The 72,089-nt window shown below is 44.4% G+C and overlaps 1 protein-coding gene across 3 annotated transcripts; it reads left to right on the top strand.

Moving 5' to 3' along the window:
- Positions 1–25,871: 25,871 nt before the first annotated feature.
- On the top strand, positions 25,872–63,787 carry insyn1 (inhibitory synaptic factor 1). 3 transcript variants are annotated; one of them, XM_057023076.1, is made up of 3 exons: positions 25,872–26,460; positions 26,967–28,567; positions 62,846–63,787. In XM_057023076.1, exons 2-3 carry the CDS (start codon positions 28,424–28,426, stop codon positions 63,662–63,664), a joined length of 963 nt encoding a protein of 320 aa, XP_056879056.1. In that variant the 5' UTR covers positions 25,872–26,460; positions 26,967–28,423; the 3' UTR covers positions 63,665–63,787. The 3 variants fall into 3 exon arrangements, with proteins under 3 accessions (XP_056879056.1, XP_056879066.1, XP_056879073.1); XM_057023086.1 differs by lacking the exon at positions 25,872–26,460 and adding an exon at positions 26,490–26,709; XM_057023093.1 differs by lacking the exon at positions 25,872–26,460 and adding an exon at positions 26,767–26,904.
- Positions 63,788–72,089: the final 8,302 nt, after the last annotated feature.

The following is a 72,089-nucleotide window of genomic DNA, read 5'->3' as shown; positions in this document are numbered from 1 at the left end:
TTCGCCCAGGTACATCAGCACTGGAGCCATTTAATTTCCCTCCTTCAGCAGCCGTCTCATGCAGATGACTTTGATGGCGTCCGTCCAGGTATTCAGCTCTGCTGCCAACAGAAATCTAAACATCTGCACCATTTTCTTCATGCTTTTAATACTAAAGCATCGACTTTGTACGCGATGGTTGCAGATATGGTTTTTGTTATTCAGCTTTTGAATGAACTTGGATAATGGCTAAACGTTTGGCGTGGACGGGCAGCCGACCGGGCCACTCGCCTCCCCAGCGGGGAGGTTGGACCCTCTGATGAAATCTAAATGATTGCTGCCTGTTCTCCATCTGAGAACATGCTCTTGTTTCAAGGGCTCCATTTCCATGGACGCCACGGCGGGATTCAGATCCTGGAAAATTGGTGGCTGACAAAGATCTTGAATATCAAGAGCTGAGGATTTACAGCCTCTGACGACATTGGTGGATCACACGCTGCTTGGCGTGGAAGGGGGGGGGGGGGGGGGGTTCTATAGCACACAAAGGCAACGTAATGGATGTAAGAGGGGTGAGTGCACAGATGCGATGGACAGAATGATTTATGGTTCTGTTGGTGCATCAGAAAAGCATTGTTAATACCACCGAACATATGAATCTATTAATTCCTTCAAAACTAAAAACATTGATGGAAGACTTGCCAACACATCTTCAAAATCAAACCCATTCTTGGGTTTGAGGCCACTCTTTTTTTCTAATCCCAAGTCACACAAACATGTCCAGATTGACCCGCCTGTCTCTAATAACACCAAAGCAGGCGTATTTTAATCCTAGTTTAGTTCTCGCCTGTATCCCAGTTAATCTCATCCTCTTTTTTCTCACCTGTCTCTTTAAAACAAAATTCTTTTGCAGCCAGGAAAATTAAAGCCTCTGCTCGCATTGTCTTTATCATCCATACATGGCAGGAAATTGATAAAAGATAATTGGAGTTTTACTTCACAGGTTGAATCCATTTGCAAAGACTTCACCGTCACAGGTTTGATCAATCGCGTGTTTGCGTTGGTGGACGTCAACATTTCAGAGAGCCGGCGAGGCCACTGTCCCAGTTTTCATAATTACTCGGTGAAATATAGCGCACAGCGTGCACAGTGTGCTGGCTCCTGACAGCTGCCGAGGCTTCTCTCCTCTGACCCGTCAGCCAAACAAACGTGGCAGCAGCGCCGACGTCTTTTTGTATTCCAAACGCAACAGAACTTCAGAAGCTTGAGCAAATTAGATGCATCAATCACAAACCAGGATACCCGTGTTTATTATGCATACAAAGAAATGAATAATTAGGCTGTTTTTTTCTCTCTGTGCGTCAACACCACATCCCAGGTAGGATCAGAACTGGGATAAGGCTCCCGACCAGCAAGCCGCAAGTCCACGTAAACACGGTCGGTGCTCGGCTTTGATTTTAGCATTAAACCCACGTGCAAATATTAGACTCCACAGGCTTTCATTTATTTACCATATCAGAGAAGCATGAAAACATTTGTTTTGACACATGTCGCCCGGTCTTTTCTGTGCACGTCTCCCCTCCACCTTAACTTCACCGTGCTTGGTGTTGACGCGCCACGTGCTTCTGTTTCACAGCTGCCAGATAAATGGATGTAGAATCAAACAGATGATTAGGTGTTTTTCTATTAGCTCACCAGCACTGGCCTCGAGTGGGCACGAGTTTGGAGCCTTCTGGTTATAAAGCGGGACAGCCGCTTCATCCTTTGATTCCGGCAGAAGGAATCTGGGATGTCACTGGGATGAACAGAGCTGTGACAAGTAAAAGGAGAGGAGGCAGTGGAGAAGAGCCGTTCTGCCAATCAGAGAGGAAACCACACGCTTTGTGCCTTAATGAATGAAGCCATGTCGTTTTTAAGAGGACAAGCGTGCAAACCACACATGCACCGGCTGCAGTTTGATGAGGATGGACGGTGAAGATCCCATCTGCATTAAACCGTGTGTGTGGGTGTGATCGACCAACATGTCTGAATCGTTTTTTTTAAAAAAGCGACATAATCAGTGGAAATACAGCATCAAATGAATGATTAAAAAACGTCTGCAGTATCCCCTCAAACACTCCTCAAGCATCTTTTTTCTTTCCTAAAAATGTTATGAGTAGTTAATGTAAAGTCAATAATCCTTAAAACTTATTAATCATCATCATTACCGGGAATGGTGAGGTGCAGTGGCTGTTTATGGAGCAGCCAAACTTTACATTGTTATTAACTTTTCCACTCTTTTCTGCCCACAAAAAAAAACAAAATAGCCCCCAGGTAAAAGGGAAGGGAATTAAAATCAGTCAAGTTGAGTTTATTAATGCACAGCTTTAATTGAGTGGTAATCAATATGCAATATGTGGAGCGGTAGTCTTGAAGGTTTCATTAGTTTCTGTCTGCGTTTTAACATTTGTCAGTTAGCATAGCATGAATCAATGCACCAGCAGACACTAAAAGCGCACATTTCATGTACACGTGCATGCTTCTCTTTTCTTTCGTTCACCGAAAAAGCACAATATTCTGCTTGAAAAACACTTTCCAGCATCTGAGGCAATGACAGCATTGCTGCATTGATGCGGTGGAGCACTTAGAAGAGACCCTGCGTGAAGCGTAGCATATCTATGCAACCTTTTTCCTGTTGCAGCAAAATAATTATCCCACTAAAATACACTCAAATGACATCGCCGGCTCTCTGCTCTCTAATCAGCCATCAGGGTTCCAGACCATAGCGTCCCAGCTTTGTCCCTTTTCCAGCCGTCTCATCAGGGCAACTCCCCTTACCTGCGTCCAATCAGACTGGCTGAGTATAAAGACTCCTGCTCTCCACACACTCACTGCCAGGTTGTTCCTCCGGCCTCCTGGTGTCAGCCTGCTTTTTCCTGTGGAGATTTCCTGCTTTGTTCCTCTCATCCCCCCCTTTTTTTTTTTTTGCTTTGCTGCACTGGTTTCACTGCGTCTACTGTGTTGCTCTTCACCTGCTGGACGTTTCCTCTGGATCTCTGCTGCTACATTTAAGTCACTACCAACCGTACTTGTGCGTCTGCCGTGCTGCAATCGGGTCTCAAACACGCCCGTCTCACACAGTCACACTTGAATTGACAAAGGACAACCGCTGATTTTGGGGCGTATCGTGTTGCCTGGTTATTGATCGTGGCTTTAACTTTGCTGCCTTAAGAGCCGAGAGCGACGCGTGTGAGCCTCGGGGATAACGCGGGGGCCCCTATCACAATGGTTCAGCCTGCTCGCGCTCACTCAGCCCTTCCAGCTAAGAGAAAGTTCCTTCTGTTTGGTTTTGATTTCTCTTAGATGAGTGACGCATCCCTTCGAAATGAATACCAAAAACAAATGTAAAAAGCAGGAAAGATTTGGTGCATTCTGCTTTGAAGAGCGAGTCGCTCAGTCAAAGCGCGTCTTATAAAGGCTGATTTGTCACGGGGCCAGAGGAAAATAAAGGTCGCCCAGAAACAAATACTGTATGGCAGTTTGAGCCATAAGCTTGGGACACGTCACATTTTCAATCTCCGCCAGTGGGAGGACAAATCGCCTGAGAGGAGGGATTAAGGTTGTGAATCAGCCATGGAATAAAAGCTGCTTGTTGTTGCTTTGTAATTGTCTCCGCTATATTTACATGTTAAAAAAATGGAAATCTTTTGTTAGGTGTTGGCACGAAAATCACCCTCCTGTGAGTCAGCAGCGATGGTAAATATTCATGACTTGATGTGGAAAAGCGTTTAGGTCCAGGATACGGGTGAGAAGTAGGCAAAGGCGAGGATTAGCAGAGGTGACAGGGTTGATGAATACAAACATTTAGGAGATTATGGTTTTGATTGGAATAATGCGTTGCAGGCAGATTTATTCTGAGCTTTGGAAATGATTAGATTTGCAGCCCCCCGTTCCACCCATATGGAATTTTGACGTGATCCGCGGGCTCCCCGGAGGTGTTGCGGCCTTCAGTTTTCTACTGTGGAGGAGGGAATTGATCCACAAGGTGACACCCAGTATAAGAACTGTCAATAGAAGGTCAGGAGCTTTCCACCGCCACGGCGAGCATACAGAATATGTGCTAAGCCTCCTGTGCAGCCACGCGGTGTAGATCAATGATATATAAGAAGGTTGTAAACATCAGACGGAGTCAAGTCACAGCTTTGAATCAGATTGCAACAGATACAGGAGTTTGGGATGAAAAGGAATCCAAGTTTGTGTTCTTTTTTAAAAAAAAAGAAAAAAAAAACTTCGAGTTTATTAAGGTTTTTTCCTTGACGGGGCTGTGAATGATAAAAGTCAGATTTGTGATTACTTTCATGTGACAGAGCATCATCCAGGAAGGGGATATTCCTCTTTGATGTTTCTGTCTGCAGGCAGACCCAGATGAAAGGGGAGGGGGGCTTCAATAGATTTATTTCTTAATGTTTGCTTTTGATCTGCTTTATGTGAAAGAATTCCGCCGCGCTCGCATACGCGCTGTCCTCTTGTACAAGCTAGCAAAATGAATCAGGAAAAAACACCTTTGCCTTCAGTGTCAATAAAGCTGTTTTATTCTGGATGTCGGAGTTTGAAAGAAAATAAATCGAAATCCAAGAAAAGTTGTTATCGCTGCCTCACGCTGTCCCCGGGAAAGATCGGCGGCGTGTCCGCCATCTTGACCGCAGCTACCGTGGATCTCTGAGCTCCCCGGTTAATATGTGGGGCTCATTAGTGTTGGACGTCTTTCATTTGTTGTAATGCACACATCTCATTACACACACTCCACTCCTCAGCAGAGCAGAGGTTATAATTTGATCCGCGAGTGCCACTGAGGCTCAGATGCTGATGCTTCCTCCTCGGCCGATCCTTCGCGTCAGCACCATAGCGGCAAAACTAATACGGGCTGTACATCAGTGAGATCTGGAGCTGATTACATGTTCAGCATATTTCGAATCACAACTGCCCTCCAAGCATCATTTTCTGGTTGCTTTTTTAAAAATAAAAATAGTAGCGTCAGCCATTTTTAGTTCCTTTGACACCAAGCAAGAAGCAAATTGCTGGGGAGCGTTCAGGAGCGCCACAGTCCCTTCCTGGCGATGGCCTGGCATCGTGGGCGTCGCCCAGTTTTGCGCCTATCAGCCTTTACAGCATCCTTGTCGTCGAATGAGTGGGATTCTTAACAGATTGGCAGCCTTTACTGCCATTGTGTTGTCAAGCCAATGCCGACAAGATTAGTCAAGGTCCTTGCAAGAATGCAGGAAACTAGAAGATGAATTTAAGTAACCATGAATTTATCTCCCTCATCTATAAGAAAAAAAACCCCTTCACTGGAACAGATGGGAAAGACGAAGGCAGAGGACCATCTAGCATCTGTAATCAACCAGGAGCCTCTGTGAGTTAGATCAGAGATGGGTCAGCAGCTCCCACCCGGCGAGAGCCAGAATTCTCCAGACTGCAAGTGGAACGGTATCGATCTGAAGGAAGTTTTTAAGTTTCTTTAAATCAGAAGAACGATGAACGTTATTTGGCATGAATTATTTTGGTAAATGATGCACTATTGCTAATGAGTGAGGGGCAGCTTCTTTACTAATTAACTTGTTTTGGTCATGTTGGGAAATACAATAAATGAAATCAATTAAAATCCTTTTTTTCACCTGACTCTTGCACATTTGTAAGAATCGAATTGCATCCTAAACTGATCTGAGAATTTTACAAGAAATAAAAAGATCCAAAGTTTAGCTGTAAACTAGGGAAAAGAATGACTGGGAAAGAAGAAAAGACCTAATTCCGGCGGATTATTCACAGCCAAATCCACCATCAAAAGTCTTATCGAAACAAGGAGGGGAACAAATAAATTCATGAATAAATGCAAACAGATATAAATATGCACATACATAAGCCGGGTCATTCTGGTGTGATGACAAGAGGCGGTTGGATTCAGAGCTCTGCTCCATTGCTCATGCACGGTAGGGTAGTGCACGCCTGCTGGCCCATTGAAAGATGACTGCAACCCCGATGCCCTGTTTGCAATCAAAATGCACTTAAGGCGCAGTTCAATGTTCTCTCCTCTGTTTGCATTGTGCTGGTAAAGGCGCCTCTGTATTCTGACAGTAGCGGCGTGCTGCGTTCAAGAGCACGCCGCGTCTGTCAGACTGACACCTTTGTTTGTATGCAGAACGCGCACAGCCGTCACCTGGGGAGCCGCCGGGGCCTCAGAGCTGAATATAAAAGTTCAAACCGCACGACTTCACCTAAATGAACAACCGGCTTTGTACAAGCGGGGGGAAAGTCTGTGGAAAAGTATTGGACTTTCCAGCAGCAAACAAGAAAATGGATGTTAATGATCAGTGTCCTGTTGGAAAGCCATTAGAGGAGATCTATATTAAGACAAGGCTGCAGCCTTTTAAAACACCTTGGGGGTAATAGCATTTAAAAGACAAAATTGATGTGTGAGGAAGGACTGACACGCATGAAGGACACAGGACATTGGCCTCATCTATAAAAACAACAAGGACCGGTGTAGCAGTGCGAATGGGCGCTAACAGAATTATTTTAGAAAGTGGCTCCTCGGCTCTTCGCCAACCGCCTCCCCCCCCCCCAGGAAAAGGCTTTTGTCTGCAGCTGCACGCGACTCTGGTGTGGCATAGCCGCCTCGGTGTTTGCTGAAAAGGTTCCGGCGTGTCAGGGGCGGACGTGTTTGGAGAGGACCACGCTTTTAGCGCCTGCAGGAGAGCGAGTCTTTTGTTTCCAAGATATTAGACAGTTTTAAATACCACCTGGTACAAGAAGCGCAGTCATCTTAATGAAGAGCTCTCCTGCCCCCGTACTCATTAGAACACAGCTCATACGAAATGACCCAATTGATGTTTCATCTCATTGGAACTATTAGACAACTTCACACGGGTCATTAACTCTGATGGATGACAGAGTTGCTCTCAACATTTCAGTGTGTGCGTGGTTCTAACATACAAACACACACTTTGGAAGCATTTAAGCTGATCTCATCTACATTTGGATGAGGCAGGAAGATTTCGAAACTTCAGGATGAACACAAACAACCACCGACAAGCTGAACACTGTACATTTAATATCCATTACCCTATAGGTTCGTAAAAGGACCCATTTCCTGTTAACTAGTGTTAGGATAAATAAAATGAACAATTACATTGGGTTTTTAAAAAAAATATTTTGAATATTTAGGCTATTGGATGGCCACAATTAATAAGAGCGAGAGTTTGTGAGATATTCTAGCTAACCAAGACTAGAAAGACTACTATAATATTACCTCAACGATTAAATTAGGCTAAGTCCTTGTAAAATCCTAATTGTGTTTTATTTTATTTATAACTTGCTTGAAATCATCAACTGCAAGGTAGAGCTAGTGTTAGCTTAGCTGGTTTGTTGACACAAAAGGCAGCAGCCTTCGAGGCTGATTCAATAGACTGGTGCCTTGCAGGCTGGTTAACTCGCATTTGAGCCTTGAAGGCAGCTAAAAGAAGGCTAAAAGATTTACACACAATATGTGCCTGCAAGGCACCAGTCTCTATAATCAGCCTGGAAGGCTGGTGCCTTTCTGTATCAGATGTTAGCTAAGCTAACACTAGCGGTATCTTGCAGTTGAACCTTTTCAAGCAGCTAAACTAAGCAGGTTCTTTCTTACTTGTGAATTTAATTTCATCACTCAGCTGCCTTAATGGCTGCCGGCTTGCAGGCTGTTCAGAAGGCAAAGGTGAAATATTTACAATATAGCAATGATGTTTGCTCTGTTGCTAACTTAGCAGGCTCATATTGGTTGTGCTATAGCCTATTGGGTGGTGCTTGGACAGTTTCTCCTGTAGGCTAATGGTAGCCGCAGTGTGTTGCTGGTGTTGTAGCATTAAATAACATATACGTTTACAAGCTGCTTCAGAGGATTACGGTTGAGGACTGTGCACTGTGAATCAGTAAAGGTACATGTTTAAATCTCTACACAGACTCACCTTTAGTTTCTATATTGATAAAGGAGGAGTGAAACCTTACGCCTGGAGCTTCATCACAGTCAACACAACCATCTCAACCAGCCTTCATGAGCTCCTCTTAATGCTGTAACACCCACAAACGCCACATCGAGTGTTCGGTTTTTATAAATTTTATGTCTTGGACAGCAACTATTTTCACATAAATGAAAGTGTGTGGATGCGGTGGAATTACAGTCACGTAGGATTTTAATGTAAACATCCAAACAACTGTGGAATTTGCTCTCCTCTTTGTAATGAACTAATATTAACTCATGCCAGACAATGAGGGGCCCTGATGACTGGAGCTCTTCTCTTGCACTCAGTAAAGAACCACTGCATTCATTATCCTGCCTTTTAAACAATGGTTCCATAAGTGTTCCACCAATATGATCAAATTGGTCCCAGAAGTTCTTCCAACTGCTTTTGCAGTGTTTGTTGTTGCCAAGAAAGATCTAAATGCAAGTATTTCCTCATAATTGCGGATCGGGTGGACTCATGTTTAGAGCAACTGTAGAGAGGCGGAAAAATGGAAGCAATCATGCCAACCGCAGCTGTGTCCCCGGTCGGGTCGGGTCGGGTCGGGTGGGGTCGGGTCGGGGTTTTCAGGTTGCTGTGAGGTCTCTGGCTGTGATCCCAGCAACAACGTCCCAACAATGCAGATCAGACACAGACGTTTGGACCCGACTCACTCTAGCCTGTCCTCCTCCCAGCAGCAGGTGCCAGCGAGGGGGCACCAGGGATGAGCCGGAGAAACGGCTCTTTTGTCCAACAGCCAGTGGTTGAACGTAGCACTTCCTTGTTTCCTTACACTTCCTCCTCTCGACCAATGTCTCAAAAATGCAAATGTAAAATGCAAATATGAGCTTCTCGCTCTGCGCGTTTGGAAGACAGAAGTCGCTTTAACACATTAGATTACAAATAATTCTGCGTACGCTGCATGATCAAAGTCATTACATCCGTTTAGACCGAAACAAGAGACAGAGTTTGCGGGGGTCCCAGGAGGAGAGTGTTTTCCTTTCTGCCATAATATTACCAGAGCCTCACAGGTCATTTGCTCTTTTTTTTCCTTTTGCAGAGCTCACCTTAATCAGATTACTCAGCCAGTGTTTGGCCTGTGAACAGGTTTTTGATACAGTGCAAATGATTTTAATTAGGCCGGCCCATGAGACGGCTCCCCCTGCCTCGCTGATTGGTGAAGTGCTCTTTAATTGGTGTAAACTTTGCTCTCCCTGCTCAGGGATCTGCACGCTTAATTTCAGCGAAAGGTCAATATCAATAAATCCGACGCTCAAGACGAGCTGGAGGTACGGGCGCGGAAATAAAACGCTCCGCACTCCTCTGTCTCCCCCTGACCACCGGGAGGAGGAAACGAGCTGACCCTAGTAACACTGCCAACCGACAGGGTGCTAAGAGAAGATTAGAATTTGAAGCGCCATCAGCCCACCTTCTTGTCAGGTGTTTATTGCCCGTGACCTTGGTTAGATGAGGTCAGATTTTCATATTATAGCAAACCAACACCTATGGTGCAATTGGTTGCAGTATATTCAACCGGGGCATAATGAAATGGGCTGGCAGGAAGACGGGAGGCTGCATCAGCAGGCGCGGAGAGACAGGCAGGGATAGGCTGTGAGCGTCGAGGGGCAAAGTGGAAGAGACTGAGCAAGATTGTTTATGGTGCAGAGCAGATGCAGAAGGAAGGAGAGTGATAAGGAGAAAAATGTACTTTGTAGGGGGTCCTTCCAGTTTCATCACGTCTTCCTTCATGTGAGCATTGCAGAGACAGGTGCATGAAGCTTGCTACCCTCACGGGGGTATTCATACTCCTCACTTGCCCCTGATGATTTCACTCAGAATGCAAGATGAATGGCCTCCCTGATTACATGTCTAATACTTTTTGCAGCTCATCACTCGGCGATACACAAGTGGAGCGCTCAGCCGACACACGTGTGTGGTTGCACTCTTGAAGACGGGAATATTACTCCCCTGTTAGTCCTCACCGCGCACGTATGTGTGTGTGTGTGTGTGTTATGGACTTGGAATAGTGAGTCTGATTCGTTTTGCCTCTTCGGGCACAAATGGATGTTGGACACATGTCCAAATTGGGTCCAAGGCAACGACAGGCAGCAAGATGAGGCCTCGATTGGCCGTGACCACTCTGGGAAATTTAAAGAGGGAAGCTAAAGTTAGCGGCTAACAACCAGAACATCTGAAAAAGCCGAGTCAGTGTTAGTTTATAAAGTAACGCCCACTAGAAAGAGGAATTCTAACACCTCAAGACTCCTGTGTTGCGCTTTGTCACAGACACGTCGCTCCGTGGCGCCACTATGATGCCGTGTTACATTCCAACGATGCAGCAGAAGCGCAGTTCTGGCGAACAGTTCTAGAACTTCCTGTGCTGAGCTGAGCTGAGCTGTGATGCTCTGCTTAGCAAAAAGGTGGAATCATTGTCACTTATTTGCAGAGCGCTGTTCATGGGTCACACGCTGTAGAATGTCACTGCAGACTCTGTTTGTCATCACACCTTTTGTTATTTACGGGTCTCCGGGCCCCCGTCTGTGGAAAGGTGCTATGACACCATGTTGTTCTGTGTCAGTTGAAGAGAAGACGCCGAACTTTGTGGCTGCAGTGTTGAGGAATCTGTCTCTACCTCGTGGCTCAGAATGAATCTACCCACTAACAGATTATGTCACCTATCAATCAGAGTGATGGGTAAATCTTCCAGCTCTCCAGGAGCAGTTTGATCGAATTCACACAGCACCCCTGCGCTTATTAGAGCTGAGGACGGGTCCTGATTGTGGAGGCCCAAAGTGATGAGGTGAAATAGTGCAGCTTGAGAAGGATAAGCCGGAAAGAAGGGAGGGACAGACATACCGAACAGACCCTGGACTGTACTTCGTCCTGCAGGTCTTCTGTTTGGACTGCATTAGCGACTTGCTAGCACAAATATTAACGAGAGGTCTTTAGCAGATGAAATACAATTATTAACCAAAATCAGGTTGTCGGTGGGATTTCGCATCTCCGTGTTTACCTGTTCGTCCTGTCCTGGCAGAAGGATTCCTCCCTTGAAATATAAAACCAGACATGACCTGCAGACACACACAGATCCCCGGTTTATGGGCAACATCTTGGCTGTGAGCAGAAAGAAGCTAAATTAAAGAATATGCCTATTAAAGTGTGAACCTTCAGGTTGAGGCTGCTGTTTCAGGACTTTAAGAGAATCGTGTCTTAAGTGTGGACGTGCCGTTAAAAGGTGAAGGTCGTAAGAATTAATGACCATCTGTAACCGTTTGCTGTGTGGACAGAAACCTTTAGTTCATCGTGAACATTGCAAGTGAGGATTATCTTTTCTATCCTTTTAAGCCAATTTTGTTTCAGTGGTGGAAAAAAAATCATTAAAATAATATAATATAAAAAAATAATATAAAAATAATGAATATTGATGCATCAACACTGGTTCACACTAAGTAAACCTGATCCATTTATGCAAGAACTGGCCAAAGTGGCGCCGGGATCAAAGGTCACCTGTGTGCTCCTTCAGCTTCGCCTCAGTGACTCTGATCACTTAATGGGAGCTGGAGTGATGAGCAGGACGCGTCGCACGTTGTCTACAGCTGACTGGACCGGGCCTTTAACCCATCTGCCAAGCGTGGCTTTTGGAGCCTGGGTGGTGGAAAGGATGAACCGGGGGGGGGTGTAATTTCTGCACATTGAGAGATTTTATTAAAGTGCTGCCCTTCCTCATCTATCATTTACAACAAGAGTTGCACAGATTCCAGCTGTCAGGAAGCAGGATTTAGCATAATCTCAAACCGTGATGATGGTGTTCACCTGCCCCCCAAACAGGAGATGAGAATCTGTAACGACAGGCCCCAATCAACTTGAACCTCGGTAGCTAGGAGGCTAATAGCATTTCATGTCCAATTATGATGGTGCATCTCCCTGACACAGCCTCCTGTCTGGGATGGGCAGACTCTGACAGAGCGGGAGGAGGGATAACTCTCTCTGGGTTGACAGATTGGGTCAGAATCAGCTCTCCAGTGGGTAAGTAATTCTGACAGTGTCTCCCCTCCTCAGTTCCTGAGCGCAGCCACAATATACAGACGACACGGACTCATAAAAAATTGAAAATTATATTTCGCTTTTGAAATGAAATAGCAGAGCCATCACTTTTGCCACTGGAGTCTGCCTTCAAGCTTAAATGGGAAGGTGGGTTTCTTTGGGCCAGGGTGATGCCTCTGAAAACACTTTGATAAAACAGCAGAGTTGACCGCCGAGGCGTGTGATGCAAATTAAATTCCTCTAACGGAGAATCTAAGTGAAGCCAGCGAGGAACTGATCAAGCTGAACACAGACCTCAGAAGCTCATCATGCAGGCTCTGCTTTTCAGGCTCGTGGCGAGAAGCGTGCACAAATGTGTCATTTAAATACCTCTCTCGGGGGACTCGAGTCCCATTATCTCCTGGCAGACGACATCTACAGTTACAGGCTAATTTCTGTTTTTATGAAAGTGCTGAAATTGTAGTTTCCAGTCGCAAATATTGGGGATATGCAAATCAGCTTTTTGGCAACCAAACACCTCACAGGCTTTGTTTGACTCAAAAAAATAAATAAAAAAACAACATCAGTCCTTAACATGCACAACGGATCTCGGTGCGGTTCTGTTTTCTTTAAACAATAAATAGAGAGCAAAGGCAATGGGGAAATAAAACTTGGCGTGATATGCACAGAAAATAAAATAAAAGTCACCAAGCCCTGCAGGGACATCAACACAGTTTATTTAAACCACTGGGGTTAATATCATCCCTTTAAATGCAATAAACTATTCCCATTAGCAGGTCGCTCACTGTCCGTATTCCATTTATTGTGTTCCGACTGCTGTAAAACTCACTCGGTCTTTCAGGAAAAGTTATTAACAACAATGAATTTGGCAGCAGAACGTCCTCTCCTCTCCTCTCCTCTCCTCTCCTCTCCTCTCCTCTCCTCTCCTCTCCTCTCCTCTCCTCTCCTCTCCTAGCCAGCCATCAGCAGGAGGGTCCCCCTACATGAGCCTGGTCCTGCTCAAGGTTTCTTCCTGTTAAAGGGGAGTTTTTCCTTGCCACTGTTGCTTCTCTGGGGTCAGGCCCTGGGATTCTGGAGAGCGCCTTGAAACAATTTTGATTGTAAAAGACGCAATATAAATAAAGATTGATTTGATTTGATTTGAACAACAGGACAGCAGAAGAGTATGTTGTGGACTTGGGAGTGGGTGTCCACAGATATTGGCTCGGTCAAATGAAGCCATTACAACACATCAATGAACAGCTGGCGAATTTATATCAGAACACCCTGCCAATAAATGGTGATCCCGCTGCAAAGAACGGAGAGAAAAAAATTGTTTTCATACATATTGCTTGTGTTTTAGCCAGCTGTAACTCGGGGTTGATTGGTTCATGGCTGGCTGCACAGGTGCGGGGGGCTAAAAACGGGTCGGCGCTGTCGTAACGCAGATCGCTTCTGTTTTTCGGCCGCCCGCTTTCCTGCTCAAAAAATGGACCAACATTCCAGAATCAACAACTTGACCAACTCTTCTGATGTGTTGGGCTAATGGTGGTCAGGCGAGGTTCTGACCCCTCTGGACCCCCCCAGTACACTAACGCCGCACCTTTCAGAGCGGTCCTTTGTTGTGGGCCACGCCTGTGAGGTGGGAGTTTGCCTCAGCAGAGGAGACGAGCTGACCAACACCGATTTAGACGGATCTGCGAGCAATATTTGAGAGAACTAGGCCTCCTTAGCACATAGAAATCAGCTGAGATCTTTGGGTTTTGCTGCCATTTTTCAGGAGCTGAACTCAAAGTGGGTTTAAATTTTCGTTCATCGCAAAAGCATATTTGGTAGCAACAGTGTTGGCATATTTTACCAGGATGGCGGCTTTTTTGGGAGTCAAAGTGATTAAAAGTCTATTAATCGCATTACGTATGCAGAGATTTTGCCATAGAGGCAAATGTGAGACATGCGAGGCCCTTTAGTTTGATGTCTTGTGATCTTCATGTAAAAGTAAACGATGTTTGTGTTTTGACACTTGTGTGTGACCGTAAAGTGAGGAGAAAAAAAGAATTTCAAATAAAGGATTTCCTCTTGTTTCTTTAAGTTCCTTCTATTCTGTCTCATTGCGTCATGCAACATTTATTAAACAAGTTAAAGTCTAAAAACCACTAAAAGCACAATATTCAATTTCTGGAAAATTAGAGATTTGTTGATGTTTGTAAGACTTTTAGTATTTCTTTGTCAAAAGGTCTTATAGACTGTTGAGGAGGACCTTCTGGAAGACCTGTGGAGGGGTTTTATCTGATTTCTAGGGGAGTCTAAATTTGATAGTGACAGGGAAGGAGATGTGAAAAATGAGCCGTTTTCCCCTAAATGAGGCCAGTCTTGCATATGATACATCAGAAAGCTGGTTTTCTGATGTATCATATGCAAGACTGGCGCTCCCAGCATTTTCTGGAGATTGTTTTTTATTTGTCTATATTTTGGCTGATTGATTGACGCAGCGGAGATCCTCTTCCTTGCAAAGTTTACTTTTGTGTGTGAGACGTTCGCGCCACTCCTCAGAGCATCGCCTGCTTGTGTCTGGGGCTTTGGCTGACAAAAAAAGGCTGTGTCCAGACAGACAGGGATGATATAGTCATTTTTCCTGGGCCCCCACTTCTGTAATCGGCTTTGAGAAGAGAGACTGATGGAGGACATCATTGTCTGTTGCTTGGTGTTTTAGCCCTCGAGGCTCCAGCGCCTGTGTACCAAGGCCAAGCATCTCTCTGGCCTCACACGAGCCAGCGTGTGTGAGCTGTGAACCGCTGTGTACCCCCGGGGAGGTGGCTGCGGCTGGAGCTCGCCAAAGTTTCTGAAGTCTTTCCTGACTGACTTCTTTTTTTTCCTTCTTCTTCTTACCTTGTTGTGCTGCTGCTCCAGCCGGAAACCCGTTCAAGGTTGTTGTGTTGGTGCACAAGGTCGGCATTTAATTTGCCGCTTATTTCACTTGAAAAATGGAGCGGCCGTATTAATGCACAATTTCACTACAGTAAAAGGTTTTGCTCTCTTTATTGAATCTTCAGGGCTGTCTACATGGTTCAAATTAGTGTCTCATAAAGCCTCCACTTAAACTGTCCTCTAAAGTGTTTGTGAAGGTAGAGGAGATGTTGCCATTAATCCCTGTATCAACGATTCCCCCGGCTTTTAAAAGTTACACCAGCTTGTATAGTAACACCCAATCCCGCCATAATGAGGACACCAAATAACAAAGTTAAGGCTGCATTTTAACACCAGGAAAAAAAGGTTCTGCTTCTATGAATTTTACAGCATTTTGCTCAACGTATTTGTTGCATCTCCTTATACTTTGATATGCTAACAGTGGATGGATGGATTTTGTGAAGGTCTATTCAATGTCAGTTCACTGTCGTAAATGATTGTAGTTGTTTTGATCCAAAAGTAAGAACCTCGGGGTCCTTTTTTTAAATACAAACTAATGCTTGAACGTGGAAATTTCTGCAACTGAGGTCAAATTCACTGTTCCATATTTAGTAAAATATACTCTTTCCATCAGGAGCAGAATTAACTTTAGGCCTTTTTAGTAAACATGTCCAAGATAAAATGAGGTGTGACTATTTATACTATTACTATTATTATTATCACCAATACTACTACTACTACTACTACTACTACTACTACTACTACTACTACTACTACTACTAGACTACTGATTCCTAATAGCACCGTGGCCTCACCTTTCAGTTCAAGCTCAAACAGCAAGTTCTTGTTAAGCGGCAACCGTCTCATCATCACGGGTTCACTTTATAACCCCGAATCGTCCGTCTCTCTGCCTGCGAGTCACCTAAATCCCGTATCGTGGAAATGCTGAGGCGGTCCGCTGCTGCAGCAGCAACACACACTTCAGAAACATGACATGAAGTCAACACGTGTGCCTGTGCAGGTCTTTGTTGCCTGTGCAGGATCACAGGCTTGTCTGGAGACATTCCTGTGTGTGTGTGTGTGTGTGTGTGTGTGTGCGTGCGTGCGTGCACTAGCTAATTTGCATGGTGACTCAATTCCAAGGCTGAGGCTGAGCGCAGCGACTGTCCTTGGCTGTCGCTTCTCATCATTCGCCGGTTATTGAGACAGCCGAGCGGAGGGCAGCGCTTGAGCGGCGAGGAGATTGAAGGAAGTCCTGCTGCTGAATGACACACGCGTGCACACGGAGGAGTGTGCCCCGGTAAGATCCCCGTTGTCTTCAATTGGGAAGACTGCGCTCCAAAGAAGGACAATACTGCAGCTCAAACACCTCCAGCCTCATCCACTCCACAAAGAGACGGAGCAGGAGATGCAGGACTATTGGAATATATACATATAGATCGGTTTGCATATATGCATTCTTGCACAGCCAGAAATGTGCAGGAAAAGACACAAATGTAGGATTTCATTATGTAACCACCCACCTACACACACACACACACACACACACACAACAGTCCTAGTGTTGTCTCCCTGCTATTGATATTCCTCACAGCTGTGGCCTTCATGCACTTCCAGCAGTGATCATAGGCTGCTCTCAGCATAATGAAACTCGGTAGCCCAGTGTTCCTCTTTGTCTCTTTTCCCTCCTAAGCATGTGCGCACCGACACACGTAAGCACACCAGACGGGTGCAGTATGACCGCAAAGTACAGTGAGTCCATCCAAACATAAAGGCCAGCTGTCAGAACCTAAATAGGCGTCATGCATTTAGCGCCGCTGCGATGCTGAAATGCAACAGTGAAACGTGATCAAATCCATTTTGTTTTTCATTTTTGCATTAAAATCTGATTTACGTGTAAGTGGGAGGTGATGATGCCCCCTCGCTTGTTGAGTTTTCCAATAAATCTCCTTTTAAAATCAATGGATTCAACAAGATTCATTTCAGACCTTTGCTGAAGGTCTCTTGAACGCAGCATGTTGTTCATACGCGCGTAGATTGATTGATTCATTGATCTAAACCTCCCTCGTTTGTCTGCATCTTTTCGTGGGCAGATTTTAGTGAAATTCTGAGTTTGACTCTCGTGAGAACAGTAACAGGTCCGTAAATTCTTTTTTTTTTTCTTTCACATTAATGAAATTCACTTCTGCTTCTCCAGGCCAGCAGCCGCCATCGGCTTTTCTGTCCCGCTCTTCTTTAACCACATTCATGTATTTGTGTAAAGGAAGCGATTTATAACAATACCGTTATTTGTGCTGCCTTTTGTTCCAAGATTCTTTGGAAATTCCATCACTAATTCCTCTTCAGATGCATTATGCAGAACAAAAGAAGCAAACACAGGCTATCAGCGTCAGTGTGAGTATTCTAATTTTACCGTGTCTGAATGTGAAAGGGGGATATTTGCTGCCTAGACACAGCACGCTGATCTTTTGGGAAGGAGTGAGACCAAATCAACGACATTGTTTGTGTTTTAATTCCGTTTTGTGTGCAGATCTTTGATGGTTCTGCCAGTGTACAATTGGCGCTGTTATTGTTTGATCCGTTTCTTTTCTTACGTGTGTCTTTTGCTTTGATTTGACATCACAGCCTGTTTTTAAAGGGGCTGAAGAGGACAGGCTGAGATTTTATAGAGGTATAAACATTTCCCCTGTACCATTTTGCTGTGGTTGTGGTTACCTGTTCCATCCAGTGAAACCATTCATCTTACTGAATATAAGGTAAATCCTATATGTTTTTTTTCAGGTATTCTGTGTCTGGAGGCGTGATGCTGCTGCCACATCTGTTCACGTCTAAATCCAAGTTGATATTTGTGCCAAATTGAAAATAAAATCCTCCCTGAAGGTAGTCCTGATATAGCCCTCTAAAGAAAAACACAAGGCTACAATGACCCCTTGACCTTCGGTCTGTGATATCTAAAGTCCCATCAAGTCTGATCCGTTCTTCCTTGAGTGGTCACGAAACCGGGAAATATTATGTTTGCGGGATCGTGTACACGCCCACGGCTGGACAGAGCTCCACGGGAAAGGCCAGCGTCAATAAAACGAGGCACAAAGGCATGATATTCCAATGGATTGGAAAATTTGAGGCCTTCATTCGGCTGGAACATCCCCATAATAAATACAACAGGGTTGTTTTTACAGCGCTAACTGTGCGCTTTAGTGGACTTTTCACAGCTTGGTCCTTTGCTTCTTATCACTGTCCGCGTTACTCATGCCCCCATTAACACCGTGGCTGAGGGCTCTAACGTCTGCTCCATTCATTTGGATATTTTACATCTTAAATCCTAAAAGACAATACACAGTGGGTATTAATCTCTGCTTCTTTTCATGCCAGTCACCTACTGCGCGAGTGTGCGTGTCTGTTCCTCTGCATCAAACCAAGCGGCTAAAATGTGGGGCGATGACTTAAAAAGTATTAAGAACTCAAAAGTTCACAAAAGTAAGGCATGAAGGTCCTGAACATGCTGACTGCCATCTTGTATGATGCCGTTTGGAACCACAGGCTTTGCAAGACTGTCAGTCCTCGTTCTCCTGTAATATTGCCAATATTATCTAGTACATCTAGCATCAGGTATGGACAGTATATTAGATCCTGAGCTATTCTGACCCCTCCGATGAAGAGCTTTGGTGTCTTCCACGTTGCAAACGTGTCACAAACAAGACGCGTCTCACCATTTTGTTGGAGTGTATTTAGACCTGTACTTCCAGGATGACAAATCTCCTTTTTTATAAACAGCCACTGTGAGGCTTGTTCTATGATTCCCAGCCTCGCTGCGAGCAGACAGGCGCTCTGGCCGCTAAACCATCTCCTCTCCGCAAATGGAGTTCTCATTTTCAAGGGGAATGGCCGCATGGCATAATGCACTTTGTCTTGGGAATTACTTTTTCTCTGCCTGTGTGGCTTTCTCCAGCGGTCACGGCTGGCTGGCTCAAGGGGGAGACAGATGGAGGCCGCCGGTTAGCTTGACACATGTTGAGAGGGTGTGATGATTCTCTGACGAGAGGCAGGCGGGATAGCGGAGCGCAGCACTCTGTCTGTGTGATGTGTTGATGAGATCAGGGGAAATCAGAGGTCGGAGGCCTCACTCGGCTTGAAATCTGATGTATCAAGTCTGTTGGAGCTGCACTCATCTGCAGACTGAGTGTGATTCTGATAGAATTGACAACTGGGACGTCCAGTATTCTTATTTACAACAAACATTAACTTTAATGTTTTTACTCTTCATTTGTGTTTTTACATCCATGTGCTCGCATGGATGTTTTCCAGGCACGCGGGCTTCCTCTAACAGTCTTTTCTCACTCTGAGTTCAGGTGCGAATGGGGTGTGATGCACTGGCAGCCGACTCCAACATGGTTTCCAACACTAACTGTGGCCCCTAATTTGGCACAGGCCATCGTTAACACAAGATAGATTAAAGAACAAATGAATGGATCGAGATGTTTGGCCTTTTGTGGTTGTGAACAAAGCAAAACTGTCGATCTCATGTGAACGTGTGTCCGTGGGTTGATCTGTCCTGATTATGGAGTACAAGCTGCAGGGTCACGTGGCCCCGCAACCTTCCCCAAACATAGGGTGGAGTATCCATGTCAGCCAAACCAATCAACCCAACTCAGGTTATGTAACATTTAAACTATGACACCTAAACGCAACATCCATTACATCCCTGAGAATCATATGAGGCTGATGCAGAGGGCTTTAAATTATATCTATAGTGCGATGGTAAATGTTAAAATCTGGTTGTAATAACAGATTGGAGGCCTCTGTTGCAGATCAGCCATTGAAGTCAGCTTGAAAATAACCCGCATATGTTAACCGTCATGCCAAATCAGTTGTTTCCAGAGTATTTCCTCAGCCACCCTCCTCATCACACCAGACCGCGCCAACCTGCAGGAACACTCTCCTCCTCTGGTGTCTCTCATTTGATTCTAGGCCGAGGTGCTGAGATGGGAGCTCGGACTGCCTCGGGCGATGAAACAAGAGTGGCATTAGGCATCAGGGTCGGGCTGAATTATTCAGCCCCTGGATCACAGAACATCTTCATATTCATAGTTTTGCCGGCACATTTATCGGCGCGCTCCTCCCTTTCTCTGCCTGAACACATCCTCTTCCTCAGACCCCATGAATATCTGAATCAACTAATGACTCCTCTTGAGGAATTAGAAGGCAGCATCAGCCAGCACCTGAAGGTTGGCTCCGGTACCCGATGACGACTTTGTCCGTGCTGATTCGGAAATCAGTCCCCAGGGCTGCGAGACATCACAGCCGACCCCCAGATGATGGGAGGGAAAACCAAAACAACACAATTAGGCAACATATTTTGATCATTTTTTTATTGAGTGACAACTTTTTTACTGTCTACTGTCTGTTCGGGTCTGAGTGCAGGATGTTGTGGGCAGCACGGGCTTCGCTGCTGGAACCCCAGAAGCTCCAAGATGCCTTCGTGTCATCGATCCTTAAGGCTTTCAAGTATTTCCTTCCACTCTTTTCTGTTTGTCATTATTTTTGCACTGCCTACAAAATCATTACAGATGATTTCAGGCCCTTTTGGGGGTGACTACAGCTTGCAGGAGAATACTGTAAGTTGCTGTATTATCAAAGGACTTGGATTTGGCTGAAGAGGCACAATCAGCTTATTCAGGTAAGCCTGCTGCTTTTAAATGTGTTTGTTCTGTAGTACTTTTAAAGAGTTGAAAAATGGTCTTCTGAACACACAGAATTTAAGAAGTTAATACAAAATTATCTTTAAAAGTGGCAAAATAGTGTATTGTATGATCAAATTACACAGCAAGAAAATATTCCCCTTAAATCTTTTTAATACACTGTACTTTTATCGACAGGGTAAAACAGGTTGAAGAGATGACGGGATATTTTACTTACTGTGGATGTTTTTAGAATTTCTCAGTCCAATGGGAATTCTAATAATTATTGTTGGTTTGGATGGTAGCCAGGGCATTAGCAGAAGCCATGAGGATGAATGTTTTTAACATCGTACAATAACATTGCATCAAATGATGAAAGGCTGGGTGGACAAGAAACAGAGGCAAAATAATTCCATTTTAACTAACTGGATTCTTAAAGTCGTTGGCTCCCATCAGGAGCGGTTCGACCAAGACAAGTAGAATAGTCCTTGTGGAAGGTGAAGTGAAATATAGAATATCCCTAAATACGAAATGCTGCAGATCCTGGAGGTAAACAAACAAATCAAACACTTTTTTTTAAAGAAAAACTTATTTTGACTTTAATTGCTTTACACATTCCTTTAAAGGCTGCATTGCCAGCTGGTCCTTAATGACTTTCTGCATTTATTTAAGGCATTTTTAAACTAAATTCAAGTAAACACTGACTGGTCAATACAAAGCTTGAGTGGTGTTATTTTAAAGTTTAATCAAACACTGAACTGACCTGCTCCGCGGTCCTGAGCGATGGCATTAACCTGATGTACATCTGCATTTTACGACGTCCTTCTAACAGCCTGAGACATTTACGCCGATGAATCCTGCAATTTGTTGTAGCCCGTGCAGAAATATAATCAGGGACGTATAATCTGAACATAAAAGGAATACCTGCAAGCAATCAGACCTGATGAGAGCCACCGTTTCAGCCGTATTTAACGACCCACACTTGAGGATATCGGACAGAACGGTCAATCCTTCAGTCTTTAGCGGCTGAGTGCGTTTATTTTAGCACGTGTGAGTAAGAAGCTGCTCTTGACTCGATCCAGATTATTACTTGACCAAGAGAAGCTGATTTACAGATAACAACCACAGAGCATATGTTTAAAGTAACGGCAGTATGGATTTCCCTCACAGCAAGAAGTAATTTAACAAGCGATACATCAGCTGGTGGCAGGTATTGATGGAAGAATGTTGATGCATTTGGGTTTTTTTTGCTGCATCTGGCTGGCATCTGGATTTGCTGCCCTTAGGCTCTGAGAAAGCCTGAGCAGCTGCGACATGTCTTCTGTATAATTCTTTTCTCACTGCAGGAAATAGAGAGAACAATACGTGGTCGCCAGGGCCAAGCCGTGGCGCTGGGCCAGTGCCACTGGCCACCGTCACTACGCTGCCACAGTCCACTGACAGTAAACCAGGTGAAGCGGATTTTAATGGCAGCTGAAAGCAACAGTTGTTGCTTCGCAGTGACAAATCCCTGCTGGCCACAGGTCACCTGAGCTTTTATGGAAGACCGATCACTCCATACTTTAAAAAAATGTAAATCAAGCTTCAGAATGTTTTGCAATTTTTCAAAAGATGAAATGGTTTTAAAGGCATAATAAAGTTTATTTTATTGGCCTCTTATATCTATCTATATTGTCTCAAAAGCAACAACTAATTTCTGTTTGAATGTCAGTACTGACTCCGGCCAGGTTGTGGGTTAATTTTAATGTCAGCTTTATTAGGCAACAGGCCACAAACCAATCCAACATGGGGCTGTTTTATTATCAGTCAGTTTTTTTGTCAGAGAGCTGCAACAGGGTGTCTGTTAGTCAAAATCTTCTCCAGGCTCTATACGGGCACATGGAGTCTGGCAAACCTGGCAAGAAAAAACCTGGAACAGGCTCTTGGGAGGAGTGGGGGCTGTTGAATCCCTGCTGTGACTGATGCAACTATAGAAATGAAGGTATTTGGGCCAACAGTTGTCGTCTTTGCTGTCTTTCTCTATGGTAAAACACACCTGGAGAGCAGCTGGAATGCAAATAGGCCATTCCTGACAAATAACCATAACAGATGCCGCTGCATGTGTTCAGATGTTGAGGAAGATCTTAGGCTTCTGAGACTCCTGGAGGGCAAATTATAATGAGCGCATGCTTGAAGAAAGTATACATATATATGGAGAGAAAAAGAGACAGAAAGGTAAATAAGAGCTCAATTGAACATTTAACTATTATTTCATTACGTGCAAGCAGCGACCCATCACATCATCACAGTGTGTTATGGTCTGTCGGGTCATTCAACAGTGTCGCTGTAAGACAGGCGGCAACTCGAAACCATAAACACGCGGCAGCCTGCCTGTGTTTGGCCATGCATATTGGAGATGCCAGATGTGCCTTTCATGTGCTTTGATCCGTAATCATCATTCAGTCTGAGTCATCGAAAAGCCAAAAAAGAAAGAGAAAGAAAATCTGCCAGGGAATTACGATGGCAGAGATTATATGGAAAAACACATAAGCCTCTTAGTGAGGGAGTGTATTATATGACTGCTGACCATTTGGACTGTGCACACTTTTAAGTAAATGATGTCAGACACTAAACTGACTGCAATTGACCTTTTACAATTATCAACGAAATTGCGTTGAACATGCACGGAAAAGATGCAATTAATCTTCCTCTGATAAGAGATCTCTTCGTGCAACAGATGTGTGACATGAGAACTAATCTTCCAGCGCAGCAGCACCATACTGGCGTGCAACTTTTTTGTATCTGTCCACCATTTTAGTGAGAGAACAGAGAGAAGGTAATGCATCACAACTGCACCACAGCGCCACGCAATGGCCAGGAGAGGAAAGGCACAACGGAGGCAGATGAAGGCATTTTTCTATAATGAAGCTTTCCTTTTTAAAAACTGATTTTTTTCTTCTTCTACCATCTGTCTGTCTGAAGATTGTCTCATGACACATTTATAAGTTTTCAGAATTGTCAGGCAATCAATTTTTATTTTTCATTCCTGCAATAATTAAATCTTGGCACTCAGTTATAACTTGTCTGCAACTGAATCATTAACTCAGACTTAATCATTTGAGAGATAATAAGCAAAATATGCATTTTCTGTTTTATTTTCTGTTTTATATATATATTTAGATGACATCCTTCATCTTTCTATAGAACAGCAAAGGATAAAGCACATGGTACAGGTGTCCAACATACTCAAAGATGGGTGCAGAATACTGACAGTGAGAACACAGAATACTGAGAGGCTTGGTTAGCTGCTGAATGTGGATGTTGGAGGAGCAAAAGCCCTGGAAGAGAGGAGGCCCTGTGTGTCAGACTTTTTGTGCACTGAAGAGAATCAAGAGTATTGAGAACTGAATGAGAGCTAATTATTCAAGGGGAAGGAGTGATGTATTGCTGGGAGATGGCTGGGTTGGAGCTTGAGGCTTCAAATTAATAACACCCCGCACTGATTTGAAATGCAAGCGTACCGACATTATGTACAGTTTTAGATGTATGCACATTTTGCACGTTGCTACATCCTGGAAGTGAAATTACAGCTTACAGTTGTGAGCAAATTTTAACATCTAGACAATGTTGTTTTTTTTTTTAACATAGCTAGATTTTAAGCAAACTGGTTATTTTATTCCTTGACAGGGAAACCATTGTTTGAGAGTATAAATAGACATAGGCAGTTCTGTTAAATGGCTTACTGGATGCTATTGAGATGAAATGGGATTAAATAAGCAATGCAGTCTTTGATATAAAGTATCTTCTGGGCGTTATTCCTATAGTACCAAATTGCCAATATAGTTTCCTCCACTCAGAAATAGCCAGTGGTGTTTATGAGTGTGTATTTGATGTGTGTCTTTATGGCTTTGCGCCCCTACCTGTGCTTGTGCGTGTGCTTGTGTGTGTTTATGCGTCTTTGTGCGTGTTTGTGAGCCTGTGCACAGGGCAGAGAAGAAATAATGTTCTATAAAACAGTCTTCATAAACAGCACGACACAATAAATCCCAGGCAGAAATATTAAGTGAAACCAATATTTTTGCTGGACCTTCTCCAAATTCCTAGTAAAACTCACAATGACCTTAGTATTCACAAAAATATTTTATAGGGTAAATAATCCAATTTCCTCACAATGAAGGCATCACTGACATGGAGCTATCTGAGCTGTACACCTGGGCCTTTCTTTCAGAGGTCATTGAGCATATGAGAGAGAGAGAGAGGGAAAGAATATAACATGGAAATCCAAGCAAGCGAATGCTTTGCAAGGCTTAGGAATAAAAGTAATGTCAGAAATGACAAAAACTTTCCATATAAGCACATAGGCTAAGCAAAGGCACGGAAAGTTGCTCAAGGGCATTTGTTTCGCTGTTTTGACAAGAGAGTATTTTATAAGTTAGCAGGCATGTGCTCAAAAAAAAAAGAATAAAAAAGAATGGAAAAAAGAGGAAATGAGGCCCCATCAAAGTCCTCCACGTAGGGCAAAGGTGCACTTAAGAATAGGGAAATTCAATGTGCTTCTATGATGGCAGAATATGCCTATGCGCTCAGGAAAGGATAACATGAAATATAAAGCATTACTTTATTATATTACTTAAAAAGCCAAACCCTATTACTTATTAATCAGAGAAAATATGCAAATGAGACTTTATTGTACTGCAGAATATTCCCTCAATTAGCCTTACAGCGTGGGTATGAAGGAACAGCAGAAGACCCACACAACCCCCCCCCCCATGACGATCCACCTTTGCATTTCTCTTTACAATTATGCAAAGCTGCTCAGGCCGAACTTCTCTCAATCCTGGCATGCGATACTCAAGAAGTTGTCATTATGAATTTGCTTTGGATTCACATTCCATTAGCTTCAGTAAGAAACCACGTTCATATTAGTGTAATTGCCTCTGGTCGTCTTATGCGGGGCTGTTGTGTTTGGTGTAAAATGCTTACGAAGAAGATGGGGGAGAGCAAAATCAAAGTTGGCCTCCCCTCCTGGTTCCAGTCAGATGAGGTCATCGAGCTGCAACTTTGAATTTGTAAATTAATGATGGGGCAGCACAGTGATTTCTGGACCCCCGGCCCCCGCAGAATGCTGAGCTGGCGGCAGAGGAAGAACTCGTGGTGATTTAAAAGGGAGATAGCATCCTCGATAGAACTGTGACAAAGGCTAGATAGCCGGCGTGAGAACAGATAGTGAAGAAGTGTGCACGCTAGCCGAAGAGTGCACTGTACCTTTAATGCACCAAGCCCCTCCCTCCATAGAGCGGAGCAGGAGAGCAGAGTGGTGCTGGCAGGAGCCTGAGCCCCAAGATAAACTCTGGCATCAGCTTCTCTTCATCCGGCAGTCAGCGAGGACACAGTGAGGGAGCAGGGGCAGGAAGACCGGGATGGAGGAAGGGAGAGAGCGCGAGTGACAGAGAAAGTGGAGGGAGGTAGAGACAAAACCAAGCTGACAGACACACAGAGAGAGGCTGTAATAGGAATCATACAGCTTTTTTTCTTTTTTTAACACTGTAGCTGTTCTACCACTCTGTTTTCCACCTCCTGATGCAAGCGAGTGCTGACGGGGATGATGGGTAATGCGCTTTTGGCAGCGCGATTATCTGAGTGATGGTAGCGGCTGCAGCGGCGTCGCAATCTGAAGCAGGAGTTCTCCACGCCACTCTGGCTGTTAGTCATCTCTAAGCCTCCTCTATCCCTTCTCAGAGTGCTATCAGGGCCGTTCATCGCTCCCATCTCATGCCTCCTGCCTCCTACTCCTCCACAGCTTCATCCTCCACTTCTACTCCTCCTCTGATGAGCCACAGCCTCAGAGTGAAATAACCTTCTGATAGAAGCTTCTCTCTGTCAAGACAGTAAGTGGGGGAGGAAAAAGAGAGCTGTGTGGTGTGTGTGAGAGGGAGGTGTGTGTGTGTGTGTGTGTGTGTGTGTGCGCGGGAGTGAGAGAGAGAGAGAGAGTGTCAAAGCTGCGAAAAGAGAAGATGTCAGTGTGCACGACAGAGGGAACGCTAAAGAACCAGCCGGTTGTGTGTAGCATGAATGACTTTCCTGTGCGTGGACAGCGAGCTCCGGGCATAGCAACAGCAAAGTGATACACGGGGAAGGTGAGTGGGTGTGTGTTCTCGTGTGTGTGCGCATGTGGAGGTAAAGAGAAGAAAATATTGCATTTTTAACACCAGCTACTAAAGAACGCCAGAGCAGTTAGTTCCTGTCCATCTCTGAGGCTCCCTCACTCTATTTTTTATTTTTTTTGGCTCCGTTCTTTTCTGCTCCGGTCTTCGGAAGACAGATGGGGCGAGGTAAGAAGTCGGGAATGGTACATGAGAAAATAAGTGATTGCTTTCCCTCCTCGTCTGTCCAGGTGCCATGTGTGATTGGCCAACGAGTCCTGAAGCGATGACATCGCCCTGGATTTGGCGAGAAGCTCTCCTCCCTGCTTCTTCTCTGGGGTTGTTCTGGGCAGCTTTTCTAGGATTTATCCGGTCCTGCAGCATGGCACACGGCTCTTTGCCACTCTGAACAGAGTCCTCGGAGGGAACACATACACTACATGGATAAGAAGTAAAATAATTATCCAATCACAGCACAAGAAGGCAGATTGGGTTCCCTTAGCAACAACTGAAGAAGAGAAGAGAATCCTTTCTTCTTCTTCTTTTTCCTCCCCGGGTTTCTTTTGAGCACATCACCGTGGACTGCTGCTGGTCAGAATCTCATGACAGCACTTGGATAGCACCATTGCCTGAGACAATTGTCCCCCCTAAAATCCTACCGAAGGCGCTCGCGAACTCCACCCCTTCCACGTCGAACTGTGTCTCATTGACGTTACGCTTTTTATTGGCATCCCTCCGAAAATCCTCATCACAAGTCACGTTCCGCTAGCTTGGAAATCAATCCGTTCTCCTCCCACACCACCTGGAATAAGCTCTTCCTTGAAGGAGGGGAGCAGATTGGACAGTCGCGAACGGACCTACACCTACCTTCATCTTTTCCCCGAGAAACCAAGGACAGCAAGTGAGCCATCGGCAGCACAGCGGCTGGACTTGAAGAAAAGTTTATTCTGGCTCTACTGACAGTCTTTTTTCCTTTATTCTTGTTGGGAGAATAGCCACACTACACTGAGGAATATCTCCCTTTTACCCAAACAGGATCCGTCCTTTATCTCTTCACAGACATTCTCGCTCACTGAGGGACTATATTTAGAAGGCAAATCTTGTCCCCACTGGCCAGTAATGTAGAGCAAGATCATTTTGAAAATTAAGGCACTGCTGAAAGTTCTATTTTTCTATGCTGGGTAGCTTTCTCTACTAAAACAATTTCCCTGCTCTCTCTTTTCTGTTTGAAGGTGACATTATGTCACTGTTTTTCCGAAGTCGACACAGCAGCACAGGGCCGGTGGAAACGGGAGAGAGCCTCCTTTTACCTGTATAGACAGGTGTTTCACACGGCATTCCTTCTGGAAGATTTTCTACCCCACACAAAATGATTATGTAAGAGTTCATATCAGCTTTTGCCTGTTTTTTTTTTCTTTTTTTTCATGGATTTACAGCATTTGACTTTTCCGAAGATCCCCTTTGCTTCATTGTCGGCGGCATCTACAAGAGAGCATGGATGCCAGAGAGTGACCCTGTGCCGAGTGTGCGGGCGAGGCAAGGATTGGCTGCCCAGGTGCTTTTAAGATGTTGAGGTCCTCCTGCGTGGCCGGGGCCCTTGTTTGGATCAGTAGCACTGAGGCTCCTTGTAGCCAAAGACATGGACCCCGACTTGGCTCCCCCACGCCCTCAGCCTATTGGCCACTGGCCCCACGTCGCCCTGTAAAGGATGTCCCTCAGCAGAGCTCCGGCCCGGGACACCTCTGAGACCCCCAGCCCGAGAGAACGAATCCGCAGCCACATGAAGATGGTGATCAGCCAGCTGGAAGGCATCCTCATAGAGCTCAAGGATGTGGCCAAGGAACTCCGGGAGGTGAGGTTTGAAGTCTACATGTTTGGGGGGGAGGCAGGGTGAGGGTGCCAGGTGTGTCTGTTTCTCGACTCGGCTGCATTTAATTAACTTCTTTACCCCTTTACCCCCCCCCCCCCCCCATAAGCACTGAGATTCCAATTAAGATCCCAAAGTGATGGGATCTTACTTTTGCCTCATTTTTATAGCGGGAGGGTGGCGTTGATCACAGTCGCAGTTGAGCTGTTTCGCTTTCCCAATAAAACAATTGCTTATCGCCAGTTACAAATGTCCTTAATGTGTTCAATGGTGACTTGGTGGGAGGTGCAGCAGACGTGGAGAGCCAGGCTGAAAGGCAACAGAGAGGCAGGCTTAGATAAGATACAAGATACAACGGCGTAATAGTTATATAACCATTTTGTTAAGGATCAGCTGGATTCCTACTGTATTTTTGCCATGGTAACAGTGACTGTGTGTGTGTGCTCATGTGTGTTTGTTCACTTGCAGTGCACAATTTAAACAAGGTTCAATAGAGATCCCTGTGTGGCTGCGCCTGTGCACGGTATCTGTGTCCTCAAGTACATCCATAGGAGTAGACTCAAAAGAAAAAAAATAAAATGAAGTGTGCATGATGGTTGAAAATCTAGTTGCAACAGTGCAAAATGGCCCTCATCATCTTTTTGTAATCCTCTCCCTGCAGCATCCTCAAAGCCTTCCCATAAAGCTCCTCCAAAGAACAAGAGATGAAGGGAGATAGCGAGGCAGAGACAGGCGGAGAATGAAAACTGAGCAGCCTGTTTTATCTGAACCGCCCCACGTCCTCCAAACACAGCCACCCCAACACCAACCCTAACCCTAGGCCAACCCCCCTTCAGGTCTGTCCCCTTCACCAAAGCTTTACTTTACATACTTGCACCACCAGGGGTGCAAGGGCACCACTCACGGTGCACCTTCCCTCCGATGAACGACGGGACACGCCAGCCAGTGTGGGAGTGATTGATGATCACGGGACGAATGGTAGCTTATTAACGCTGGCTGGAGCTATTTATAAACAAAAACACAGGCTGCACTTCTGCCAACTCTGATGCATATTAGCGTTCTTATCCCAGACCTTATTAGAGGGCCCTGCACACCGGCTCAAATGTCTTTTCTTATTTGGGAGAGCGCTCTCACATATTGCAATGGTCATGCTCATGTCTGCTGCATTGCTTCCTCATAATGCTGCTTGTCAATATCCTGCGATCATCTGACCCTGGAGATGGCGGCGCTCTGTCAAGGGAGATGAAGAAATAGGATCAATGTAGCGCTGTGGGATGCAAGGAAGCCAAATGTTGCATAAAATTGCTCATTCCTGCCCCCCTACAAAAAGGACAACGTAATAGATAACAACTGTCACGTGAATAAATGATGAATTGCAGTGTGGAAGTGGTGGAATGAATAACACAGTGTAACAGTAATGAGTGATCATCACCCACGAGGTCTGGGGGGAGCTGCGCCAATGCAGTGCGACGAGGTGAAAGGTAACACTTTAGTAGGCAAGCTGTTCAGATATTAGGGAATAAGCCATTTATAAAAATGCAGCATTCAGAAAAAAAGAAAAGGTTTCATGGCAGGAGAGCACAGGTCGCCACCAGGACTTGGCTAAAGCTAACCTCAAAAAGGAAAATGATCTCAGACCTGCTGGTTTGCCAGAGTCTCTGGCTTGCCATAGCGTTCGCCGACAACTCTTAATGCTTTGCTGAGTTTCGGTACAACGAGCGTTTACCGATCACGTTCATTACGAGAGCTTTCTTCTTCCACCAAGTCTGCCCCTTTTCAGACAGGCCAGGTTCAGTCAAACACATCGCTTACAAATCAGCCACTATTTCGGCTCATCAAGCCAAATTTATGTTGCTGTGATTTATGTTGTGAAATGTATGTTTTTGAAATGATTTAACGCCTTTTGAAATTCGCCTTCTCAGTTTAGCTGAGTTTCATTGAGTTGTAATGTACCATTTAGACACAAAGGGGATCTGACATTCACAAACCACATAGAAAACAGTTTAAATCTAATTTGCTGGTGTGTTTGCCAACTAAGATTATGAGAATTTCTTCAGAAAATTGAAAACACTCGGGTTAGCACCTTTTCAGACTGACCTTTAGTAGGTATCCGCCAATCAATACAAGAGCTTTCTTCTTTTCAATCAGTGAATTTAAATATTAAAACCATCAGCTTGATGGAATAAGGCAGGAAAGAGAAAGCATTCTTTAGAACTCATGCTACTATACCAAAAGGGCGTCAACCCTGGGCTTTATTCTTGTCAGAAACCATTATCCATGTCGCTATTTTCCCGCAGAAGTACTACAAACCTCACATATTTTATGCTAGAAGACACAGGTTTTAGCCAAAGCCTGGGATCACTAAGTGCAGTCTAATCGAACTCTGCAGTGTAGCAACCATTAAACATTAATTACAATCATGCAAATGGAACTGGTTTCGTGTGTGACAAGCGTGCGGACATTTTGAATATGAAATGGACAGAGCCGCAGCAGAAATTATGCTTTTTTTGATTTTTAATATTTGCTTTATTCAAATTCACCAGTCTCAGCAATCAGCCATTTTAGGAGGGACTGATGCAGGGATGAGAATATTAAATTACCAAAGAACCTTTTATTCATCCAAATACTGCAGCAATATTTGTTTTACATTTAACAGGAACAAGGCTAACAGCAATGATCTTGCTTCTGAAGAGTCAACATAGGAGCACAAATGTGACATAGTAGCTACTTCTGGCTTCAGAAATGCGCAAGAAAATAACTAATAATCTGCAGAAAATCAACCACACATCATTTAACAGCTTGTATCCCGTAGTTGGATATGCACAAGCAACATTATATATCTGGGCTATTTTAAAAGAAATACTTGATTTTTCGTATTTACTGAGCAAAAAAAAAAAGGGCAACACGGGAAAATAAAGTGGTCTTGTTTCTGCTATGAGGGAGATATAGAATGGTAGAATAATTTCAGATAAATAACAACAGAAGAGACAGTATGGGAAGGAAAAGGCTTTATTGCATAAACAGGACTGATGGGCTGGTTTAATGCAGTTTTAGATATTATGCAGAACTGAACCATAAGCAGACAAAGCTCCACATCCCTGCTGGGCATAAGACAAATGAGCAGTGGAAGGCAATCAAGACCCCATAGAATTAAAGCTTCAAATGAGTGCAGCAAACAGGCAAGACTAAGAGCAAATTGCAGCAAGCAGAGTACAGCATGTCCGGAACACTGCTGCACCCCGATTCTGACACAGACAAAATGGTCGTTTCAAGCTTAAGAGTTTCAAGAATGCCAACAGGACTTGCCATCATGGCGTTTTAGAACCACATAATGGATTGATTTTATTTTTTTCCCCCTCGTTTTTCTTCTTAATGTCACCGATGACACTGACAAACCCTCCTTCACTTGTAAAAGGAGTCGTCTTTGGAAGATGAAAGCTATTTAATGTGGAATATTTGAGGCAGGAACTCATTTGAAGTTGCAGTGGAGGACAGGACAGCATAAAAGAGCTGGTCTATTTGATTTCTCCCGGTAAATCAGCTGTCAAATCAAAGTGTAAATGCTTTGATTGGAGACTCACCATGTGGGAATTTACCGGTCTATATGAGCGTGGATGAAAGTGTTACTGGCTGAATCGTGGCTATCCTCTATCATGTGGTTCAGAGCCACGCTATTGATCTATTCATAACAATAATCTGTTACTGTTAGTGACTTTGATTTCAGCGCCGATGTTTGTGCTCGCTTACAAATATGTGACATGTGCCCAGATTAACCCCTGTTATATTGGTTTCTACAGAATTCACCAATGTGTTCTTCAGACAGGACCGTCGCACAAGTCGAAACTTCTCGTTTATTTCATCAGCATATTATAGCCACAAATAGCAACATTGACCCACCTCAATTATCAGATCTGTATCTATTCTAGGTACCGACATGTTGGTTATCCCAAATCTGAACTATGTCCTCCACTTTTCAGAGAAGTCAGCACATTAAAATCCAGCTTGTTAAGACTCCTCCATTAATTATTTTCTACTAATTAATATTAGACTAATGTGTTATGATGTGTTGTGCAAATGTGGACACTTTGAGCTTCCTGTTTTTCTTACCCATCAGGAATGATCCGTCCATCCTCAGCCCAGGGAGGCGGCTCATCAATTAATTATCAGCTCGGTTCTCCATATTGGCTGATGCAGAAAGCTCATCTATATGCATTGGCGAGAGGACTGAAAACGATACACTCCACGCACTTAAAATGCTCTATTTGTGAAGCTTTATACAGACAACAATAACCAGCAGCTGGCTCCCAGATCAGCCAGACAGCAGGGTTTTCCTTGCTTCAACTCAAAGTAGCTATGACACATCCGCATTGAGGAGAAGGGACCCTCCGTCCCCGCCCATGTCGACTTGGGCAACCACACTGAGCCCTGATACCAATTCCCACACCATATCATACCAAATTTTGGGTTGTGTTGTAAATCTTTATTTTTTTTTTTAATTTGCTCTAAATTTAGTAGCTTTGTAAAAAATATTAAAGGGTTCTGGAAAATATTTCTGCCGCCTGCGAGTAATGGTTTGAAAATGAAGCATAAAAGCCATGACATGGATGGATATCACAACAGTGCGGCCCCAGAGAGGGCGGCTCTATTGTCCGACCGCCTGTTTGTCTAAACGAGTGGCTAAGATCAGAACTCACAAAGCTTTGTCCTACTGGATCGCTTCCCAAAAAAGCAACCGTTCCGACAGGGCCACCGGTGCCGTTGCTTTGGCGCTCATTTGACGCGGTCCAGCAGCCTCTGACGAGGACGCTCCTGCTTGTCCTTCCACCAATTTCCATTTGCGTCAGATTAAAATAGGCTTGATCCAGGTTCTGACCAGCTATCCGTACAGGCCCGCTAACGCACACAGGCAACTTAGCCGTTCACAGAAGAAAGTACCATTCAACCCGAAATATACCCAGGCCAAAAGGTTTGTTCTTATTAAAATCCATTTGGAAGCAATGACAAGTACCCGCCCGCTGTGTCTGTCAATTTGTTCCTCCTTTGCTGACCTCTTTTGTGTGTGGAAATTAAATTCCTAAATTAAACCTCGGTGACGTCCCTCCAGCGAAGGAAAACAAGGAGAGCAAAGTACCAGGAGCCTTATCAATTCTTCACTGAACTGAAGTGAACACGCCGCCGACTACACACCTGAGCTGCTGCCTTGAGCTGAACTCCACATCATCTTTTTTCTCCTCTTCTTGGAATGAATTAAAGGTTCAATTATTCCGAGGACTAATGAAATAGTGCTTTGCGGTTTGAAGTTAAATGTCAGATCGTCCTTTGCCTGAACTCTTTAACAGATCCTGACCCAGAGACTGGCGCGCTCACGTTTTCAATGGCTTCCTTTGAACCAGCATAGCCAGCAAAGGTTATAATTAGAATTCCTGGCTGCTGGATCCTTTAATTCCTGGATCATATACTCTAAAGCGAGCAGTAGTCGGGTCTCGTAAGGAGGCAAGCTGTAGACGTAAACAACGGGTTAAGACTTTAACAGCATCTAACCTTGACAGCAGTGGAGAGAATAAAACTGCACCACGCAAAGTATTCCCCTGAGCCTCTTTTACCTAGCTCGGCTCTGGAGCTCGAGCTTCTTTAGGATGCAGGACCAGCACATTGACTAGCCCATCATGCCTGTAAGACCCACTGGATTAGCTGGCCTTTTGAGCTCTCCCTCCCTCAACGAAGCCTGCACTCAGCATCGACCCTAATGAGGCTTTTGGTTGAACCTGTGCTGAAGTAAACACTTTAAAAATGTTTCTCCCTCTTACTATTGATTTATATCTGCAAATGCGCCAACTGGGGGCTAGTTAGAGAAAAAGAGGATTGAATTATCATGCAAGTTTCTGACTCAGGAACACTTTTGCTCATCCCTGGGAGAGGCTGGGGTTACAAATGATGAAAAACGAAGAGGAAAAACAGACAGATAACGTGTCAATGGGAGCGAGAGGGAGAGACAAGGGGAACGTAGGTAATGGTTTTTCTTTCTGCGCAGGATTGCGGCAGTCTGGGCGGGACAGCTTAGATCAATTGTCGCAATTGTGCTTGTTTGTGGGCGTGTTTAGGATTGTTTTGGCCTGTCTCTGCGCCGCGAGCAAAACCGCTAGTTCATCGTGTGAAAAGTAGCCCCCGTCGAAGTCCACAAGCAGCCTCCAAGAATAGGGACATAATTTCACCGTGTCAAAGCATACTGCACACCAAGGGACGTCTTTCTCTCCAAAAGGCCAACTTGCTCTCTCCAACAAGAGTTACTAAGTTAATAATCTGATCTGATTTCAGGGCTTTTGTAGTTTCCAGCTGTTTGTAAGTGCTGGTGGCGGCGCCGACCACCACCGTCGGAGGATAATCCCGCTCCAGTCGTTGGAACTGTGTTACACCGGGAGATCACCGGGAGGCATTTTTGCCTCTTCCCTTTATTTTTAACCACATTCAGTTGGACATCATAAATCCAAAGCTGTTTCGCATTACCCTTTTTAAAAGATCTAATCAACAGAAAAGTGTAAAGAGCGGGAATTCAGGCGGGCATTTTTTATCCTCCAGTCTTTTAATGTTGACATTTTAATTGGGAAATATTGCGCAGTGCACTATGTGATACATGGCATCGCATTTCATAACGACACGTGACATTTTTGGTCCTTTTTTGTTTCTTTGCTTCATCTAATATACCAAATTAGGTCATTTGGTTCATTTTGCCTAAAAATACAGTCGAACAGGGTTCGAATTTAAACATTAGCAAAGTCAGACCATTCTGTGTGTGTTGATATGTGTGTGTGTGTGTGTGTGTGTGTGTGGTGTGTGTGTGTGTGTGTGTGTGTGTGTGTGTGTGTGTCCTCCAAAACATGCAGGACAAACCTCCAGGAAACCTAATTTTTTAATGTCTATAAATTTTGGCACAGAATCTACTCTTCACTTTGATTTTATTGTTTTGGACTCCAGACAGCTAAACAGAAAAAAACAAATATTTACCAAATTGCAAGTCTTTGACATTGATCTCACATACAGTAAATATTTACGAAAGGTACTCTGAGCCATGGATTTTGAGCGATATAGATATTTGGATATTTAAAATTTTTAATTTATTTTATTGTCTGACCCTTCGAACGCTCTCTTCCACTTACCAAGATTAAACTCTGAATTACTGAGGGGAAGAAAAACACCCCAAAACATTTGCTTCTGTGTGACCAGATGGGCAAAGGCTGCAGAATCCCAGGAGATGAAGAGTTACTGCCATCTAAACTGCAACAACACCCACATCTGGCTAAATTCCATCTAAATATATCTCCTCGTTTATAATTATAATAAAAAACCAGCAGCAACAACTTCACCGCCTGCATGCAGGAAAATATAGATAACAACATAAACATTATTATTTCATACTGCGGCGAAACAGACAGTTGGAACACGGGAAGTTGCTATTTTCTACCAGTTGTTTGCACACACACGCAGGTGCTCCTCACACAGCCATAGAGAAACAATTTGCAACAGGTGTTCGGGGAAGATTTGCTCTGAATAAAACTGATTTAGGGACTGAAGTCGTACCGTACCGAATTTAAATTGAGTCTTGAAAAATGCCGACAGTGGAGCGTGTTTGATTCCTAATGTGTGTGTGTGGGTGTGTGAAATTTCCCTTCCAAGTTAAAACTTATGCTGAAAATTAGCCACACGTTCCAGTGCTGGTGCCATGTGGCTGCATTTAAGGCCGAATCCAAAGATGCAGATGCTGTCGCCGTTTTTGTAGGTCATCAAACACGGCTACTTGACTGGTGGCATAAACATGGGATGAATAATGCAAGACTGGTCAAATTTTCATTAAATTGTCTAATTGCGTGATCACACACCCTTGAAATGAGCAACAAGGCTTCCAAAATGCCAAAACATTTGGTTCTTTTACTGGGATTTGGTACTAATCTGCCTAATTAATGCCAGCAAGACAGAGATCCATTTAACATTTAAATGTCATTAGCTTCTTTACTTTGTGAGGAGCCTGTCTGGCTCTCAGCGTCGGGTCGCTGCCGCGTCCCTCTGCATTGGGGGAACTCGGCATATTAAAATAATCAGCTGCTGTGGACTATGGAGCCATGATTTCACGTTCAGGATGCAGAAGAGTGAAACAATCTATCAGCTGTGGATTTTAGTGGTTTGGAACGGCGATCTTTGGGGCCCGGCTCTTTAACGGACCTTATTTCTAAACATTTGTTTTGGCGAGGTGTCTCTCGCAAGTGTGCCAGTTGGTGTTATATAGAGGGATGACATCGGGGGGGGGGCGTATATCCTGGGTGAGCTATGATGCCACTGAATGTTTGTGGAGCAGGTGTTGAAGCTGCAGGTGGATAAGCTGTGCCGTGATGGTCAGTTGTTCCTCCAGTAGTAATTCTGCAGTAGTCACCTTTACTAACACCCTCCAACCCCCACCCCGCCCCCAGCAGCTCATACGTGACCTTTGGTGTAACGTTTGTGCATGTTTCACCGCAGTAGCTGTGATTCCCGTAAAGGAGCCGCGCATCTGTGAAGGCTGGTGGGTGAAACACAAACTGGGAAGGCCGCTGAGCGCCCGCGTAGCCGAACACGCTCCTTCTCTGGAAGCCCCGTCTCTCCCCCGTCCTCTTCCTCTCATCTCCTCGCTCGGGCGCACCTCACCCTCTGCCAGTGGCACGGCACGGATGGCTGCTGTCATTGTCAGCGGCGCGACGGTGTGCCAGCCAACGCGGCGAGGTGCTAGATGAAAGAGACACAGCAGAGGGGGCAGGCTAATTATTCACACACTCGGCTAAGAGCAGACAGGGACAGGACTCATCAGCAAACTGCTTGGGTGATTAACACTTTTTGTCATCTTCACAGTCACCTGTACAGTCGCCGGTTTACGGCCAAGATAATAAAGCTCGACATTCCTGACTTTTATGCAAAGCAGACGATGCAGGGAGGTCTGCGAGGGTGGAAAAGGGGAGAAAAATAATGAGATTTCTTGGGCTGCGGTTATTATCGGGAACATTAACTGGGGATGGGACACAGGTTGACGCAGGATATCCGCCACAGTTTCTGATTAGACGGGAAAAATTTGTAATTACGATTATGCAAAAAGATGAAGGGGGGGTAAGAGAAACGCTTGTGAAGTTGCAGATGAACATACATTAATACAGGTTCATCACCTTCTGGACAGTTTTCACCCTTCTGGAAGTGTTTCCATGTTAAGAGCAACATAAATTGATTTTTTTTTGTCCGTTTGGTATATTTATATCTGCCAACATAATCATGGGCCAACGTGGCGTTTGTATCTCACATGCTTTCTTGATCATCGTCTAATCAGGGGACTAGAATTTCTGACAGCCAAAATATTACCATTAACCTGCGGAGGAGCTGTGGGTTGTGGCCGCGCAGCTGTCGGAGTACAACAACAACATATGTCAAAGATCACAATGGATAGGATGCACACAAAAGTGAAGATCTGATCCTGTATTTATTTATCAGAGTGGAATTATTAGACAACATATGCTGCAACATTGAATCATTAAAGCATTTGGTAAAATAAAACAAAACAAGGAGCATCCTTTTCTAAACATGATTTTAATGTATGATATAGTCCTCCCTGCAAGGAAGAGCTGCTTCGATTGGTTGACAAATGATTTAGTCGCTCTGAATGACGTTATTAAATGTGTCACTCATACGTGCATTCAGCCCTTCGGTCCACAGCTTTGATGGGACTGCTAAGGGGAGGGTGCACGGCTTCTAAAGAAGGCCTACAGTTGGTCTGCAGATAAGAACGAATAGTACCAACATCTAGTTGACCCTCATTAATATAGATAAAGGCCGACACATAAAGACTTTTTAAATGACACCCGGTCCGTTTCACTGGTGGCCATCTTCAGGGTGCCGCTGAAGCTTTGTCAAGTGAGGTCATGGCGTTCCAGATCAGGGAAAATGAACAAGGTTTGATTAATGAACTACTTTAATCTCCTCCCTTTAGCCGATACGCAGAAATACATCATTAAAAAAATTCAATGCGTCCGGCAGGGTAACGGCGCTGATCGTTAACCTCGGCCGTTTTCTAGAGTGACTCTATTTAACGCCGGACCCTGGCGACAACAGCCACGCGGTGCCTTCACGCCAACGCGGCGAGATCCATATTTGCATGCTGTCTTTGGTGAGGAAAGTGTGAAACCAGCTGAAGAGTCTGACAAGTAAAGCTGCTCCGGCTGTCCTCGATTCAACTATGACTCACTCCATTTCGGTGAATGAGAACAGATTATTCTCTGCAAACCAAAGGAGTGATACCAGAGATTGGATGCCTTCTATTTACTTTATTTATTTGGGCATTTTTAGTTGATTTCTTTGGTTACTTTAACCCAACCGTGGAGCTGCCATGTAAATGGTGACACTTCAGCAGTCCTGGGCTTGTAGCGTTAATGGTCAGTAATGAAAGAGTAATGGCTCGTGGACTGCGCAGTCCCGCGTGATGTGACCCTCACGGTTACATTTTTTGGCACCGTCACATAAATCAAAGGCGTCCGTCTGCAGCTTGAGCTTTATTACCAATTCCACGTGCATCCAGGGCTTGCCAAAAGCAAACTACATGACTAATTGGCCTAATGTTTCAGAGCCTGTTCCTGTTTGGCTTTAGAGATAATGGCATGGATTAGAAAATGGAGGGAAGGGGGAGAAGGAGACGATGACCTCCACAGCAGCGTCCAAGGTCAGAGCTGAAATTCTACCTCCCAGAATCAGCTGTTGGGTGTTGGTGAAGAGGGCAGCCTGATGGAGTGTTTTGCCCGCAGTCAGGACTTTCTGAGGCAGGTGCCGGCGAAGACACTCAGGTCATCCACGACGCATTTGAGCGGGCAAGCGTTTGTCAGCACAACGCAAATAGCACAAGGACAATGCGCAGCAGGGCGTCCAATGTCCACCACAGCTCTGTAATTTGCATGTGGGTGTGTAAAATATTTGGAGAGACAATTTGTGGATATGAGAGGGAGAGAGACAGACGAGGATGAAGGAAGGAAGGAAGTCGAAAGAGAAAAACGAGTAAATAAGACAGACAGGGTTTATCTTTTAGCCTGCAGACAACAGTTCTATTTCACAGATGGAGCTACTGTGCACAGGGCCGGGGGGGTGTTCCCCATCATTGTGAGTGAGCCAAAGGGTCAGCAGTTCATTCCATAGTTCTAAGGCGCTGCCAGTCACAAATGCACAAGAATTAACACCAGAGTCTGAGCCACAAAGAGGAGCAGGGCTGACTCGTCTTTTCTCTCAGTTTGCATTTGTTGTTGTTTTAAGGCAGCAAAACCGATGCTGCAATTTAATGAGTCCTGGGCCTCAACGAATAAGATCTATCTTTCTTGCGTCACTGTTGCTTTGCAGAGTCATTTGTAACAACCAAAAATAGCTTTGGTCTACATTTAGTCAGTGACATCCTCCATGACCCAAATGGAGATGATATTAAATGGGCTGCCAGTAGCTAAATCTGTGGTGGTGCACACTCAAAGGGATCCATTTCCAGACCTTTATCATGTATAACTTATGAAAAAGAAACAAATCCAGGGCACTGCCTACATCGGTCGCCTGATTGATTGACCGTCTACATTTGGAAGAAAATAACAATCATGCATTTGAGGTCACAAAACGACAACTGTTCCATTCAGCCAATGCTGAATGTGGCAGAATTAGTCAACATCATAATTATTCAAGATCATAATCAATTAAGATCATAATCCGATGCATAGTGAATGAACAAATCCAGACTAGAACCTCAGGAATCTTTGCTGGAAGAGCACCATGAGGGCATTTAGTACGACTTAAAGTAGCAAAATGAACCTGCTAAATCATTATAATTGTAATGGATATAAGATATAAGTAACACAACTGTGTCCACCTGCAGGTGGACAAGTGCAATATTAATGAATTTTAACATATTTTGCGTGATCGCAAACACAGAAAGGAAAAAAAAAATGGAAATGTGACATTGCGTGATAGTACCACACTTTTTTAATGCCAACAAAAAAAAAACAACAACAACTTTTGGACTTTGCTCAAATCATTTAATGCTCTCTTTCTCTTTTGGAGCTTTTTTCCCCCACACACATTGCCATTATAACAGCTCGCTTTGATGTTTCCTCCAAAAAATAAATAAATAAAATAAAATGCAATATTTCCAGTGCTTCTATGGGTTTTTTTTAAGCTCCTCCTCAGTTATTGAAGTCCTTTCATTTGAGTCACATGTCTAAAGGAGGACACAACAGAAGATAATCCTGTTTCCAGAATTCCTCTTCATTCTTACTTTGACACAGTGGGAGACAGCGTGACCTTTGTACCCGACGTAGCTGTGAATGTCAGTCTCACGCCAAGCTCTCCAGCCCCAACTAATTGATGCCTGCAGCAAAAAAGTCATAAAAAATGGTTGCTTTGACGCGTGAAGCCTTAGTGGCACTCCTGGACCGGGCGCGCATCTGGGATGTTGTTCCCCCGTTGAACACCCTCCTCCAGCCCATCTAGCACCCCGAGGAGTGTCAGCGCACCATTACCTCTCTCTCCCTCTAATTGCACGGACACAACATTGGCAGCGGGGTAACAGTTCTGAAGCCAGATCCTGGAGGAGAGGAGAGGTAGCAGGTGTTTGATGCCCTGAATTTCATCCTGACAGTCTCCGTCGGATTGACAGGTTAATATCGGTTGACTGTGGCCCCATCTCACTGCAGGTAGTTGGGCCCTTTGCGAACCCCCCCCCCCCCCCCACAGGACTACAGGCAGGTTGACTTTCAGGAAAAAAAAGAAGAGCACAAGACAAGATCTAAGGCTGCGTTTAACTTTGAATCCCAAATGTTGGAAGTTACAGATACAGAGCAAAGTGTAGCGTCATGCTAGTTAGATCACAGATCAGCATCCATGTGAATAAGAATTAGGCAAAAGTGTGCGTATCTGCTTTTATTTAGCAGGAACACAAAGCTAGGTGGCTGATGAATGCCACTGCTATGTTCTTAAAGATCAATAAATGTTACTTTCACTTCAAATATGCTTGTTTTTCCAGTGAGGTCCATGAAGTCAAAACTAGGCTATTGATTTTTGTTGGTACTGCAGGACAACAGTGAATATCCTTGAGCATTAGCAAAGTTTGTTGGACAGACTTTGGTTTACACCCTCTCACAAGCCTTGCAGGCAGAAATCTGGAGGAAGCAGTGCCACAGTTCCGAGTAAATATTAATAAAGTAATAAAACACAACAGTTTTGTGTTGTAATATGTGCTGTTTTGTCTCAGAATGGCCGACTTCTCCCTCTCTGCTTACTAAAACCTCTGATCCATGAAGATCCACAAATTGGATTTTATTTTCTCCTCCAGCAGATCTCTCAATATGCACGCCCATGATCTTGAACTGACAAAAGAAAGCGAGGAGATCATTTCAGACTGATTATATTCTTTTATTTGAAATACGGACGGGGGAGGTAAAGAAAGAGCGAAAACAAACAATTGAAGGTCGCCTCAGGTTTCCCCTTAGAGGGTCTTCAAGTCCTTAAAAATGAAAACAAGCAAGAGAGCAGAAAAAAGAGGTAGTGGTGTTATTATCCACCTAATCAGAGACCACCCGCCCACTTCTAATCCTCATTTCACCGAACATTGTTTCAGGACTGCCAGAGAAGATGGTGAGCTTTGTGGGAGGTGCTGCACGTTCAAAGTGTTGAAGACAGTAACTAAAGAAACAATCCCACACTTGAATCGAGAGATACAATTTATGTGACGAGCGGCGCACAACAACCCTCGGCAACTCTTAAAGAGTGAGAATTCATTTTGAAGCAGAGGAGGTTTTCTTTTTACCCACGACAACTTTCCTGACAGCCAGTGGCTGTATTTTCCATCCACTTTATTGGATTTTCTTACTTTATCTGCTATTTCCGTATTTAGTGTTGATGATTTCCACTGAGGGAAGAGGGAAAAAAATAGGCCATTGGATTCTCTTAATTTACCCCAACACTCTCTGTCCTTGTCATTTAATTGATAGATGCACACTCTCTTCCTTTTTCACTCGCCCCTGCTTCTAACAAAGCCATCCATTTATGGCCACTTTCATTACTCGGAGCAGAACCGGGACTTTTTGAGATCAGTGCCGGGTATTCAGTGCCTAATGAATTGTGTGGTCCGCCGTGATTGCAGCAGCATCTGCCGTCGCTGTCTGGCAGTTAGTGACACGTTCAGAGTGATAACAGACACGGGGAACTAAAGGCTACCGCTGCCTGACTCATTACAAACACAGAGACCGTCCTTTTTGTTCTCCTCTCGCATTCATTCCTTATTTCTGCATCTATTAGTTAATCACGTAGGTACAGTCTTAATTCCATTTTTGCATTTAAGAGCTCTAGAGACACACGTCTGCGTCCATGTTTATTCATACCACTAATTAAAGTGGCCCCCCCACACACACACTGCATCGCGCAAGAGTAAGTAATGTTGACATGCCATGTCTGAGCAGTATCCCAGCAATCCAGAGGCAGTGCGGCACCGAGCCCAAAGCGCCCCGATGGCAGCACTCGGGCATGTCATTAGGAGCACCCAATCAGGCCCACCCACAAGGCCGCTGCTCAAAGAGCAGAAGACTAGCTGGGGGCCTGGAAATAAATAAATGCACGTACATCTCCAGCAGGTCAGACCACGTCCGCACAAGCTTCCAAGAACTCTGCTGAAGTTCCCATCTGCATGCAGTTCTGCAAACACCTGAGGTCGTTTACGGCGCGCTCAAAATCACTTAAAGGGGCACCCGGTTCTTCGGTGCAGGCCCGATCCAAATGTGCTTGACCTGTTCGGTTAATATTTCATGTGTGTTTTGATTTGGTCCATCTGCGTTGCTGGGAGCATTACTCATTATTTATCGGCTGGCTTATACACTTCCTTGATTTTCCTCAATTCTGTGTTAAAGAGTGGCTGCTTTTGTCAGTGGTCATACATTATTGAGCAGGCGCAGTATGATCACATGCATTATTGAGGCTTCGCGTAGTTGAATTTTATTTTTTATTTTTTGCCTTTGTGTGCCTCTCGTTTGATGAAATTTTAGTACATCTGCGGCTTGTTTTGTTATGAGCATTCCCGAAAGGGACCAACGTGAAGGAAATAAAGGTGATTTAATTATGAGTTAATGTGATTCCGATATCAATCGCACCACATGGTCCAGTCTTTTAATGGCGTGCAGTCGCATTCATCATGCACGCCCCTCCGAACGCTCACACGGAATTTCTGGACTTTTACGAAGAGTTTACGGGGAGTTTCCGCTATAAGGATGCACTTCTGTTCTCGGATCGGTAAACTTTAATCAGAGCGGTGTTTCTGTTAGCTGCGTCAGCTATGGGGGGAAGCGTGACGCCAAGCCGTAGCAGGATTGTTATCAGCAAACATCAGCAAAAAAAATGATCTTTGTGTGGGACGTTTAATTCTGGTGACACGTGTGAACGGAGCAGATCACTAGTCAGTCGACAGGGGTTCCCACATGATGAGGGGTCCAAGAAGTACAATTGCATGGATGAGTTCCTGTGGGTTTTTTTTGTCTTATTTAAGAACTTTGAACAGAATTTGAACAATTTTGTAGATTTCAATTTATATTTCATTGGGATACAGATGCAGCAGCAAGATCTCTTTTTTCACCCCAACTGAAAGACAACTGAAGCGGTCCTTGCTGCCATTGATGCGAGTAAATCTGATCACCGCAGTGTTGATTCGGCCCTCATTGGAAATCATTTCAAAACATAAATTTCAGTGTGTTTCCTCATGATATTTTGAGAAACTGGCCACCGTGGTTTGATTCCAGAATTGTTTGAATCCAAGGGTTCAGGTTTTTCAGCTTTCTTCGATCCAGACCGGATGAGGTGTGCGACCACAATTTGAACACAATTTGATCGGAACTGAAACCCTACAGTCTCGCTGAACGTACTGTGCATATTTTATAGTCCAAACCATGCTGAAACCCTGTTTACAAAATGAGCTGTTCAGACAAATGAGATGCGTGTTCTCAAAGGACACGCTCCATGGCTCTCGCCGTCCCTCCCCACCTCGGTCTTTTTTTAATCATTTTCTTAAGCCTTTGTGGTCCCCTGGGTCAACGGGGAGGCTGCACTCTGGGGTCTGAAGCCAAGGGGCCAGGGACACAGTACCCACATGTCAGCGCTGCACTCTTGTGGAGAAGAAAGGTGAGGAAGGTTAGAAAAAGGCTGAGCTGAGCTAAAGATGGAACAGGAGGCAGATTCAGGGCGCTTCATCATTTCCTGTGACACCTGCATACGGAGAGAAGCATAGTACACGCCAGCTTATAATCTGCAGCCCTTATCCGGCGCGCCAGCGGTCACCTCAGCCCGTCTCGTAAACTAGTACAGCTGGCCCCTTTCCAGAGAGAACAACTGCACTCCTAATGGAACCTTTACAGCCTCCAGTCCGATTTACCTATCATTAGTGTGGCCACAGATACTCTGCAGACCTGCCACCATTATTTTGCACTTTTTTTTTCCCAGATGAGAAAATGTATTCCCATTTAGGAGTTCTATGTGATGCACTTAGATAAAAAACACACACGCACAAACCCACCTGAAATCCTGAAATCCTGCAGATGCTGCAAAATTTGCCCGCATCTGCATAATACAACAAAACTAATTTCCCTGCCTCCTGCTGCTCTCCAGTCAGGAAAAGATGAAAATATTCATTGCTGTTGTCCTGAACACAGCATTATCATCCAGGATTTATGCTTCCCGCTTGTATCAAATTAACCGTGCGAGTGAGGAGGGTCCACCGAATATCTCTCAGCAATGGGTTTTGCCGTGTCATCACACATTTGCATGAAGTAAAACCAGATTCCTCACTTCCTTTTCATCTCGGCCTCTGCTGGGATGGACAATGCTGGGAACATGTATGGTGCAGCATTACATATTAGCTCATTTCCCAGCTTGTCACTAGGTGATATGTTTGCATTTACATTAAAGCCAACAAATGATGAGGCTGCTGCTTTGGGATTATCCCATAGCGTTTAATGTTGCGAGCGATTACTTCAGCTTAAAATCATAATTATAATGTCAAACTTCCCTTTTTCAATTCAATTGGAATTTTAATATTGGGTTACGGAGGGGTACTGGAGGCTAGCGCAGTGGTAACAGGGCTACTCTTGCGCGCATGCAACCATACCTGGTGACCATTTGGACTCCACTCAGCCTAATGTGGATGCTCTTGAACATGTGTTGTTGGGAATCAAGCTTTTGGAATTGTGCTAACTACTTGGTCACCATGATGTGCAATTTCATGGTTACAGAGGTTATCACGTGCCTGAAGTTGCAGGTGGGATAAGGTCTCTTCTGTTCTTTCTACATATTTACTCATTGCCTTGTACAAATGCTAATATGGCTTAATTTGTTTTGTGGCATCTTCAGAATGGGTCCACAAGGCCAGTATTTTGCTATCAACCTGACACTAATACTCCCAGCAATCGTGATTAAGAGCTTATTACTACCATCTTTACACATATTAACGCACTTTTCATAATGTCTTTTACTAGCACTTAAGGCATTTATTATCATATATAGGACTCAGAGAGTGCCCTGCCGCTGAGGTGCCAAATCTTAGTTGATGTATTGCTGGAGAACGGTTGCCAAAGATAAAGAACAATGTTTTTTCAACAGCTTCCAACTATTCTATGTGGACAAATAACTATTGCTCAAGTAACAAATCTGCATCCCGTTCCCACTGAAGCTGTTGTTCTCAGCTGTCGCCCAGAGACAGAGCCAACTGTGAAGAACTGCACATCCACCAAGGTAACTGATAAGAAATAGGTAGGTGTACAGTGTTATTGCTACCTCTTCCAGATTGCTGGGAAAGTTTCAACCCACAAGCCTCCAGCGGAAAGGTGGCATAAGCAGGCATTTTCTCTGCAGGTTTAAATGTTTGGAGCAGAAGCTCCGGATTGGTTTTCAGCCACCCAGGTCTTAGCACCCAGAAGGACATGTTGAAATTATTGTGCCGGGTCCTTACGTCTCCTCAAATCCCAAGAAAATAGAGCAACGCCTATTTAAATGGTTTGGTTTTACCCAAGAATTTCAATGATCATTTAATGCAATGATCGCAATGGTTGAAAAGGTCTCTTAATGTCTCCATTCATGAAGTCTGGGTTATATCGCTTGGTTGGGGTGTATGGGTTGTACACTACTTTTCATAATGCATTACGGGATACATCAAGTGTACGATTTTGGCGGTGACCCTGGACAGATCCTGATATATTCTTACAGCACGCTTTCACCTTAACAGGCCTCTAGTCTGTGATGCTAGTGTGTGTTGTTGAAAAGATTATAGTTAGTATATGAAACAGCTTAGATAAAGGTCAGCAGCTTACCGGGAGTAGCAGGATTGCTCTTTTAGGAGAGACACGGCGTAGTCTGACTGAAACCTCGGCTAGTTCAATGAAGTGCAAATCCGAAAAAAATGAAATGTCCCTTTGAGATCACAGGAAGGCCTCTTTGGTAAACAGAGAGAGTTGTTCTACTGAGCTAAAGTCAGTTGTCTATCACGGCTCCCCTGTCCCATCATAGTGGCGTCACAACTGAATCTGCTTCCAGGTAGGCGTTAAAGACTCACTGAGCGAAAACGCCATGAAACAACCACCTAAAAATTCGAGCACATAAAAACAGTCAAGAGATTGCGAGAATACTTGTAAAAGTCACGACAAGATCAACTTAAGTTGGGGACTCGCAGCAGCTTTAGATGAATAATGACCGTGTCATTATAAAGGAGCGGACGGTATAAAAATAAGAGTGGAAGAATTAGACTGAGCCATATTCATGAAGGGAGGGGTCGACAGTAAACCCTGTAAATCCATTTGGTTTTTCAGACATGGACAGAGAACAGAACTGACAATAGCTCGCGGGGCCAGTGCTCCATGGACTGAATACCAGAGCGGAGGAGAGGAAAAATAAATAAAGAATGTGTCACCTAGTGGGAGGAAGCACCGAGGCAAGATCTGTCAGAACTCTGCTGCTGTCTGCAGATTAGATCTTGGGCTATTTAAAGAGGGAGAGCACGCCGAAGCCCGCCATGCCACACTGTCCACAAAGCATCCACTGCCATCATTGGCACATCATGACAACAAACGCAGGACATAAATGATGGCTACAAAAAGGGAAGGAAAGACAGCAGGATGGCCCGTTTGTTTTGCCCTCCCGTTACCGAGCCAATCATGATGCATGTTCTCTCCGTTCCCTGGGGATGCTTTGATACCGACGTTACGAGTAAGGGAACCTGCTGACGACGCCAGAGATGCCGTCAGAGTTGCCGTAAACATTTTGAAAGGTTATTTATTGGCTGTGGATTTATTTTTTATGACCTGAGGTTAAACGTGTGCCACAATAATGATCAGGGCGTGCCATTCGATTCAAAGTAGTGCGAGCCAGACTGGCAGCCAGACTGATCTGCCGCGTGCAGTATACGTATCTGTTTTTATTTGGGGGGAGTGCTTGTGATTGATGCACAGACTGGTACATTTGTGTGGGTGTATGACGATCTGCCAGGAAACACGAGACCGGCCATGTGCGTGTGTGTGTGTGTGTGTGTGTGTTTGTACGGCAGCTTTCTTAGCACACATTGTGGGTGAGCATTCTTGCGTGAACACATGTTGTTTGCAGCCCTTTTTTTTCGTTCTGTCCTCCCACAGTTGATTGATTAGAGTGAATGTCGCTGGCGTGTTTGGTCACGTCACTCCGGCTCTGAGCGTAGTTTCACTTTGCAAATAAACTGCCGCGATGTTTGCCCTACAAACGTGAGGCGGGGATGATGAAGCTACGCGGGCTACTGAACAGCGAGGCCTCATTTACCCCATGATACCTCCTCTCTTCAACACTTCCTCTCCCCCTCCTGCACTCCTGTCTCACTTTCTCCCTTCAGGCTGCAGCAGACAAACTGCTACAGACTGAGTCATTCTAAGCTAGTCAGTTATCTCTCCATCCAGGCCTCAGATATCTCCATTCTCTTTGATGTCATCAATCAAAGCATGGCAACCAGAAATGGGGACGAAATCTATAAGTTTTCAGAACTGGGGAGTGCTGAGGTATGGCTACTGTAGTTTGGTACTTTACACATGGACACGCAATCCAGTGTTTCTTTGAAACACACACTCCAAAGATGTTATCAGAGAGCTGACCATGTACAAGACGAGGAAAGACAGTCAAGGACGGGGGTGGGGGGCTTTTCTGAGGAGATCTTTCAATTGTTCCCCACAGATGGGGAAGGAAGGCATACATACTGTACTTCCACCTGCTAATTACATACAGGCGTTCTCCTTCCCACCAATGTCAACTCAATGGAAAGAATGAATATGTACTTCAAGGAACAATACATCTCCATTCTTCATTCCTTCCAATTTGTGTCAACTGAAAAGTACAGTGTGCCATTGTTTATGGACTTGCAATTAAAGAAAAGAAATGAAAGAGAGGATGAAGTGAGAGGAGAAAAGAACTGAAAATTGCCTCTCCCATCCTTCACCTTCCCTGTATGTCGCTTATTTGTTGCCGGTAATTGGCTCTTTTAATGTTGCCAGAGGACTGAGGTGATGATCTAATGCGTAATGTGTTGTTTGGTTGGGTTCTTTCTTTGGTTCAACAATATCATAAAGCAGAATGGTATCCGACAGATAGCAAAGATAATGATGGTCTACAGTAAAGCCCTTCAGCTACCACGGACAGTCTGTTTTCAGTACATCTGATCAGGCTGTGAACTCAGCTCCACCTTTTCAGGATGGCTCTTACAGCTCAAAACTAGATTTAAATAAATGTAAATAGATGGATATGATGGTGCTAAAAGCTGAAAAACAAAGGTTTCTATACAATGTCAATGAAAATATCAACATCTTGTGCAAATTTGTGCTCAAATAATTGTATTTTTGGTCACCGAGTGTCTCTAAAAACGACGGCTCGTCTGCGGGGAGACCGAGTGGTCACACACCAGCGCAAACACTAACTTACACTCAAGAGGTACCAATCCAGCCACGCGCATATTATGTCAACGAAGAGGAGGAAAATGTGTGATTAAGTTGTTTGGGAACACCCTCTACATACATGTTCTCAGCGTTCATCCAAGCAACCAAAATGTTTTTGTGTTTATGAATAGCAGTTTGAACAAGCTAATTTAGGCCTATTAGAAATTTGCTGTTGCGTAAGAAAGCTAATAAACTCAACCCCCAAACCAGAATGGCTGGCTGCTGTTTGGACGCATTCGATTTTGGGGTATTTATGAACGCGCATCGAATTAGTCAATACATTAACAGGATAAAATTACAGAACATCTGCTGTGCAGATACGTTGGACCTCTCTGTGGCAGCACTGCAATTAAAGTAGTAGCAAAGTACTGCTGTGGGGGTTCTGCCAGCATTCAAAAAACAGTCACTTTGGACCCTATTAAAATGCAGCAAATGCCTGATTAGCTTTCAAGTGCATGTTCTCTGCTAGTGCTCTCAATATCATTGCCTCTGTGGGGAATGCTTGTTCAATAACATAATACCAATGATCACAATTCAACCTTCTCCCCTCAGAGATGAGACACTAATTGCTTTATTGATAACGCTGATAGTCCACCAGAATCGAATGTCTGACATCTCACGTCAGAAGAGATTCTACTTGTACCAACAAGAAATGTGCAAAGATTAGATCATGTCCGAGATGCTCATCATTTACTTCAAACAGCCGCAGCTGAACAATTTGGGTGCTTCGTTGGCTTTCACATCTCCTCCCACGACTTACCCGAAGTGCGGCCAAGCTAAAAATAGGTGAAGAGTTCAGAAAATGACAAAGAAGGTCATTGCCAGCCTCGCTATCTGCACAAGGTCTGGCAGAGAGCCAGCGGTTTGTTCAGTCTATTGTTAAGGACAGCAGACTGTGAGGAAGACGTTGCCCCATGTAACAGGCAAATGTGTTGACATCTGTCACCCCAATGATTGATTGCCTGGAGGAGATTTTCCTCTTACAAGTTGCAGTGGGTGGGTGGGTGGCCAGGATAGAGAGCATAAATAGAGAAACCTGCGACGGCGAGGCGGCGATGAAAGCAGGTACAGTATGTGCGGGAGCCAGATGGTGCCTCGTGGGGGATGTCTCCTGGTGATTTTGTTTGCAGGTCTTTGTAACGGGTCTTTGTAAAGTCGCCGTCTCCTCTCCTCCGGCTCGCTCGCAGGTATGGGCAGAGCTTTAGGAACTGCCGTATCTGATAAAGGTGCTGCAGACGCAAACATGTCCTGCCGTTTGATGGAGAGGGAGACTGTGAGGCGCCATGACAGCTTTTGTCACTCTCTGAGGCATCCGCCCTGCAGATTGTCACAGATAGAAATGGCACAAGCCTGGAAGCTGTGACAAATTGTTTTGCGAGGTGGGGATTGCGCCATCGCTTAAGATCTTTGTTTGCGTGTCTCGTAACTGCACGTGTGGGCGTCTTTAGCCTTTGCAGAGGTGGCTCTGACAGAAGAACAGATGGGAGCTATCTTTGATGTAAGATTGCTGAGCTGTTGATGCTCCACACCAATAAAATTGTCATAATGTAGACTAGACAGCTTTACATGTTGAAGAGTGTGACCACGACCACACGGTGCCATTATCCCAAGTAGTGTTAGAAGTACTTCTTCACACACACGACCTGGTGACCTCAGCACCAAAGCCAATCCAGAAGCAGAGGGAGACAAATGAAACAACGGGAGGGTCGACACCAAAGAGCAAGGCTTGTGTTTGTCTGCCGGTCCAACGCCGGTCCAACGCCGTCTCACTTCCATTGATGGTTGTCAGTGGATTCTCCTGAACTGTTTTAGAGACAGCAGGACAACCTCCTCTAGCGCTGCCCAGGGTGCGTTTGACTGACAGCTCTGTCAGCAGCTCCGCATGAGACGCCCTGTTGTGGATATAGATTTATAAACTGGGCCGTGGCCACAACGGGTGGTTTGTCAGTGTGGAAGTCTGATGTTTTCACATCACATCTCAAGAGTGGCATCAACAAGGTGGCAGAGGAATGGCCGATTGTCTTCATGCCTCCAGAAAGGCGGTTTGACTGTAACGTTGCGCACACCACTACCGGAGCCAAGGTGATTTCATGGAAATGTGGGCACATTTTCTGTTTTGAAACCTTTAGTGAAAAGCTGATTTGCATATTAAAACTTAAACTAACATTTCACTAGTAAATAAATTCAATCCACTAAATGTTTACTATGGCAGGTCAAGCCTTTCTTATACTTTAATGCAAAAGGTCTCCTATAACGGTATATTACTTATGTAGCACAGTAATATAGACTTCTTATTTTGAACAGCTCCATCCTCCAATAAATCATTTTCAGGCCTGAGGGAGAAAATGATTTGCTGATGAGAGGCCAGTGGGATTTTAGTCAAGCTCACAACAAGAATGAAGAGGTGACGAGGTCGTGTTGAGCGCAACCAAGTGTAAAAAAGAAGCATCTGAGAGTATATGTTCACCATCAGACCTTGAAGTTTGGATGACCCGTGAGAGCGGTTCGACATATCAGGTCGTGTTTTTTAAGCTTGTCAAGGCTTGTGGCCATCAAACAATTTATATAGAGGACATTCATATTGTCAGTATGTGACAGCCTGATTCAAACTATTTCTTCTACTAGAATTGAACAATGATAATCTACAAATGTTGTCAGCTAGTCTCAGAAGTATGATTAAGAAGAGTAATAATGACTAAGAAGAGTTGAATGTCACAGTGACTTGCTGACATAATTCTGGCAAATAATGGGTGCCTAACCCATGTTCACATCCATATTCAACAATTTATACATTGAATTACATCATTAGCAAACCTTGAAACCACCACCTTTACAATTGTCCCATTTCCCATTATACAATACACTGAGAGAGAGAGCGTGTGTGTGTGTGTGTGTGTGTGTGTGTGTGTGCGTGTGTGTGTGTGTGCATGTTCACCCAGATTATATGGGTTTGACCCATGAATGGAGGCCTGCTAAAAGACCACAGATTGGGATCTTGAGCTTTCTGATTCAGATAGCAAAGTCCAAAGTGCTCTAAAGACCTAGCACAAAAGCCGCCCCCCCTTCCACTTTTACTGAGAGAGTAAAATAAGTATTGGCTAAAGCAGCCTTAATATAAAGGTTCTGAAAGATGGGGGTCTGGAGATTACAGGTCAGTGTCATCAATAGTGATAGATAGAGGTCATAAGAGGCATCTGATGTATTTCTAATGATACCTTTTTAAAACAGTATATATTCATTTAATCTCTTCTTTGTAGCACAAAGAAAGTTAAACCAAGTTCTGTTTTCAGAACTCTTAGTGTTGCCATTCCAGCATGGCATTGGGCTGCGTTTGGTAGGTAATGATATATGAGTCCACAAAATAAAGGAAAATGGGAACACACTCCATTAAGATAAGCGCTGTAGGCCAAGGAAACCCAGAAATGCCAGTGGCATATTGATTGTGTGCCCTGTATTAACAGTGGGGTTAGCTGCCGCTCTCTCAGCTCAGACATTTCGCCCCTATCGCGGAAAAATGACCCTAACTTTTGAACACAGGCCAGCGACAGGCCTGAAAATGTCCTTTGTTTTGGACTTGAATCTGATTCTACAGTTTCATTTCAATCCACTGAAGAAATAAAACATATACTCTAATCCAACCTGAAGTGTTAAGCACCAGTGTTCAATGAAGTGAAACTAGCATCACAGATGCAGCCAAAACACACATTTCATGTGATGTTTGAACCACAGAGAAGGTGTAAAGTATCTTGTTGTTAATTAGAGGAGTGAATTTGTTGAGTTTATCATCTAAAGGCTTCAGTCTGCTCAAAGGAATTTGTGTCCTGTCAGGATGTGTTTTCCTTAAAGCCACAAATTAGCACTTCAAGACGCTACAAAGACTGTGTTTCATGAGAATAATGAAAAAGCAGGTTTGCTTTGGAGTCCTTCTCCTGACAGGGAAATTGCTGAAGGCGAACAGGTATAGAATGTTAAGCTGATTCTTCGTTGAAGCCGACACTGACATTGACACAAATTATTTCAATAACAGAGACCATCTGTAATATTAGAAGTGCGCCCAACAACAACTCCTTCATCTGCATTTTACCGGTATGTCTCGCTGGTTGCATCAATGGGGATTTGTAGGACTAAGTGACAGCAATGTCAACAGCCAGGAAACATCCAGGCAGCTGTCATGGATGATACCTAAGTGATTAGCGCTAAGCCATATGGCGGAGTTGTCCGGCTATACGCCTCGATGACTCTGATCCTTCAGCCGACTCACGTTTGCTTTGTTTTCATCACAATCGCAATTAAATATCTGATGACACGACAAAGAGGATCTTCCGACGAGGAAGGAACGGTTGTTTCATTGGCGACTGTCAGTCACACCTGTTGTGTTTCAAATCTACAAATAGAGGAGCCGAGCTAACATGTTTGTGTGGTCACTAGTGGCAGGAAAAGACCGGTTCTGTGTTCCCGTGACAGCTTCCGCGTTTTGGCTGTGAATCATCAACTTTCAAAGATGCTTTTTGATCTTTGTAAGAATCCAGCCCTTTTACAACCAGCGCTTTAAAACCATAAAATTGAAACAGAAATTGTGTCAAAAGCCAAAGAAAATAGAGGAATTCAAGTCAGCTTAATCCATTTTTTATTACTTATGACTATAAGATAGTCAGACAGACACAATCCAACGATACTACCAATGCAACCTCCAGTGAAATTACAGTTAAATAAAATACCAGTTGATAGAAGCAGTTTTTATGTTTGATGCTGTTGTAAAGCATTTATGTGAGAAGTTGTTAAAGGAAATCAACTTCAAAAAAACTCCCACACAACAGAGCATAATTAGCACAAAGTGCCAGAAAAGAAGTGTGGGGTTCTGAGAAGTCGTACTGAGCTGGTTCCCGGAATGTTGTTTCTGCCCAGCTGCTCTAGTTTCGACTCGACATCCCACCACACAAATGTGCGTTAGCCTGATTCAGGCACACTGAAATTCTCCGACAGAGACGTTGGTGAAACGTCTGTATGACTGGCCGGTGGTGGTGGGGTGGAGTGGGGGGGGGCGTGACGGCGCTCACATTGGCAGCCTTTTTATTTCCTCACATGTGACCGGCCTGACCCGACATCGCTCAGGTCTAATCCCGGCGCTATCTCGGCCAAACAGACGGACTGAGGGGCTCTGTAGCGTGGCACTTCCATCTTTTCCTGGTCATTACCGGCTCTAGGCCTCTCAACATGGATAGAAGCAATGAAGGGGAACCTCAATAAATGATCACCGTGCTCTGCCAGCGCCAGCATGTGCGGCTAAAAGACAGGTTTCCCATTTTGCTCCCTCATTGATTGTATAACCCCCCCATTCCGCATAATAATATAAATCTTCCGAATTTGCCACACAGCAGGTGAGCAAATCCGCACGATCTAATGAGTTAAACCTGGCTACGGAAGTGGTTGATTTCCGCACCCCGAATGAGTGCAAAAGGCCACCTCATCTAAAGCCCCAAAGGGATAAATGAGGCCTATTATGCGGTGAAGTTTGTAACGATGCTTTTGATTAGTGACTTGTCAGTATGTATTTGCCCGACGCTCATCACAGCGTTGTTTCGCACTTTAAGGCCTCCATAAAGATGACTGGGGCTTTTTTTGCGGAAAGATGAAAAAGCAGGGGGCATGCGCCTAATGAAGTTTCAGGCTTATAGGCCCTCTCATGACAGGATAATTATACCAAATGCTTCCAGCGAGTACTTCAAAGGACACTTCATCCCCGTGCCAACACCACACAACACATCTCAGCAATCAAGATGGCCTGACCTAAATCAGGTCCCCCTGGCTGGTCTGTGGTGTCCCACACCCTCGGATCAGCAGGACATCTGCAGGGAGAACAGCATCCGATTTACACCCTGGATTTAAGCCCTTCTGACGTGCTCGCACACTCGTACGGCGCCGTGTACACGAGGAAGTCGCATATTGATAGTGAAAACAGCAAAGAGCACAGTGGCGGCATGCAGGGTGCGTGCACACTCGGAGCCACGCGAGCAGCTGTCTCCTTGTGTCACCGCAGGGAAGTTTTGAATTTGTCCGCCCAGATGTGGCAGTTGAAGCAGAAAATACAGACGGAAACACATGAAAATATATATGAGGTCATTGAAGTTGCCACCAGTTGCGAAACAAGCTACTGAAGGTACACCTCAGAAATGTCACCGTTGAAATGGCTCCAGGCTCACGACCTCGCAACTCCGTGGGTTCCAACCCTCCCAGTTACAACACAACGTATCTTAGCGCTCCACTTCCGGCTCAGTCTCCATAAACAGGATTTCAAGCAGGCTTGTGAACTAATATGTGTCCTGCTCTCCAAATCTGCCCTAATCTTTCCTGTAATGTGGCCTGAGCTGTTCCGTCCATCCCGCTGTTCCCGATATTGAAAGATTCACATCCTTTGCACATTTTTTTTCTCATTTACTCAAAATCTAAAGTCATCCTGAGCTGATTGAACGCGCTCACTTGTCATTAAACGTTTCGTTTCATATTGAGTGAAATGATGATTGATCACAGTTTTCGGAGCGATGCCACATTAAAACAAATGTGGTGAGCGTTTTATTTAGCCAGGCAGCGTTTTAGGTCTTTGCAGTAATTGCTGAGTCTTTAGAAATGGTAGCGAGCACTTGCAGCATGGGGGGAAAGCGGGAAATCTATTGTGACATGGTGAGAAAGAAATAACACTTAGATGTGTTTGAATGGCTCCACTGAACACGCTTGAGCTTTCCCCATGACCAAAAAAAAAAGAAAAAAGGCAGAGCTATGTTCTGGATTCTGCATAATTAACAAACAAGCACTGCAAACTTCTCTCAGCCTCCTCTGAAAATGACTCCTGGTAGAGCGGATGGCGCAGGAACAGATGGAGAGAGGCCACTTAAACACAGCGTAATGAAGCGATCCACAGAAATTTCACTCATACAGTGTTTCAGATGAATCCAGTGGGGGGGGGGGGTATGTCTCATTCATTTTCCAAGATTACACTCCATGAATTCTTTTACCTATGAGCACCGCAGACGCCGTATTTCTGCACCATTTTGATGTGTTGATAGAACCGAGAACATGGAAGATGGAACAAGCTCGAGGGTAAAAAAAAAAGAACTCCCCCCTCAAAATAGACCAACTGAAAATGGTTGGAGTTGGACATTAGAGAAAAGGACCCTTGCGATAGCGGACAGCGTGGAATCTATTTCCCAAATCCCCACTCGGCTGGTGAAGAGGCTTCGCGGAGGTTCTTTTTTTCTTTAGTTTATTCTATTTTTTTCGCATTATCCTTGCCTGTCTTTTCCATCACTGCACCTTTCTGTCACAGACATGGCTCCAAGTGGCCTCCTTCACTCTGACCCTCAATTACCGGCCACAATCATCTCCGGCAGGTGTTGAGGTACAGTAATAAACACTCGCCACAATGCTGCCTCTCTTCTAAAGTGCCTCTGAGAGCTCCGAAATGACCGAGCTGGGCGATGATCGCCTGCCGTGACCACAGTTGACTCGGTGCCGCTGGCTGATCGTGTTCAGCGGGGGAAAAAAATTAAAATAACCAGGGAACCAGTTGTTGTTCTCTACAGACTGTGCACTGTGAACAAGAACAGATGTGCTTTAGGTTAAAAAAAACCTGCTCCTTCCTAATGATTCATGCAGAGATTCAGGTATATTGTTGTTATCATCAATTATAGTCCCCTTCACCAGACACCATGTAAAGAACATTTAGAGTAAATAAAGTTGTCAGCAGTAAAGCTGAGCAGGAGTGAAAGAGTCCAGATGAGATCCACGCTCACAATATATATTACTGCTAACTGGGTGGCAAATCGAGCCTTTTCAGTTCCTCGGATGTGCCGTCGCCGCTTCATAAAGTTTTCAGAGAGGCAGAACCGCGAGGGATTCATGAGCCGAGCTCAGGATGTTGGTCAGAGTTTTAATCTGCATTTTCCCCATTTTTAAGAAAAGAAAGGTCACAAAACACTTCTATTTATATTCACCCAGCATTTCAGCGACAAAAGAGGAAATGCCAGGCTTTGTTTGGAGCTGCTAGACCAACCACCTGGAGTCGATCTGCGTATTTTTAACCCGCATAATCACTGAGGCCACACTGAATGACAGTAAATATAAACTGGCTAGCCTGTCAGGTATGAGCGCTGGGTAACTTGTACAACGTCTGCCTCATTCTGTGCCACCAAAAGAACGTCACTCACCCTCCTCTGGTGTCTATTTCACTGATGCACCGATACGATTCTGTCCCATTATAAATTCTTTCATTGTAAAGCCACATAATTACTTTTTCTTCTGTAGATATTCTCATGCTTTTCCGCTTATTTTAAACAGATTGTGTGCGTTGTTAATGACTGTCTCCTAATGTGCTCATTCACCCTTTGAGCAAAAGCAATCTGCTCCTCAAATTCACATTCCGGCTCTTTCATCACACATTCTCTGACTGCCAGGAACGGCAGAGACCACTGTTCATTTCTTGCTGCAGAGACCATGCTGCATTGTGACCTAGAAAGATTCAGTGGAACCCTTCGAGCTCAGAGACACTTATCAAGTTAAATTAGTCAACATACCGCAGGCTGGGGTCAGACCAACCAGCAGAGGAAGCTGACAACACTCAAAATCCATTTTAAAGACATGGAAAATAAGCCAAGTCCTGAGAGTAACAACCACATTTGGGTGATGCTTTTCAGCTGGAATTTTTCTTTCTTCAAGCCTCCATTGACGCTGCACAGCGTGTCTCCTTTTGTGAATGCTAATTTACGCTTAAAATATCTCCCCCGGTAATTCACAAGCTAATGGCAAGCTTGTCAAATGTGTTTAATCGAGAATCTCTCAAATCATTTATCTAATAAACGTCCTTTAAGTTGGTTAATGGAGTAAATAAAGCCATCAGATTTGGTCAGGGCCAGAGAAATGTCTTACATTAGCAACAGCATGAGTAAAACGTCAGCAAATCACCCCGCAAACACATTGAGTAATTCAAGGATTAGAGGATTCATGCAGCCCAATTCCCTCCGGGCAGACTGCCAGTGGAGAATCGTGGTCCAGGTGCTTACGAGGTGTTTGCTGCCACCACCAGCAGATCTGCGGACGAGCTGGCTTGACAGATGACAGCGAGCGGCCTTACGCAACGCAGGTGGTGTGAATTAAAATGTAAAAATAAAAATGATGCAGGCCGGGGATGGGAAACTATCTTGCTACAAATGTGTGGCCGGTCCTCTCAAAGGCAATATTTCACATTAGAGCACTTTTCTGTTAAACCCCAAGAGTCATAATGGATAAGTGAAGAACTAATACCACCAATAACAATAATAATAATCATCATCACATTCATAACAGTATAATATCCTTCTATATTTCTTTTGTTGTGACATCAAAGTGTGCCAGCAGAAAAAGGATCATCTTTATTAACAGCAGCGCTGAGGGTCAACACTGAACTAACCCTGAGTGTAATTTGCAGCAGTGCAGCGGCAATTTAGAGTCCCATTCTTTAGTTTATTGCGTTTACATTTTTTTTTTCAATCGTAATGAATTCCACTCCAGCTTTGTTGTCGTAACTGCAAAGGTCATTTAAAGCAGTGGTCCCCAACCATCGGGCCACGGACCGGTACCTGTCCGTGGATCAATTTGTACCGGGCCGCAAAAGAAATAATTAAATATTTGCGTTTTATTCATTAGCTGGGTCTGAATGATCTTTTATTTTGAAAAACATTTTGGGAAATGACCGGATTCTCTTGGTTACATCTTAAGCGCCACAATTGAACCCACAAGCGAGCAAAATGAGTAAGAAACAGACGTCTTTTAAAAAAAAAATTGCGAAATAGAACAGCCCCAATCGAGAGATGGGAGAAGAGCACTCTTCCAAGAAAAAGAAAGCTTTTAACAGACAATATTATGAGTTCTACTGAAAATATGGATTTAACCCGGTAGGTGATTCCCACATACGAATCCCACTCTGCGTAATTTGCGGCGACCGGCTTGCTAATGAGGCAATGAAGCTTTCAAAACTACTTCGCCACTTGGAGACCCAGCACCCTAGTTTAAAAGACAAGCCTGGAGTATTTTGAAAGGGAAAAGAAACAGGAACACGATGGGCAGAAGAAGGGCCACCACATCAGTAAATGTGAACGCACTGAGAGCATCGTAACTTGTGGTCCAGTATTCTGGATTAAAGTAATGGCAGAATACCCTGAAATCGCCACCACAGCACTAAAAACCCGGTTGCCATTTCCGACATCCTATCTCTGTTAAGCAGGATTTTCTGTGGTGACAGCAACTAAAAAAAAAAATGGAGTGGACTGGGCATAAGCAACACACTTCGGGTGTCATTGTCCCCCATCACTCCCAGATAGGATTGTCTCGTTGCAGAGTGTCGTTATGGTGAGTTAAAATTTTCATGAAAATAAAATGTTCTTTCTTGCGACAGCTGGGGTTTAAGAGACCCCGGCCGCAGTAAAATTGTCAAGCGCTGACCGGTCCGCGGTGATAAAAAGGTTGGGGACCACTGATTTAAAGGACGCGGGAGATTTGTCCGCCTAAGCGTTCAACGCAGGCTTGAGGAGACGCTGACTTCATTCCAGAGTGGAAGATGATAGTCACCGTGATTCGGTAAAAATCCTGAGCTGTTTGGGAGCAAGGTGCCATGACGTCAGTCCGTCAGACTGATGATGATGTGTGCACGCAAGCGCGCGTGCCTGTCTGCCTACAAATGCTTCCGATTAAATGGCCCAATTTGGAAAATGTCTTTTAGAGTCACATCACTACCATATTACAGCTTCTCCTGTCTTAACCTGAATGTGACAGAATAGAATCCCACACGTATGTGCGCAGTTCGTCCAAAAAGTGAGCCAAGTTGGCCAGAAAATGAAGCATTCCAGGAGCAGAGATAAGCCTTTGTGCTGTAAAACCATCCTCATTTGCAGCCATTACAGCCAGAAAGAAGCAAAACACTGCAAATAATTATAGAGACAGAAAATCATTCCCCCCCCCCCCCCCCCCCCCACTCTCAGGATAAAACTACGCTGTTTGTGCGTTTCAGCAGCAATTACGTCGTACACAAGTTCTAAAAGACTTTTTAAAGTTCAAATCACTATGCTTAATTACTGAACTGTTTGGGGAAATATATCATTTACAAGCTGCGGGGACGCAGAGCATTTTTGCAGCACAATGGGCTGATGCCAAGAGCAGAACGTGCAGATTGAAGGAGCTAAACTGTCAAGTATAGAGGGCTCGGATTGTAGGTCCTGTCAGCAACCAGCCAAAATTCCACCTCTTCATCAAGGTCGCAACCCTGAGACTGTTGAGGTTATTCGTGAGGGAACGGCAAATTCAAATAATTCAACGTGAAACGAAGGTGGCTTTTTTTGGTTCGTTTTGTCTTTTGGCACGGATAATCCAGATGGGATTGCAATGCACCTGATCAAACAAGGTCAGAAAGCACCGGCTCCGGCGTCCTGTCTGAACATATAAGCCTGTTTAGGTTCAATTGGTTCAGCCTGGAAACAACAAAACAAGGCCCCAACAGGAGAAGGCTCCTCCAGCTCTCCTCTTCCCTTCTGTCCCTCAGAGATGAACAACATTCTTTGATGAATCTCTCTTAACTTCAATGACAATATACATTTCCAGCGGATATTTAATTTTGACTCCGGCTGCACGAAGCTAATTTACAGCACCCATCCGCAGGAGGCCAGAGGAAGAGGAAATAAAATAACAGCTTTATTAACCATCAGCAAACAATAAAGGCTTTATGGGGGAGAAGAAGCGTAATGAAAGTCGGTAAAGGCGAACTAGGATCTATTAGCAGCTGTGAATAAATAGGGATTGTTAACATTTCCTGTTGGTGGTAAATACATCAGCTCCAGAGCATCCAAAAAGTCCATTTACTGCTGTTTCAGAAAAGCTGTTGGGTGGATTTTGTGTCACAGAGCGTTTTATAATTGTATTTTGTAAACTTTTGCTGTCTTGGAGTGTTTGAAACTGCAGTTTAGTGCTTTCAGATGTGTGGATAAAGATTTGAATGCATTTGCAGTGATATATCTAAAAATTGTGGTGCAGTAATGAAAGTCCTGCGAACGGGAAAGCTCCTGTGGAGATGCGCTGCAAGCACATGTTTTGTTTTTTGTTTTCACTGCTCTATCAAATAGGACGAGCACGTCCTTATTGCCATGTTTTAAGTTGTTTACAACCAAAGCTTCTCCTCCGTTCTGCAGTTGGCTCTTTCACCACTGGCAGGAATGACCCCCAGTTTTTAGCTTTATCCTCTCGTCACTTTGGAGGACGTTAATACTCGTAAACTGTTGGAGTGTCTTTGCAAGGATGGTGCCAATGAAGGAGTCAATGACAGCTCCCGATGTGAAGATCAGCACTGCAATTCCCGACCCTAAAATTAGCATGTCAATCCGTCTTGAAGGAAATACCCAACCAGACCCCTTGGAGCGTTTGATGGACAAGTGACACTTCAGTTGTTACTCTGTGCCACTAATGAATGTGGGCAGGTTGTAAAGAGCTTTTAGGAGCCAGCGTGGTTGTGAGAAGTTGTCTCATAATTGGCGTGCTTCAATTGGAGGTTCGCAGGTAACAAAGCTGGAGACACGCAAAAGTGCTATCAGCCCAAAATAAAGTCTCTGTTGAGCACAGCGTAGTACAGAATCACCTTAATTATCATTCCAAGAAAAAATATAGTACATCCGAATATGCTCGTGTTACCCAGCCAAGAGCAATGCTAGATCCAGCTCCGCAGCACACTGTCCAGTGATTATTTTTAACTTCTGAGCAGCAGCACAAAATAAGCTGAATCTTTTCTTTGCGCTGTGTGTGCTCCACTTTTATAAATCTGATTTGGCGCTCCAGCTTGGAGGCTCCACTTATCACACAAGCTGATGATACATAGAACTCTGCCAATTAACACGGATCTTGAGAGAACCACTATAACAACAAAAATAAGAACAACAACAATAAGAACAATAACAATAAGAACAATAACAATAAGAACAATAACCATTATTATTATCATTATTATAATTATTATTGTTGTTGTTGTTGTTGTTATCAACTTCATACATGGAGAAGTGACCTCATGTCCTTTCTGGAGGAATCCAGGGGATTATTGAGTCAAGTCATGTTGGTAATCCCTTTGAACCAAATCTCATGGCAATCTTTTTATTAATCCATCGCTAAAATATGCAGGACTAAAGCTCGTGGAGCACGCACAGACTGACAACTTTTCATTTAAATCTCTTGCCCTCTCTCTCTTCTGCCACAGGTGGTGGGTCAGATCGATAAACTAACGTCCGACTTTGACTTCGACCTGGACCAAGATGACTGGACGGTGGCCACAGCCAGCAGCACATCCAGCAGTGAGCGTGGGTTGGGAGAAGCTTTCCGACTGGACTTCCTCAATGCTGATGTGCTCTCTGACAGCTGGGAGTTCTGCAGCTACCTGGAAGCAGCCGGCGCCGCCTCACGCAGGCCTGGCGAGCATTCGGGAGACCTGCGGCCAGATCTGGGCCATGGGACCATCCCCACCCAGACACAGACTCCCACTCCGCCACCCACCACTGCCTCGGTTTACTCCCAGATGAACGGCGGGCTGCCGATTCCCAACGGGCCGCGCATTATTACTCCTGACTCATCCAGTGAAGAGGCCAGTAGCTCCACGCACAGCCACAAGACGTCCCGTACTTCTGGCACAAGAGAAAGAGTTCGCTTCAGCGACAAAATCCTGTACCACGCCCTGTGCTGTGACGACGACGAGGAGGAGGAGCAAGAAGAGTTTCAAGAGGACAAAAGTGGCTGTGCTACCCCCGATAGCGATAGCGAACCGGCTCTCCTGACAAGCTCGCTTGCTCCCAAACGTTCTTCCTCTGAGCACTCACTCCTCCATAACTGTCTGGACCCTTTGTACGTCCCCTCGCCAGTGAAGGGGACGATGGGTGCTCACACACTACCCAGGAAGGGTCTCTTAAACCCCAGCTGTCGCAAGAAACTCTTACGAAACAGCAGCACACAAACTGTCTCCGACAAGAGCACCCAGACTGTACTGCCCTATATTCCAACCAAACAGAAAACAAAGGACCACTGAGAGTTTATCAAAAAAAGGTCTCATGAGGAGGACTGTGCATTATTTAATATTAAATAAATAGCTCATAGATTAATACACAAATAAATTAATTACTAAATAAATAAATGATATATGGGAAAAAATTACTTGACTACCTACAGTTATTTATGTAGCTCAGGGAAAACAGAGAAACAACTTAAGATGATGACATTTCCTGGTGAAGGGTCTTCTCATTTCAAACCCACACTGAATGCACCCATCCCCACAATAAAAGAGCAGATTTGGTGTTAGAAATTGGAGGAGGGGCTTGAAGGTCTCCACCTTTTTGTACTAGAAGCCACAGAAACAGGAAACCAATATCCTTGTTCCCGTTATGTGGATACCAAAACACTGCACACTGTATACTTGAATTTGTATAAACATTGTTTTTCATGTTCCCATTATTTTAAATGTCAGAGGGATTCTTGCTTCCAGAGGGTTAATGTGCCACGATGCTCACGTCAAGACTCCTCACATCTAAAACAAACATTATTTACCTGGATTTGGTTTGATGAATAATGTAATATAGCACAAACACAGGCACCCAAGCAAACAAATATGAAACAGCTCCGAAAAGAGTTCCAAAAGGGCAATTCCAATTTCGCTCTAGTGCGACGTCATCCCAAATAGCATCGACTTACAGGAAGTAAGAGTCCACAGAAAGTGCTACGGTTTCGACTCTCTATTCAGCCGCCCAGTGGGGAATTGAACTCACCAGAGTGACATTTTATTCACAGAGCTGAAGCCAATAGCATTCCTGATCAATATGTTAGAGGGAGGTTGCAGCCAGAGGTCTCTCTGCTGAAACCCTCTCCTGGGACCCTCAAACAAAAACACAGTCAGACCCATCTGCTTACACAAATTATAATGGTGGCCCCAAAGTAGTGACATTTCAACACAAAAAGAAAAAAAGAAAGAATGTGCTGGCTGGGTAAGTGGTCTTTTATGATTTTATTTTTTTTTTGTGGCAGAGCAAAACTCTACCCAGCAGAAGGTCTTTGAGGGACAGCCCCCCTCTGTCACTTCAGCCATAATTTCCCGATGTTTTACAGTGGGGGAAGAAAAACAGGTAAAATGTCAGAGACGAAGGAAGAGGGAAATCATGGTCGACTTTTATGATGGTGACCTTTGAGTCTCCAGCCTAATGTGAAGTTTGTGCATTTGTCATATAGCTTGTAATCCACATTGTGCTGAAGGAGGCTGGGATATTACATGTAATAGCTCATTAATTGCTTTTTTTAAGACGACAAAAACAAAGCATCTGCACAGTAGTTTTTTTTCAGTTTTTTCTCAATACGTGCTGCAAGCGGTCCAATTAGAAATGGTCCTCTACACACTAAAGGGGTCTGTCTTTGGGTTAAGAGAAAGTTGTTGAAAGCTCATCGAGAGGCCAAACTCAATGGCATAATCATCACTCTCTTCCATCCATCCGTTTTCTGTTAACCACTGCTTATTTCTCATCAGTGTCCCGGGGCGTGCTGGAGCCAATCCCAGCAGTCACCTGGTGAGAGGCAGGAATCTGGCACACGACCTCGTCTCACACGCTCACACCTCGGGGCAAATTAGACTTTCCAATCAACCAAATGCTCAGATTTTTTGGGATTGTGGGAGGAAACCAGATCAACTGGAGAAGGCCCGCAGTGGTGTTAGCGGAACATTGTTTCTCAGCATTACCACATCCACCAGCTCCACAACAAGATGATCAAGTGGGTAGTCTGTGGAGAGAAGACCGCCAGTAGAGCTCAGAATATAAAAATAAATTGGAACTTTCAAAGGCCAAAATAAAATTTCATACAGTTCATTACACACAGATGGGGAAATCTAAAACAGAAAAGAAAACTCAGCAAGTGAAAGGTGGCCTCTTTCGACTGGATCACTGAGGAATCACGCTAGGACGAGATGAAAATGGCTCCTTTTGTCTGGAAAATCAAACGGATTGCACTAATTGCGGAGCGTTTAGTTTGCAGTGATGACAGTTTGGAGAGTCTTCTGCAGCAGATGTTCTGGGAAAAGTGCATACATTATCGTTCCTCCTCTTTGTTTTTTGTTTGTGTGCTCATGTATAACAGTCAGCGCGTGGAGTACTGCTTTAAGGGATTTACAGCTGTGCTGTTTAGGCAGCACAGAGCCCCAGGAGTCTGGTATAATAGAGGCAGAGTGAACATATGAACACCAGGCAGCTTGGTAGAAGCTGCACAAACATCATTTAGCTTGGAGCTGATATGCCATACATGAACAAGTGATTTTTTTTTTTAACTGGTGTTTTTGTTTCTGAATTTCTAACATTTTCCTTTTGTATGGCCCTGCTTCGGTTAGTCTCCAGTAACTGAATCCAAAAGTGCAGGGAAGGAATCAATGGCTCATCCCCCCCAAAGCACTGGCTGCCATTTTCTTGCAAGATTGGGGACCAACAGGTCATCACATCCATTAGCATAAACAAACAATGCTAGGCTGCCAAGCAGGCAAAGCTTCAATTACATTAAAACAACAACAACAAAAAAAGAGCCTTTATTGTGATGCTTACACACTCCCGAGACGGTACGCAGAGGATTATTTTGTTGTTTCGCTCATTTTCCGGGCTACAAATTTCAGACCTTGCAGTAACGTTACCTCGCCAGATGAAGAGTCTTTGGCTCTGAGTCAGGAGACATTAACATTGGGGACAGATTTGAGATATTTTGACGAAACATTAGCGACATCTCTTTTGCCAGCAGGTCCATTATTCATCTCTAACAGGACAGTGCTTTGTCCTCTGTTCCCCGTAGGCTAAGGATGGGAGGCGTCCAGAGGTTATGTAGACCCAGATACACTGATGCCAGATCATCTGCCAACCAGGAGGACATTGTTCTGTCACCAGAGTGACTGCATGTTCACTACCTTTGTGCTTGTACAATGCACGGAAAGATGACAGAGCGTTTTTGGATTCAGTATCGCTTCATGCTTAATATCATATCTCACTGTCACAGCAATTAACGAAGATCAATACAGCCTGACTCTTCACATCCCACTGGAAGTCATTTGGCGAAACTCTCCAATAATACAAGATTAGAAGATATTTTTCTATTAGACAGCTGATAAAACAATAGCATCTATTAGCATTTGATGGGTATTAGCTCGTATCCGTGATCGCTTTTGTAATTACAACTAGCAGAATGTTCTCTAATACAGAAAACACTTCATAAGGTGATTATGTCGCTTTAAAAAGCACACCCCTCCAATCCCGCCCGTACTCATCCTTTATATATAATTACCATTTTTCACTGGTGGCGGCCTTGCCCCCATCCGCGAGCAGAGGAAAACAGATGGCAGATCACTGTTTCCTTTGCTGATTGGTAAGGCTCCATGAAGCACAAAGCTCAATGCAGCATCACTGATTACTATGGATTAGCTAAAAGCTCAGGCTACCTCAGGTTGATTTGTTCCATCATCGTGCCATTAATAACCTGCCGTTACAAAACAAACTCGCTCCATGCAAATGCCTCCTCCTCTTCCAGCAGAAGACAGGATGACATTTTTAATGTCTCAATCTGGGTCAAACAAGTAGAACGTTCGGTGTCGGCGACGATGAGGGTGCGCGGATCACAGCTTGGACTCCTGATGAGACAAGGTCAGGAGCGGCAGAACAACGTGCGGACCTTCAGGTGCAATGCACATTTGGCACACGTGGCCGGAAAGCATGATGTGCACCCTCTGTGAAGAACGCAGCTGGGTTGAGATGTGCTCAGACACCTGTCATGAATCGACACGGCGCTGCGCCCTGGTCTGACCCGGGAACAACTCCCAACACCTGAGAAATAGCCGGACAAGGCCGTGTCAACCATCCGTCACAGTTTGATTGAGCCCTGGGAGTGATTAATGAAGAGCAATGCAACAGCCGCAGATAAGATTAGACCTTCGCAGGTGATGAAGGACAGGGCCCGTGGTTGTGGGTGGAGTGGGGGGTTCTTTGGACAAAATGCTGCCTTCAGATATAATTAAAGTTAATGGGAACTCTCTCACACACACACACATACACACACCACAGGGTAATGTTGAAAAAGCATGTCCAAAAAACAGGTTAAAATATTAGATGAAGATGTGATTTTATGCCTGTGAAGTTTTAAGAGTCTAAACCTGTTAGATTGTGAAAAACAGCACATTTGTTATTTAAAAACCAGTGTGGAGGGGGAAAAAATTAAATTCAGTGAAATGGGCAAAGAAGGAGAGAAAAAAAAATGTTATGAAGCAGACAACTTGAGGGAAATAACGCAATCAGTCTGCCCGAGCTAAAGAGAGATGATTTCCCTCACATTACCTGGCTGATAATTGGAATATCTCCCAATGTGAACCTAAATATGACGTGGCAGACGAGTGAGCAATCATGGCCGGACCAATTTATGAGGCAGAGAGACACAGAAAGAAATGATTGCAACCAAAATGCTATCAATCCTCACATTGAACCGCGGCAGAAATGTAACCCTGTTGCATATAACATTGGATGGCGTGCGTAATGACATGCTCGGCTAGATGAGGGACACGCCAGCAGGCAATTGAATCAGTCCTGAAACATTGCAGAAAAGAGGCTTGGTTTAAAACGTATATGGGCACGTTATTTGCGAGTCAACCTGAACCGTGAAAGCGGAGTACGGAATACCAATGAGGCTAAGTGCCACTCTGCGCGCCGTGCACGGCAGCCGTCAGAGAAACGCAGGCGGCGCGCCTTTGCTGACAGCTTGTTTGGCAGTCTGTCAGGATTTCCATGGCTGTTTGCAGGTGAGGGCCAAGAAAGCAGGGGACCGCTGACTGTTAGACCGACAAATAAGACCTAAATGACGTTAAGACAGGTACAATATACACCCAGCAGCCCCCTAGTTTGCCTTGCTTTACCTTATGAAGGGCTTTCCCATCATTCATATCTCTCCTCTCTGTTTGGAATGAGCATTCCACCGTGCCAGAGGAAGCGGTGACACAGGTCTTCATTAAACACATGGAAATCTGGTGCCAAGGACAGGTAGGAGTCACACTGGTAGGTCACAAAACAGAGGGGAATCGACTGCAGCTGGGCGACGCTTGATTGGGCCGCCGAACTGTGGCAGCAAAGGCAAAAACTCCGATCCCCGTGTCTCGTAAAGTGGATATTTCCTTCCGCTTCATTTTGGTTTAACTGTTTGGAGGCTCAGCAAAGTGTGAGGCAGTTGCGCAATGCCGCTGTGCATTTCCAATACATTATATAAGTGATCATCCTCCAATGACTGCAATTAGTTAAATGTCAGGCTCGGTTTGCACTTTCGCAGTGGCTTGCTGACAAAGTAGCTCAGAGGTAAGTCAAAAGATTAATTGCTGTGGGATTTCATTAAGTCAAGAGGTTGAAAAATACAGGAGGAATAAACACAACAGTATTTTTAGTCCCCGTTTAGAGAATACACAAATATTGCATCCAAATATTTCAGGAATTAAATAGCGCAAATGCTGGGGAAAAAGAGGCTCTTAGGAGCTTTCACACCATCAGATTTCTGCAGGCTCATGGTGCATGATGGTATTGGTTGTTGTAGCTGTGCATTACAGTACAATTATGATCCCAGTGTGGATACTTTTGGTGGAAATTGGGAGGGCAGTTTTTACAGTGCTGCTACCAACCATGGTAAAGTACAATAATAAGAATTAGTGGCTAAATTATCCGATAACGCACTGATGACGAATGTCGGTGGAGTAAATCCCTGCAGGGGAAGTGTACGCCACCGGTCCAGACATTTCTAGTTGTCATTTTCAGTTAGATAATTACCTGCTAAATATGCACGGCAGTTTATTTTACGGCTCCTTCAGCGCGTCAAGCGTTAGCGGGAATGTGGGTGTGTTGATGTGGGTCAAAACAAAGACCACTGCCCTCCCTTCAAATTGATCCGGAGGCAACAAAACACACACAAGTCAGCTTGGATAAAAAAGCAATCAGGCAGCAGTTATGGCACCTCAGACTTGTTCAAGTGGACTGCCGGTGTCCTTCGTGTATCAGCACAGCCTATAAAGCTCAGAAAGCACAGCCATTAAATGGCCGCGCGGGTGCTTTGTGAGACTGGTGTCTGGCAATCTGGCTGCAGTTTTTGGCACCCTCGCTGTTGGACCGGGCCTTGAAGACCATGTAAGGTGTAAATCTCACTGCTGACAGATTATTCTCCGCTGTTTCCAAGCTGGATTTACTTTCCTTCACAGAGCTGTAAGAAGCCAACTGATGTGACAATATTATGGGAAATAAAGTTCGGCTGATGGATTCCACCCCCTTCACGATCTCTAAAATAACAATAACCCCCCAGCCCCCGCTCCATTACCTTTGTTAATAAAGTTTTCCAGCTGCGCACAGCTAACCGACGCTATTGTGGTCCTCCACAAAATTGGTTTGTTTATTGCAGTTTATTGCATAACCTTGCTTGTCATTGACATCCCCACATCCCATCTATTGCATCTGACTGATTTCTTATTCAAAGAGGCAACATCTGCTGGCGCAAACCTGATCTGATCTGTACGCTTACAGGAGTCACGAGCGGGATGGAACATCTCTGTTTGACGTCTCGCCGCAGTGGAACTGTCAGCCAGTGACGGACGTGTTTTCGGGTTCGACGCTATTACCAACCAGACAGGAGCAACCCAGCAAACAACCGTCAACAACACGTCTCAAAAGCAGAATAAAATTCAGTCCATGTTGTATTTTAAGCCCATCACCGCTTTCTTCCCTATAAATAGATATTTGTAATAAGACCTTATTGATTTCCCTCCCAAAGGTCATAGTTTTGTGCTCGTGGGGCTATAAATCCACCATCTCCCACACTTCCATTTTAAACCCTGCCTTCCATTTTATAGACGGCGCCGCAGCCGTTTTAATGCATTCATTCATCCGCCCAAAACGGAGTAGTGACTTGAGAAGAAGGAGATCCTTTTTCAGGCCATTACCAACGATTTCCCTGAGGTGAAAACCCCATCACACAGTGTTTTTAGAGGCGGTGAGAAAGAGACTTGGCACAGTAGAAGAATACATTTCTGCTTAATTAATCCCATTCCTTACTTTAGGTATTAAAAGGCAATGGTCTGTTTAACAACTTTTGGCGACACTAAACGGGCAATTAGTCACAGCCTAATCATTTTTCATACATTTATGGGTATGTCCTGGGTTGGATGTGCTCTCCAGAGGGTCAGCCTACTGGCCAACTCACTTATTCCAAAGCCTTGTCACATCTGCCTATAAATTAATTCCATTGTGCAAAGTGAGAAACTTACTCTGCCATGTTCAGATCCTCAGACCTCAGTGGGTTTTGTCCCCCACCACCTGCTTCCTATTCAGGCTGGAGGGTGCATGAGAAAGATTTTAATTTGATTTTTTTGGAAAAAAAAAGGAGAAATAGGAGCAGAATCAGTCATGGCGGCATAATTGAGCAACTACTGCGAAACATAAATGCCATGTTTGTGACATTTATTTAGATTTCTGGGAAATGCGAATGACTGAAATGGCAGCAGCCACACACAGCCCAGGTGTAAATGTGATTTCAGCAGCTCTGACTCTTGTTTAATTGAGAACAGCTGTTCAGCCACACCACAGGAACGAGAATTTAGAGACGTTGGGGTTTATTTTAGGGCAATTGTGAGATATATATTTCACCATACACCCACTACATGCATATTTATTTTTGTGCTGCATTACAGCTTTGGTTGCTGAAGCAGAGAAGGGGGAAGTGGGGGGGACCATGCACTTTTTGCAGCAAACAGGTTTGATTAAGTAGTTGAGAAAAATATCTTAATGAGATTTCCAGCCTGGTCTGAAGATTTGTTGGTAATAATGGTGGGAAATATATCGATGTAGTCAGGTTTTACTTCTCTTTCCAAGACTCATGACTAAGACTGTTGGACGCATTTTGGCTTTTTACAGCAGATGGGACGCAAATATATCCACGTCATAGATATTTGCAGTTGGATGGTTGCGAAGGATTGACACCTGTGTGCCAGTCACACCCAGTTGAAGAGAAACCTTCTATTCTGGCATTGGCATTATTTCTGACAGCTCAATTTAGCTTTAAATGTGGGAAACACATCATCAACTCTGTGTCCGATTTTAGTATTTTGGATTCAGCTTTTTTCAAACAGCTGATTAACAGATATTAACAGCAAATAATTAATTAAAAAAGGCAGTTCTGCAGGTTTTTGACTAATGATGCTAATGCATAATATTAATAAAAACACAATAAAGCTACCTATCTCTCCCTGGTCCCTATAGAAGCAGGGCGGTGCAATAAAATATTATAGTGTCATTGTATTGCTACATTATCAGACTGAGGGATTTATGGCTGTATGCTACAAAAGAGAGATGAAAATGACTCAGCTTAGCTTGTGGAGAGTTTTCATTCAGTTTTAACATACGCTCAGTGGCCATGACAACAATGAAAGA

This window comes from Takifugu flavidus, chromosome 2 (genome assembly GCF_003711565.1).
Source record: "Takifugu flavidus isolate HTHZ2018 chromosome 2, ASM371156v2, whole genome shotgun sequence".
In the NCBI taxonomy this organism is placed as follows: domain Eukaryota; kingdom Metazoa; phylum Chordata; class Actinopteri; order Tetraodontiformes; family Tetraodontidae; genus Takifugu; species Takifugu flavidus.
Note: the sequence above shows the minus strand (reverse complement) of the source record. Positions and strands in the feature narration are given on the sequence as shown.

Excerpts from the sequence above, each read along its gene's own strand:
- insyn1 (XM_057023076.1), top strand. The coding sequence starts at position 28,424 with ATGTCCCTCAGCAGAGCTCCGGCCCGGGACACCTCTGAGACCCCCAGC. Across the intron at positions 28,568-62,845 it reads TGGCCAAGGAACTCCGGGAG|GTGGTGGGTCAGATCGATAA; the intron begins GTGAGGTTTGAA and ends CTTCTGCCACAG.